This window comes from Ictalurus punctatus, chromosome 7 (genome assembly GCF_001660625.3).
Source record: "Ictalurus punctatus breed USDA103 chromosome 7, Coco_2.0, whole genome shotgun sequence".
NCBI classification, from domain to species: domain Eukaryota; kingdom Metazoa; phylum Chordata; class Actinopteri; order Siluriformes; family Ictaluridae; genus Ictalurus; species Ictalurus punctatus.
This window is the reverse complement of record NC_030422.2, coordinates 34269182-34341270: the sequence shown is the minus strand read 5'-3', so window position 1 is coordinate 34341270 and position 72089 is coordinate 34269182. Positions and strand designations below refer to the sequence as shown.

Sequence of the window (72089 nt, the reverse complement as noted above, 5' to 3'; positions counted from 1 at the left end):
TGATTAGGAACAGTTAAAATTTAGTTACTTCATTAATTCATTAAAAAATTGTAATTGTCAGCAAACAGCTGTGGTATACGAGGAATAAAATACTTCGGGCCATGCTGTTATAAGAAAATCATCAACTTCTGGGTGGTAAGAGTAACTCCGCTTCATGATGGCAATCTCATATACCCTGTATGACTCATGGGACATTGTAAGCATTATTCTTCCATTTAATATTTTGAAGATTTTTTTTATTATAACTATATAATAAATATATTAGTATAATTATATAATTATAATTCTAAACAAGTATATTAAAACTACCCTTTGGTTTGGTCACAGGTAACGAAGCAGTCAACTTTCAGTAAGAGCGCTTCAGGCTTCAGTATGTGACTTTGGTTCCATTTTCATAAATTTTCCCACAGACTGTCCCATCCGCACTGGGACAACCAGCTGATGTTATCTGTCCTTCACTGTTTACAGAAAAAAACTTAACCCTCCTGTAGTGCCCACTGTTAACTGTTAGCTAGTGTTGTGACACATTCCCCAGGTAATCTCTTCACTTTTTACAGCAACATTAATACTTAAAATCAATAATCCATTTCCTCCTCTTCTCATTGATGATAATGGAGCAACAAAAAGGCCTTCCCATACATCTGAATCCTCCTGAGGGGGAGGCATGGGTGTGTGTGTGTGTGTGTGTGTGTATGTGTGTGAGAGAGAGAGAGAGAGAGAGAGAGAGAGAGAGAGAGAGAGAGAGAGAGAGAGAGAGAATAATACGTAACAGAGGGACTGTCATTAACCACATTTTTGGTTCAGATTTACAAACATTTTATTTTACTTCAGCTGAAAATGAAGGAAGATTATCTCTTCAAGAGGAAATAAGACAAGCTGATCCACCCAGTAATTGAGAATAATCACTCGTGATGTTACACCCAGTGACTTTCACATTACCATATGTAGACACAATTTTTACAATTTGAAAATTAATTAATTTTCTCTCTGGAGAATAGCACACACAGAAACTCTAGCAATAAATTATCTAACAACTTCTCATGCCTTGAGCAAAACAGAAAGTCAAATTATCGTATAGATACATCTTACCCCTCTGGATTCTATTGATTTACCCAAACACAGCAGTTTTACCCCATCAGTCTAAATGATACTGCCATTTCCTAGCACTGGTACCTGTCAATATATATTATCTTATCAATCCAGACAGACTAGCCCCCTGACCCCTACTACCCCATCAAGCTATAACAGACTGTCCCTGACCCCTGCCACCCCATCAACCTTTCTTATCATAGCCCATTAAGCTACATCAGACGGCCCCTGACCACTCTTACCCTGTCAATCTTTACCAGACTGGCCCCTGACCCCTACCACCCCATCAACCTTTCTTACTATAGCCCATTAATCTATATCAGACTGCCCCTGACCCCTACTACCCCATCACGATATATCAGACTGGCCCCTGACCCCTACTACCCCATCAAGTTCTATCAGACTGACCCCTGACCCCTACTACCCCATCAAGCTATATCAGACTGCCCCCTGACCCCTACTACCCCATCAAGCTATATCAGACTGGCCATGACCCCTACTACCCCATCAAGCTATATCAGACTGCCCCCTAACCCCTACTACCCCATCAAGCTATATCAGACTGCCCCTGATCCCTACTACCCTATCAAGCTCTATCTGACTGGCCCCTGACCCCTACTACCCCATCAAGCTTTATCAGACTGGTCCCTGACCCCTACTACCCCATCAAGCTCTATCAGACTGGCCCCTGACCCCTACTACCCCATCAAGCTCTATCAGACTGGTCCCTGACCCCTACTACCCCATCAAGCTCTATCAGACTGGCCCCTGACCCCTACTACCCCATCAAGCTCTATCAGACTGCCCCTGACCCCTACTACCCCATCAGGCTATATCAGACTGGCCCCTGACACCTACTACCCCATCAAGCTCTATCAGACTGACCCCTGCTACCCCATCAATCTATATCAGACTGGCCCCTGACACCTACTACCCCATCAAGCTCTATCAGACTGCCCCTGACCCCTACTACCCCATCAAGCTATATCAGACTGCCCCTGACCCCTACCACCCCATCAAGTTATATCAGACTGCCCCTGACACCTATTACTCAATCAGCTATATTAGACAGTTCCTGACCCCTATTACCCCATCAATCAACAATATATGGCAATAAGTTATATGCCACAAGAGCATTAGTGAGGTCAGGCACTTATGTTGGGCGAGGAAGCCTTGGGTGCAGTTGGCATTTCACTTCATCCCTAAGGTGTTCAGTGGCGTTGAGATCAGGGTTTTGTGCAGGATAATCGAGTTCTTCCATTCCAACCTTAACACACCATGTCTTCATGGAGCTCTCTATATGCACAGGGGCATCATCATGATGGAACATATTTGGGATTCTTAGTTCCAGTGAAGGGAAATTGTAATTGTGTGCTTCAAACTTAGTTGCAGCAGATTGACTAAGACACACATATGGTTGTGATGGTCAGGTGTCCACATACTTTTTGGCCATATAGTAAGTATCAGACTGCCCCCTCTGACCTTTCTTTTATATCAGGTGATAGTCTGATATATATTAATGTGGTAAGAAGGACATGTTGATAGAGATTGAGGGGATAAGAAGAGTCAGAGGGGTCAGTCTGATATGGATTGATGGGGTACATCAATCCATATCAGACTGACCCCTCTGACGGTTCTTACCCTATCCATCTATATCAGACTGATCCCTCTGACTGTTCTTACCCTATCCATCTATATCAGACTGATCCCTCTGACCTTTCCTACCTTAGCCTATTAATCTATTTCAGACTGGCCCCCCTTGACACTTCTGACCCCATCAATCTATAACAGACTGACCCCTCTCACCTTTCTTACTCCATCAATCTATATCAGACTGACCCCTCTCACCTTTCTTACTCCATTAACCTATATCAGACTGACCCCTCTCACCTTTCTTACTCCATTAACCTATATCAGACTGACCCCTCTCACCTTTCTTACTCCATTAACCTATATCAGACTGACCCCTCTCACCTTTCTTACTCCATTAACCTATATCAGACTGACCCCTCTCACCTTTCTTACCTCATTAACCTATATCAGACTGACCCCTCTGACCTTTCTTACTTCATTAACCTATATCAGACTGACCCCTCTGACCTTTCTTACCTCATTAACCTATATCAGACTGACCCCTCTGACCTTTCTTACCTCATTAACCTATATCAGGCTGACCCCTCTGACCTTTCTTACTCAATTAACCTATATCAGACTGACCCCTCTGACCTTTTCTGCCCCATTAATCTATATCAGACTGACCTCTTTAACGTTTCTTACTCCATTAACCTATATCAGACTGATCCCTCTCACCTTTCTTAGTCCATTAACCTATATCAGACTCACCCCTGTCACTTTTCATACTCCATTAACCTATATCAGACTGATCCCTCTCACCTTTCTTTTAGATTTAGCACCTTTCTTTGCTAGGTGATAGTCTGATATAAATGAATGTGGTAAGAAGGACAGTTTGATAGAGATTGATGGGATAAGAAAAGTCTCAGTCTGATATGGAGTCTATATATGGGGTACATCAATCCATATCAGACTGAACTTTCTGACTGTTCTTACCGTATCCATCTATATCAGACTGATCCCGCTGACCTTTCCTACCTTAGCCTGTTAATCTATATCAGACTGCCCCACTGAGCACTCTGACCCCATCAATCTATATCAGACTGACACCTAACCCCTTTTACCCCATCAGTTTATATGAGACTGCCTCCTCTGACCATTCTTACCCCGTCAATCTATATCAGACTGACACCTAACCCCTTTTACTCCATCAGTTTATATGAGACTGCCCCCTCTGACCATTCTTACCCCGTCAATCTATATCAGACTGACCCCTAACTGCTTTTACCCCATCAACATGCATCAGAATGCCCCCTCTGACCACTTTTGATCTGTCAATCTATATTAGACTGACCCCTAACCTCTTTTACCCTGCTTTAACCTGTATTACCCTGTCAAATTTTTCAAGCTGTCCCTCCAAGCCATCTTAACCCATTGATGGCATTTGGTTGTATATAAGGTGGCATATAGAGTATAGAGTATAGAGATGGGTGGCAAATTAGAGGGGAAAAAACAACATAAAGTGTGTTAATAAGGTGCTGGGTCACCACTAGCTGCCAGAACAGCTTTAATACTCCTTGACATGGATTCTAGGCATCCGATGAACACTGTTCTTCCAAAAGATATTCCCAAAGTGGGTGGTGGAGAGCGCTGTCAAAGATGTCACTCCAAAATCTCCTGTAGGTGACCAGTTGTGTTGAGATGTCGTGAGTATGAAGGCTATGGCATATGATTTACATATATCATTTTCATCCTCATTCAGTGACTCCATGAGTGGAGTCAACCTGGAAGAGACCACACCCATCAGGTAGAAATGTTTCAACATAGGATAAAGGTGATCAGTTAGAAGAACTTTGCAGTGATGCATTAACCTAAGGGGATCAGTGAAGCCAAAACCATTCATATATAATATAAAAAAGGCTCTCTAATAAGGGATCTAAAATATAGGGCTTGAAGCTTGTTATGTCTTTTTGTCATAAGAAATATTGGGTCAGAAAGTTATGGCTCCACCACACACCCTTCTGTAAATATCACATTTAATATAAGACATATTGAGTGAGGGGAAAGCGTTTGATCATAACAAGGTTTCAGAAAATAAATATATCAATGGAAGTGGCCAAATCTTGAACTTAAAGCCAAACTGACATACCTTACTGGCAGTCTTAAGTGTTTTCTCCATGCGGAAAGCCAGTGTGTGTGTGTGTGTGTCTGTGTGTGTGTGTGTGTGTGTGTGTGTGTGTGTGTTTGTTGGGTTCAGCAGGCTGCATACTTCTTCTTTTTCCTGTATAAATTTCACATTTGCATGGAAAAAATCGGCATTGCGTGTTTGGATCCGGCCACTGAAAGGAAACCGTCCAGTAGCTGCTGTTCATGTAGATATACGCTGTACATTGGGCTCACCTCCAACACACACACACGCACACCACTTAAAAACAGACAGCGATTTTAAACAAATTAGAGCTGGCCCTCGGCTTTTTGGGTTTGCTAAGTGGCTGTTTTGATGTGCGTCTCCGCTTTCGTCCGTCTTGGGAAAGCCTCTGTTCAGAAACATGCAGCTGGAGAGTGATCTGCTGTTAAGGAAGCGGTACTGAAGTGTGTATAAACTGGGGTAGCATCTCGATTTCAATCAAATCGATCGTTTCCAGGCGGATGATTTGTCTTTCCCATGGTTTCAGAGCCATTCTCACTGTTGCTTTTTCCCTCCTTCTGTCTGAAAAGTCAGTGTGGATTTGCAAACGAGATTTTAACTAAATTAACCATCAGCTTGCGTACTACTACTACTACTACTACTATTACTACTACTACTACTACTACTACTACTACTATTACTGCTATTACTACTAATACTACTTCTATTACTACTACTGCTACTACTACTACTACTACTATTACTGCTATTACTACTACTATTACTACTACTACTACTACTACTACTGTTACTACTACTACCACTACTACTACTAATACTACTACTGCTATTACTACTACTACCACTACTACTACTGCTACTACTACTACTACTACTGCTGTTACTACTAATACTACTTCTATTACTACTACTACTACTACTGCTACTACTACTACTACTACCACTACTACTACTACTACTACTGTTACTACTACTACTACTACTGCTATTACTACTACTACTACTACTACTACTACTACTGCTACTACTACTACTACTAGAAGAAGAGCAAAAATGCACAGTGTTAGAGATTTAAAATTAAAATGATGTGTTCCGAAGCACCGCTTGGAACGCACATACTTACAAAATAAAAAACAGAGTTTAGCCCAGAGATCTCAAACTTTTTTGACTAGTGACTCCATTTTAAGTGCCAGAGATTCTCCAAATCATGGGTTTGTCTGGGTTTGTTCATCATGCTACAGCTTATCAGTATTAGGAGCTGTAGTTACAAATCGCATCTCGTCTCCGCTGTTACATCAACAAATGCACTAAACCTTGTGCCCTATAAAGAAATGCTAGCAAATTGTCAGGTTCATGTATTGTTGTATTGTTGTTGGTTCATGTATTGTTCCTCGGCTTTGTCAGGTTCATGTATTGCATTTCAAGTAATATTTTCCTGAACATAAAGCCCATTTTACAGTAAAAGTGTCACAGCTGGTGCACATCAGGGCATGGAGCACTCATTTATGTGCTTTCTTGCACTACTTTAGTAAATAATAACATGTAAATACAGTATCTGTAAATATTAACATGCATTATCACTGTATATGATTGCATGGTTCGTAGTATCTTGTGGGATTTTACTTCTACACTGTGACAGTTAGAACTGTCATTATGCGCTGCAGTAAAACTCTTTGTAACCACAATCAAAGCTATGCTTCTTTTTATTTTGTGTACAGGCCACTCTGATTAAGATGACAGCGTGTTGGACGCGGCACCGCTGTGGTCTGGTGTAAAAGCGTTTAAGAGGAACTTTAAACTAAATAATTTATACTTAATGTTTAATAACAATAATATTAATCTGACAGTCAATGACTGGGCATCTATCTGAGGAACACAGTGCTCAAGGCCAAGAGAATACACTATGGATGTGAATTTCTAGTACAGTTCAACATCCACACATTCACACACTCGTTCAAACCTATGGGCAATTTAGCACAGCCAATCAAAACTCTGGCATGTTTTGGGAGGCTGGATGAAACCAGCAAACCTGGAGGCAACCCTCATGGACATGGGAAGAACATGCACAGAAGCTCAGGATGGAACGCTACTCTCTGTGCCACTATGCTGGCCACTGAGAGTTTTAATTAGTATTATATATTCCATAAATTAATTTTATGTGCATAGCCCTACATTATAAATAACAGATATTTACAAATAAAAGCCTTTTGTGACCCCATCCATATCTCAGGTGACCCCGAGGTTGAGAACCTTTGGTCTAGTTATTGTCATGCAGGCTGTTGGGTTGGAAGAGGGATAGATTTGGGATGAGAGTTAGGAACAGGGACGAGGTGAGGATGCTTGTAGCTCCTTGTTGCTTTACATTAAAGTATACAGTATACATCATAACTTTTGGCATAAGAAAGGTAATTATTCATGAGCCATGATGTTGTTGCATTCAGGATCATTAGTTTAAAACTAGCATTGCATTTTTGACAAGATCTATTGCTGCACTCAAGTGCAGCCAGGAGGTCATCAATGCTCTGCTCTTGTGTGTGTTCACAACTTCAGGAGTCTAACTCTTGACCAAGTTCAACAGTTGTTACGCAATGTCATTTTCGCAATAGCCAAAGCAATTGTTTATTCACCTTTTATGACAAACGCATAAATACATCAATTAGAGGTGTCCCATATAAGAACATAATGCATAGCAATCAACAGCTAATCAGAATTTTTGTTGTTTATAATTTTATAATATTATATTGCAATATGATGTTTTTGCCATACCACTCACCCGTACTGTGATATCAACTGTGATCTCAGATTAGTGTATTGTGGAATGTATCATACTATTACTGGTGTAACACAGACCGGCTGTGGTGTCTACGATGCAGGGAGAGATACGGCTACGGGTCAGGGTGGAAAGAGAAACAGATGATGTGACACACACACACACACACACACACACACTCACTCACACACACTCACTCACACATAGGTCTGACTCATGGAGTGTGATCCTTGGAGAACCAGACAGATGAGATGTTCCCATGTCGTTTGTTTTATTGTCTTTGGCACGATGCACTCGCAGTAAGTATTTAGATGTGTGTGTTCAATTCAATTCAATTCAATTTGATTTGTATAGCAGTTTTTAAAACGGACATTGTCTCAAAGCAGCTTTACAGAAACATATAAACACAGGATGGAGATTTTAAGTGTGTGAATTTATCCCTATTGAGTGAGCTGATGGTGACGGTGGTGAGGAAAAACTCCCTGAGATGATATGAGGAAGAAACCTTGAGAGGAACCGGACTCAGAAGGGAACCCGTCCTCATCTGGGTGACACCAGATAGTGTGAAAGTAAAAGAACGTTCATTATGGTTTTACATGAAGTCTGTTTGTTGAATTCACTGAAATAGAAATACACTGGAATGGCCAATCATAGCGAAACTAGTGATAACGAGGCGAGATTGCGAGCCGACATCTTTCTCAGTGCTACATGGAGTCCATAGTTACTGGCAGCATAGCATCAGATCACATGTACCCAAGGAAAAAGCCCAAACTGAGCCAAGGGGCACAGTGTTTTGCCGTGAATTGCTATAATTATCGCAATCAACACGCCAAAGAACGCGGCATTACATTTCATACGTGAGTATTGTGTCATATTAGCTTGTAAATCCTGTCCAAAAGGCAAAACAGTACCACAGACACAGTGTATCTGTATGGACATCAAACATGTCACATTGACATAGGCAGTTTCTATGAGCTTCACTTTGTTTGGTTCAGTTTTTACTACAGTACACAAATCTATGATATTTTCAATGAAATTGGTTCTTAACTAAAGAAGTTTCCATATTTTCATTTTCCCAGACAAAGACAAGGAACCAAACAGATATGACCTGTGGGCAAGTACATGCGGGAGAAGCGACAGAAAAAGATCAAAATGGTCCTTACTGTGCAGTGGCCATTTTACCAGTGAGGCCTTTGACCATACAGGACAGACTGTCAGACTGAGAGAGGGTGCTGTTCCCACTGTTTTCAATATCCCTGCACACCTCCAGGTAAAATTTACTCTATGTACTTTCTGTTCAAAGTTTATATTAATAAAAAATTTTATAATGTATCCTCTGATTTCTGCAGACATATATGCGGCCCCGGACTACTGCAACATCCCAAGCTGCAGCGTTTCCCCTGCCTGATGTCTGTGATGCCACTGACACTGGCAATGATATGAATACTTCCAGCTTTGCTGAGGTAAGCTCTGATTGTAAATTAATGTATACATTTATAACTTGTATGATATGAAACTTTTATAAGTAGATATAGTGTAGTAATGTTATTCATAATATTGCAAAGTTAAGCTGTGTTCACACTAATCTTTTTTTTTTTTATCACAAATGTACATCAAATATTCATGATAGCCCATATAAAGTATACTTAAATGGACTTCTGTATTCGTACACAGACATGTGAATGTAGCTTTAACCTTTCTAGAAACTCAAGGATCATTCATACTGTCTAGAGGACCCACAAGATTCAGAAAAAAATGGAAAAGACCTCTGGCAGCGAATAGATCAGCTCCAAAAAGACCTGAAAAGCACAACAGCAAGGGAAAAATTAGCAAAGTCCTGCATCAGCAAAATTAAAGAGAGTAACCTGCTGACCGCTGAGCTGGAAGCAAAACTGGAAGCTTTTAAGGGTATGTCTTATTGTTATTTTAATGGCCATCTCTTCAATTTTATTAAAATGACATTTAATTTTAATTATTATAGGTGTTTTATGAACCTATTAAATTATGGAATGGTACACTATTCTGATAAGCTTGAGATTAAAATCCTAAGGCTATTGTAAACTGTCTGTGAAATTTGCCAAATTCCTTATGAAGAAAGAGAATATATTCTCTTTATTATATTTTCCACATTTTGTCATTATGGCATTTATGTTTAGAGCCAACTAATAATTTTCTATGAGTATGGTGACTGATGGCACGTGCGGCATTATTCCACTTGCATAGCCACTGTGCGCCCCCCTTCACGTTTTAAATAATTTAAAATTATGTAAATGATAACGTTAATGAATACAAAAGCCTATCTTCAGACGTATCTACTGTAATCTACCTCATCATACAATGATTTATCAGGAAAAAGGGTCTAGCGACGCCCCTGATTTGAACAATGAGGATGTAAGTGTGTGTGTGTGTGTGTGTGTGTGTGTGTGTGTGTGTGTGTGTGTGTGTGTGTGTGTGTTCTGGGAAGAAGGCACCTGTTCCCTCATACACACTTGTTTCCATCCCCTAATTACAGCAGAAATAGCAGGACTGAACTGAGAGTTATTGCCCAGCGATACACACACTTTCAGTGCTTAGTGGGTACAGTTCCCACCTGTCCTGGGTTTGATCCTGAGCTATCTGTGTGGAGTTTCACATGTTGTCCGTGTAGGTTTGATCTGGATTCCTTGTTTTTTGTTTTGTTTTGTTTTTCTTTTTTTAAAAGCATGTTTTACTTTAATAAATAAAACAGAGTGTGAATGTGTGTGAGCATGGTTCCCTGTGATGGACTGTTGTCCCATCGAGCGTGTATTCCTGCTTCATGCCCACTGGAGTGTTACCAAGATACAGTCCAGATCCATCTCAACTCTGACCAGGATACAACGCTCACTGTAGATGAATGAGATGCATGTCATACTTTGTATTTGTTTTCTATGATCTACTATTATTGAAATTATTCACCTAAGCACAATTTTAGTCTTAAGTAAATTATGCATGACCTGGCTTTCCTTTCGTGTGTATTCCTTCCTTGCACCCACTGTTGCAGGGTTACTGAAGATAAATTAATGAATAAATGAATGAAGTTCTCAGAGACTGAATAAGTAAAGTGAATTTGGCGATAAATAAGCTGCCAACTAGAGGACTTTTGCTTAACTTCTGGAAAAATGATGAGCAAAAAGCCAGTGGGCCAACAGCAGCCCCGAACCCTCATACTATTGGAGTTGTACATGACAAAGTATAATAAAACTGTTTAGGGAAAATGTATTAACACACAAATCAAATTTAAATATTGAATTAGCCACAACGTACAATTCTGCCTTCAAACTTTAGAAATCTTACAGCAACATCCTTGCTGTATTTTATATATATATATATATATATATATATATATATATATATATATATATATATATATATATATATATATATATATATATATTTAATTTAATTAAATACTTTCTCTTTAAACAAATAATGTCACATTCATAGAATTTCAAACATTTAAAGATAAATTTCACTACATTAAAAAAAAAAAACAAAACATTTTCCTCAAACACCTTTACATCATCCTTTATTTCAGGTCGTTTTCAAAAATGTAAAAAATAAACCGATTTTGACCTTTACTTCAACAAACAGCTCTTCAGATCTGTGAGTCGACTCCCAACTTTATCATCACAAAGGCAATACAAAAAGATTCGATTCAAAGATCCGATTCAGAGATCCATCTTGTTGAGTGAACCGAATCGTGATTTTTTTTTTTTAAACCTCCTAAAAACGGCAGAGATGATTGAGGTAAAAACTTTAAACCGGTTAATACCATTTTTTAATACTCCGTTAGCGTTTTCTGAAGTAAATGTACTGTTAGTTATTTATATTTGGTTTGATAAAAATATTATCTAGATTAAAAAATATATTACCTCAGCAGCCAAGCTAACTAGTTAACTTAGCAAAGGTATTTAGCAAAGGTGCTCGTGATGAGTTTCACATCATCATTATCAGTGCTGTCCTAAAGGTCAGAGAGTAAATTATTATTGTTTATTTCACTTATTTTGTTTCATGACTTAAAATTCTCTCAGGAAAAAAAAAATCCTGTCAGGTTAGCTAAAATGCTAGGGTTTTTTTTTTTTTTTTTTTTTTTTTTTTTTTTTTTTAAAGCTGTTTAGTGTCGTGTAACTGTTTTGTCATGCATGTAGACCTGGGGAGCGGGGGGACACTTTAGAGGTAACAGATGAAGTCAGGAAAAAAGGTACATGGTTGTGGCATGTGGCGCACAATGTTATCATTAAAGCACACGGTTTAAACGGTACGCTATCTCTTAATTATTCCACGTTACCAGAAATGGTAACGTGACATTTAGCGCGCTTTATACTGAAGGGTGTCATCATGGTTACGGCCGTCTCGCGCTGCATGACGTCACGTGTTCCAGGTCTGAATGAATGTAGATCCTGATACAGACCAGAAGAAGTAAATAAATAAATAAATAAATAAATAAATAAATAAAATAGTGTGGGTTTGTTTTCTTTTTGTTTTTATAATCATATTAAAACTGTGTTGTGTTTCTTTTTATTTTTTATTATATATGATAAATAGGTTTAATGTTACATTTGAGTGATTAGTGAACTGTTAGAGATTAGCTAATGGCTATGAATAAGACGAGGCATGACAGTGGCCTTCAGTAGTAGAGTGAGACAGGCTAGATGTCTGGGTCAGCATTACCACAGACAGCCAGAGAGAGAGAGAGACAGACAGCTCCAGCTGTAAATATCAGTTATATTAGCTGCTTTAATCTGTGTTTCTCAGCGCAGTGAACATTTAAGGAGGAATCAGTGACGGTTCGTCCTCCGGCTCACTTTCACTTATCTGTAATTAAAACTCCTGATATTTGGTTTTCTCTGATACAGGATTTCCCTCCGGTCCCCTATCTCACCACCGTGTGTGTGTGTGTGTGTGTGTGTGTGTGTGTGTGTGTGTGTGTGTGTGTGTTGATATTGGTCAGATTGGCAGCATCATAAGGGCCCCTTTGTCTCGTCGCTAAATTGAACGGTTGGCATCAGTGCTGTCGCTTCTGATTGCTCGCAGGTAAAAAACACACACACACACCTCTGGGAGCCGGGAGAAAACACACACCGCTGGGAGCCGGCGGAAAACACACACCGCTGGCGTTTGACCTTTCTCGGGACTCTTGTAGCAACACGGCTCGGCTTACAGCCCGTATCGACTTCCACTAAAGCTCCGGCGAAAGCTCAGTGCGGCCGAACTCGGTGCGTATTCCCATCTTTAACACTCGTTTATGTCTTCAACATTGTACACGGTGTAAGCGTGTGTCCATCTGACCAGCTGCCAATCAATTTCTTTGAGACTTTTAATGCCTTACCTGAGGCAATAATGATTGATTTTAATTTAATGCCCACTGTTGTGTACATGGAAACACACACACATTTCTGAAAAGCTAACCCCATCCAAATTGTACTAAAAATCCCACAGATACTCTGGTTATAATTGTGCTACCTTACCTCCCTGTGTGAAACTAACCTAAAACTAAAAATTCCTAAAATAACACCTGAACATGGATAAACATGGGTGAGGAAGGAAGACAAGCTGAAAAAACACAGTAGTTTGTGTTTAGATGAAAGCCTTTATTTGTCACATATACATTACAGCACAATGAAGTTCTTTTCCTCACATACCCCAGCTTGTTAGGAAGTTGGGTTCAGAGTGCAGGGTCAGCCATGATACAGCATCATGGAGCACAGAGAGTTAAGGGCCTTGCTCAAGCGCCAAGTGGCAGCACTTTGGCAGAGCTGGGGCTTGACCCCCGACCTTCTGATCAGTAACCCCGAGCCTTAACCGCTGAGCCTCCACTGCCCTGTTTATTTTAGAACAGAGAGCATTTGTAGGTGTTTCTGTGTGGACAGAACATTGCTAAGTAGGAACACAACAGCTGCAGTGACCAAACGCTACAGGAATCTTGATACTATTAGTGCTATTAGCGTTAGCAATCTCCGAGTGGCACACCCCGATGGTAACCAGCACGGGCGGGCCGAAGGTTTCCCTTAGCTCCAGTAGCAGATCTACGGCTCTGAGACTGGCACCATGATGTCAGTGCCAGTTATTCGCCTGTTTCATCTGATTAGCAGTAAATATCCAGGATTAGCCATGCTAAGCTGATTTGTGTACTTCACACCACTGTGCTAAAGCTGCGCTAATTCCTGCTGTGCCATTCAGCGCAGGCCTCACTTTCACTCAGGGGTTCAAATGTGTGATACCCAAAAAAATCCCCTCCTTACATCATCATCATCGTCATCTTCACCAATGCCAATACCCACCCTCAGTGCATAGGTTGTGTGGTTTGGGACACACCCACTGTGGACTGTTGATGGTGTTTATGTGGACTATATAGTGCATAGGGTGTGTGGTTTGGGGCACGCCCACTGTGGACTGTTGATGGTGTTTATGTGGACTATATAGTGAGTAGGGTGTGTGGTTTGGGACACACCCACTGTGGACTGTTGGTGTTTATGTGGACTATATAGTGCATAGGGTGTGTGGTTTGGGACACGCCCACTGTGGACTGTTGATGGTGTTTATGTGGACTATAGACTGCATAGGGTGTGTGGTTTGGGACACGCCCACTGTGGACTGATGATGGTAAGATGTCTTGGAATCTCAGTTCAGGTGAGGCTCACACAGTGTCACAGATACACACAAACGTGAATGTGTGTGTGGCTAATCCTTCAGCCAATCTCCAGTCTCAAACACACACACACACACACACAGGTAACACACTGACGAGCTGGTCACACCAGTATTATGTTTAATGTTTGGCCCATTAGTGTCTACAGTTTCAGAACTGAGGAGAGAGATGGAGAAAGAGTGCATTGATTCCCACAGGAGTTAGCACAGAGCACTATTAGCCACTTCTACAGGTCAGTGAGCCTCGGGCACGGAGCCTTATACACACACACACACACACACACACACACACACACTGATGCTTCTCTGTTTTTAGAGTGTCCGTCCTGTGTGTGTGTGTGTTTTATTATAATCTGTGAAGCAAGCACTGCATTTAGAACTCATTCGAACTGATTAAAAAAAGCTTCATAAATAGTTTTTGTGTGTAAATGAATGCCTGTGATTGGCTGGCTCAGATTAAAAGCACATATCAGTGGGCGGAGTTAAATCTGGACCTAAGACCAAATTGTTCCCTCAAGAATTACAAAAGTCTCATTCTCTGTCTCTCTCACTTTGTCATTGTTTCTCTTTTTTCTGCTTTCCTGTCCTTCCCAATCCCTTTCTTTCTTCTTATGATGTTTCCTTTTCTCCCCCCCCCCCTTTCGGTCATTCGCTTTCTCTTTCTTCCTGATATTTTCCTTTATTCCTTCTCTTACTTGATCTATTTCACATCTTTCAGTCTCTCTTTTTCTATAAATCTTTGTCTGTAATAAATTCCACTCCCATCTGATCTCAGCTCAGTGCAGAGTGAAACCAAGGCTTCATTCTGGGCTCATCATCTGTTCAAACCACGAGCAAACAGTGATATGGTGTGAAATATGTGAAGATTGTGTGACTCAAAGTGGAATTGGTCTTCTTTTGACACTGTGATATTTAATTTGCGGTAATCCATGACTCCATGGATTTTGTTATTGCGCTCAATGTCGCCAACCTGGTGACTTTGTCACTAAATTTGGCCCCATTGGTGACTTTATTTTATGGCCTAGCGACAGATCTAGTGACGTTTTCAGCAGACGTTATCGACTGTATTGCACTGGATATGGCTCTTCACCTCAGGACACAGCAGCTGTTTATTCACTCCACTCAGCAAATCACTGATCATCACTGTTCCCATAGACCAATCACTGATCACCACTGTTCCCATAGACCAATCATTGATCACCACTGTTCCCATAGACCAATCACTGATCATCACTGTTCCCATAGACCAATCACTGATCACCACTGTTCCCATAGTCCAGTCACTGATCACCACTGTTCCCATAGACCAGTCACTGATCACCATTGTTCCCATAGACCAGTCACTGATCACCACTGTTCCCATAGACCAGTCACTGATCACCACTGTTCCCATAAACCAATCACTGATCACCACTGTTCCCATAGACCAATCACTGATCACCATTGTTCCCATAGACAAATCACTGATCACCATTGTTCCCATAGACCAATCACTGGTCACCGTTATTCCCATAGACCAATCACTGATCACCACTGTTCCCATAGACCAGTCACTGATCACCACTGTTCCCATAGACCAATGACTGATCACCATTGTTCCCATAGACCAATCACTGATCACCATTGTCCCCCATGATCAATCGCTGATCACCACTGTTCCCATAGACCAATCACTGATCACCATTGTTCCCATAGACCAGTCACTGATCACCGTTGTTCCCAAAGACAAATCACTGATCACCGTTGTTCCCAAAGACAAATCACTGATCACCACTGTTCCCATAGACCAATCACTGATCACCACTGTTCCCATAGACCAGTCACTGATCACCGTTGTTCCCATAGACCAATCACTGATCACCACTGTTCCCAAAGACAAATCACTGATCACCGCTGTTCCCATAGACCAGTCACTGATCACCATTATTCCCATAGACCAATCACTGATCACCATTGTCCCCCATGATCAATCGCTGATCACCACTGTTCCCATGACAAATCACTGATCACCACTGTTCCTATAGACCAGCCATTACTAATCATTGTTCCCAAAGACCAGTCATTGATCACCATTGTCCCCCATGACCAATCACTGATTACCACTGTTCCCAACAACCAATGACTGATCACCATTGTTCCCAAAGACCAGTCACTGGTCACCAGTGTTCCCAAAGATCAATCACGAATCGCCACTGTTCTCTATGACCAATCACTGCGCACCAATCACTTATCACCATTGTTCACAACAAACAATCACTGATCACCCTTGTTTGTCGACCTGTTTGTTGATTTAGTAAATTTGTAAATAATTTGTTCGTTTGTGAGGGAAGTACGGCTGTTCTTTTATTCATGAAGACGCTAGCCATTCACGGTTGTCTGTTAGTTATTAACAAGAGTAGGAGTTAAAAAAAGATGTAGCTGTCATGTGAAAGGAAAGAAAGAAATATAGGGAACAATTGCCAGCTGTTCTCAAATAAAACTTTTCAACCAATCAAATTATATATCAGGATCTAACTGTTGTAGAATTTAATCATAATGATATAAACCCTAACACTTATTTCTCATTAATAGTCACTTATTTATGTGTAGAGCACCAATGTTACATGACAGTGATGCCATAATAAATCAGTTTCGCAGCCTGTGCAATAATGTCATGTGTATCTGCGTTTATCTGTGTGTGTGTGTGTGTGGCTCCAGCATGGTGTGGTATGAGTGGCGGTGCCGTGAATCCTGAGCTTTTAATCACACTCTCTAATCCAAGAAACAGCTGCAGCATGTGTAACGTCCTGATCCAGACAGACATACGCCACTCTCATCACTCACACATCCAAAACAGAAAAAAACCTAATAAAAATAGTTCAGCCTGAACTACAAATGCTTTTGGCCGATAAAACGTGGCAGCATGGACATGTGTGTACATGTCCACAGTGGACTGATGTGAAAAGCTCTTCTCATATTATTGTACACCACCTTCTGACTTTCACACTGATTGTTATTGTGAGTGTCACTTCCAACCGATGTGGCATCTAAATCATCTAAATCTGTTTGTTTGGTCGAGTGTGTGTGTTTGTGTGTGTGTGTGTGTGTGTGTGTGTGTGTGAGCGAGTCAGTTCTGGGTGGTCCATCTTCATTTTGTTCTTTATCTGTGCAGGCACAAACACCTTTCATATCCTGAGCTCTGGAGTATTTTATCCTCCCTGTTCCCCCATGAGCGAAGGATTAGAGATTTATGGACGAGGCTTGAGATTATGTGCACTGTATTTTACTCAGTAGTCCCGTTATTTATGTAAAAGACACAGCATAGCAGAAACGCACAGACCTGTGAACCTCCGTACATTTTGCGTAGGAGCTCTGCATTTTAACAGAAGCGTGCATTGCTACAAGTGATGACTCAAAAATATGCCAAAGGAGTCTTCTTTTTCCCTCCTCCCCAAATAAGCCAGTCGACAGGTCGAATCAGGAATGATTGACAATAGCATAGGCGTTTTAAACTCTCCGATATTAACTGACCCCCTGGAAGCCCAGCTCCCTTCTCCCCCATCTCACATTAGTAATGTTTTGGCTGGTGCTCTCGTCTCAATTTGATTTTCCTGCTCGGAAGATCCGCTGATGCGGCATCCTCGATTTCTGCCCTGGTTTTGACTTTATTAAAGTGAAATAAAATCTACGTGTGTGTGTTCCACTTAGCTAATAAATATGTAGACACCTGACCATCACACCCATATGTGCTTGTTCAACATCCCATTCCAAATGTATTCCCCCTTTGCTGATATAATAACCTCCACTCTTTGGGAAGGCTTTCCACTAGATGGTGGAGCATGGCGGTGGGGATTTGTCCATTCAGTCACCAGAGCATTAGTGAGGCGAGGCACTGATGTCAGGCAAGATTGTGTGATAACAGTTTGGGGAAGGCCTTCATATGCGTGTGATGGTCAGGTGTACATACTTTTGGCCATATAGTGTATATTTATCAGGGATACACAGAAAAGTTTCAAGCTATGCCTAAATGCCAATTCCCTTTTTTTTTTTTTTTTTTTTTTTTTTGCAGCTGGATTAAAGCAGCTTAAAACAAGATCTAAATAAACATAATTAAACTCTCCAGTAGTGTTTATGAAATGACAATAACATTACTTCCCATTGGCTGAGGGCAGATAAGCCACATCACGCCTTGGCTTGTTAACACTAGGGCAGTAGATGTGCATTGTAGCATAGGCTAGTACCTAAGCCTAAACAAAATCGGGTAGGAAAACTGAGCTATCTGCATGGACAGGAGCAGGAACCAGACAAGTGGTCAACAAACTTGAGGAACCATTGGGATCATAGGGGAAAATGATTCAGATGCCTTTGTGGCCAGAGCAGCTGAGATCGAGATGGCATCAGTAGCTGCAGCTGTTATTGTAGTTGGTTCGAGGCGGGACACTTTATTCAAGATGTTCTCCTTTATAGATTCTGCTTCATCTCTTGGTGGCCATGCTGTGCCAACTTCTTTCTCTGCCATGTCTGTAAGTTAAATAGTGCATATTTTATTTACTATAATATGGCATGACAGAAAACAAAGTCCTCAGAGCTTGGATTTGGGCTACTGGGACCATGGCCTGGGAGTGGCCAGGACAGTGAATTGAGGGTTTGGACTGGCCAGGATGATTGGCTGAGGGACTGGAGTGGTCAGGAACAAAGGTTCAGGGATTGGAGTGACTGGGGTGCTGTTTGATGGACTGAAATAGCGAGAACTCTAGATTGAGGAACTGGAGAGGCCAGTAACCCTGGTTAGAGAGAATTTGAGTTGAGGTACTGCAGAAACCAGGATAATGGGTTGTGGAATGTGGGCTGAGGTACTGCAGTGGCCGAGACCACAGGTTGAGGGATTGAAGTGGTTGGAAATGTGTGCTGAGGATCAGAGCGACTGTTGAGGCACTCAGGAAGTCACACAGGAAGGTTTTTATGTTATTCTTGAACCAAAATACCAGGAGAATCACCTCCTTTTTATAATTCTGTCCATCTCTAGCAGATGGACACTGTGTTCATGCCATATGTGTATGTTTAAATATTTACAGCTTCTCCTCTGAGACAGTGCTGCAACTGGGAAAAATTTATTTATGAAATAAAATGTTGCTAAGCCTGCACCTCTTAAATGCAAAACACACACAACGTGCCAAAAACTGGAGGCCTCTGATGTGGCCATTGCCTCTGTGGGACCGCCGATATTCAGCAGTAATGAAGAAACCACATGCTGTTTGTTATTTATAGAGTAATGTGTTTATTTATTATTATTATGTTCTTCCTGAAGGAAAATTTCGACCTGGGTTGGGGAATATCACCTATAAATAATTTTTGGAGTTTGTATATGATTTATAGAGTGACAAATACATTAACAGATAAATAAAAACACAAGATAGGACAGGCAGGGAGATGTACATGTAGTTTTTACGCATACTGTAAGTAGTCTATCCAGAAGTCTATTTTTATATGAATCTGGGACTGGATGAGTCTTATCCCAAATAACTTCTTTTATCAACATTTGACTCAAATCAAACAAAATGGATTTCATATCGAAAATGGATCGTTCCCCTTTTACCCTCATTCTCCGTGGTGTGTTTGTGTTGGTGCTGATTTTGTCATAGTTTACGCAGCACTTCCCTCCACCTGCCTTGCATGTTTTATTCCCTGTGTTTTGAACCCTCCTGAGCTCACTTGTTTTTCCAGGTTGTGAGGGACGAGTGGGAGCGAGCACAGGTACTTAACAGCAATTACAACCAGCTGTGGAGAAACAGCTCTCCGCTCGGTCTCATCACTCTTTCCAAATGAGTTTTTACCACCTGAAAGAGAACTGGGTGTGTAACCATGTGATGAATTCACAGTAGGATAATCACCCAACCCAGTAACGCAGGTTTCAGTCCATCCACCTATCCACCTATCCACCTATTTATCTGTCTATACAGAATATTGCTTCAAGTTGCCTTGTTGAGGAGGATCACTTATGAGCACAAATAAAATTTGGCAGTTTATTTCAACATAAAGGGACGCAGGAACAAGTTAAATAATACACTTCTGGTAGCTTTGCCGAAAGCACATCTGTCTTGCAAATTTGTAACTCTTGGAAGCATGAGTCAATTAAGAAGAAGGTGGAACTATGGTATCTTCAAATACTTCAGATTATTATTACCTGCCACACTGTACGAGGCCCCAAAGGGACATGAAAAAAGCTCTGAAACGTCCATTTTGATTTCAGGGCACTGTTTTTTGTGTTTGTGATTCACAATGTGTGTGTGTGTGTGTGTGTGTGTGTGTGTGTGTGTGTGTGTGTGTGTGTGTTAATGATCTGAGAGGACGAGACAGATGAGGACATAATCTGTAGGCGATGGCGGCAGTGGCGAAGTCTGGGAACGGGGGCCTCTAGAGGATCACTTGACGATGGTAGTGGCTCAGCGTGTGCCAGAATGAAAAGGAGACATCTCAGAGTTCAGGGGTACAGAGGACCGTATTCACATTGTCCGGACAGCACGACCACACCTGAACTAACATCTCACATTAAACACTTTACGTTTAAGCTGTTTAAAGTAGGACATTTAAACCTTAAATGCTACCACTTGTGTGTGTGTTTTATTAGTTGTGTATTAGTGCTGTGTTCAGCGTGTGGTGGTTTGGGTTTAACTCTGAGACAGATTATCTCACCTCCACAGGAAACATACTTTTATTTTATTAATACTGTTTTTTTTTTTTTTTTTAATCTTTCTGCAGCCGCTTCCTGTTCGCTAGCAGCTGTGAAAACGCTGCTGCGTTACACATTACACCACTCTGTACTCAATCGAGACAGGGTCACGGTGAAACGGGGGACCCTGTTGTTCAAATCTTACGCAATAACACTCAGGACACACAGAAAGATGTTAAGCAGAGTGTTGAAAAAGTGTAGCTAGAAGTGATTAGTGTCGGTGTGTATTTTTCTGGACTGAAAAAGAAAAAAAATGACGTTCCACGCCTTTCTCTTCTCTTGTGAGCAGCGTGGGCGTCACAAATCCTGAACCATAAAGTTTCTGGAAACCGGTGTTTTTTTTCCGAATCGATTTTTTCTTGAGTTTATTCACCACCCAGGAGTCAAGTTTCAGATGAATATCGTAATCTACTGGGCTCCAACTTTCCAAATTTCGATAGTCCACGTACTCTGTCTAGTACTCCATCTTTGTGTTCATTGTGTTTTGTACTTATTTCCATTATTACCATACTCAAGCGTTTCTTTCTGAACAGATAAGTGTTTTCATCCGTGCATTATTTGAATAAATTAATCAAAGTGTCGATCTACTGTTTAACAAGCTAGCTAAAAATGTGAAATAGTTAGCTCGACTGGTGCACTGATCAGCTCTTGTTTGCCAGTTAAAATCAAGAACACAGTATTGAAACTTTATGGAAGCAGTCCACCATGATTTGGGAGGATATAGTCGAGTTGTCCAGGATTATAAATTGATAGCCCTGAGTAGGGATGTCACAATACCAAAAATCTAGTAGTCGGTACCGATACCACCAAAAGTACACGATACTCCATACCAAAGTCGATACCATGGTGTGTCGTATAAAAATATGTAAAATTATTATTATTTTTTTTTACATAAAATAAACTCCTGGAGGACATCCCCCTCTGACTAATACTGGCAAAAAGAGAGAGTGAGAGAGAGAAAGAGAGAGAGAGAGACCGAGAGAGAGAGGGATATTTTAGTTATCAAACACTGTCTGACAATGACTAATAAAACAGTGCTAAGTGCTAACAAGTGCTACACACACACACACACCTTATACTCTGACTCTAAGCATTAGTTTAAATTCACTGATATGGTGTCGGGACAGAAAGATTCATTAAAAGCATGAACATGTGAATAATTATTAGTGACATGAGGCTACATTTATCTGACGGGACACGGGCTGAATGGAGATGCATGGTGGCCCATTCGGAGGTAGTTTATAACACTGCAATGCGTTAGTGTCGTTAACAAATAACTGTCTATCACTAATATTACATGGAGCATAACGTTAGCTGGTTTCACGCCACAATGCAGCTGTCTCCAACAAACATAATATAGGACCGTCTTTCAGGTGCTTCGCCAAATTCCAGGTGTTTCCTCGCTTTGTCTGAAATGAACGATACCTTTCCTCTCAACGAGCTTTCCTCTCTTTGCCTCTCAACGAGTCAGGACAGAGCTAAACTTGTCGTCATTTCTGTAGTTTTTCCCGTGTGCTTGTAGGCGTTCTTCTTCTTCTTCTTCTTCTACTTCTTCACCACTTGTGGACCGACTAAAACGCTTACGCGTATTTGCCGCCCCCTTCAGTTCCGGAAGAACTGCAACCTCTGTACTGTCATTACCAACAGTACGAATGTTACTGCAGAAAAAGTACCATCACGTTTTAAGAATGTTGGTACCGACTTGGTACCGAAGTATCGGTTCTTGTGACATCCCTAGTCCTGAGTGTCAGTTTGTCCAGCCCTGTACACCGTTCTTCTGGCTGTATGCCAGTTGTATCACGTGGGAGAATTGAAGAAGACAGGAAACTCCAGTATTCCAGCTCGAAGGATTTCATGCATTCCATTTACAAGGTAAAAATGTCAGTTATAGTGTTATAAGTTTTATAAGTTATAAGTTATAAGTAACATTAGCTAGCATTAGTGTAGCTGTGTTCACTGTTAACTTTCGTATCTGTGTACCTAATGTTTAACAGCAACGAGGCCACGAGGAAACCTTCAGAGGAGATTTCCCAATCAGCAGATGAAAGTTATGGTTATTCCCATATGACACAAATTCAGCATTAACCCACAGTGGGAAAAGATAGCAAAAAGCATGCTGGGAAGATTTTGGCCATGATGATAAAGTATCAACACTGGACCAAGCAGAACTTTTGTTTCCAATGTAAGTAACATGTAAGTAACACGAGATTTATTTATTATTATTATTATTATTATTATTATTTTCAAGTTACCTCTTACAGCTATTATTATTATTATTATTATTATTATTATTACTTTTTCTAATCATTAGCTATGCTAGGTGGACCTTTTATATTTTATATTTCATATTTGAGTGTAATAATTGTGAAATGTGACCAGTCTGTTCCATACACATCTGTCAGAGGGCCTGAACCTCCATCTCTGAGTGTGTACAGGGATTTGCCGTCATGTTTTGGCAAAATTACACGACCTCTGCGTCAACACACACATACACACAGACACACATTCTTGGACTACTGCATCAGCCTAATAATGAAAATAATAATAACGTCCAATAACAGGAAGGTTATTATATTTTAAAGCTAGTTTTTCCTCCATTTCAGCCCTGTGAACCGTGCGCTCTGTTCACTCCTCAGCACTGTGCTGTCCAACTGTCCCAAAATGTAATCGTCTCTTTACATCGTGTATTACCGATAATGCTCTGGGAGAAGCGAGTGGGTTTGTTAAAGCACCATTCAGATGAGTGCATAAAGAAATAAAGTGTAAAGTAAAAGCTATGTTATCTAGAACATTGATCCACAGGTCAGATGTGTTTAGTGTCAGTGTGTCGTTATTTACTTTATATGCTAGCTGCTAAATTGCACAATTTATAGTGTTTTTTGTATCTTTATACGCCACCCCGATCCACACCTGCTTTGGTATTTGGGACGTAGCCTAAACGCTAATCTGAGGATCATCAGTGTTAATTCTGGAGTAAAATTTCCGCCTTTCTTTTATATTTAGAATGTCTGCTCGGATGTAACACGTCTCTGGCCTAACACAGCTGTTTCCTAATCTTAACCAACCTGTAATGCAAAACAGGAAGAAAGAAATGACAGAAAACACTTCCTTTTTCTCTTTTCTTCCATTTTGGATTGTATTTTGCTTTATAGTTGCGTGAGATTTTGAGGAAAGAAACATGAGCATTAGGCTTGATGCGATAGTCGGTGTTCCCGGTGTTACCGGTGTTGGGGCCACACATCGATTACATCACTTGCCCACTGCGGCACCGCCCCCACCGGTGTTTTGCCTTTTTATAGTAATAAGAATCATTTAGTTCAGTTAGAGAACGGCCGCTACAATTGAAAACAACGCATCTGCTCATTTCAGCCTGACCCGAAGGAGTCAGAATCACAGCACAGATCAGGAGGAGTCAGACTTCATTTAGCACGAGTGAGAGTGAGGTGAGCTGACTGACAAGACAATGGTGGAAGATTTGATTTCAAAAGTTCTATGATTAATTTAAGCGAGTTTGTCACTGTACTGTTTTGTAGTTGTTGTGTTTTTCATTAAGAATAATAATGAACCCACCATTCAAGCCATTGCGCCCCCCATACTGCCGCTAATTACTGGTATTACCGGTGTTGTCGATTAACCAGTGGGAAAATTTCCTCACTGTCACATCCCTAATGAGCATGCAGGGAATGACAAACCCTTCTGATGCCACTGTGAAATACCATCGCATAATTCTTGCAGGTTAACCAAGGTGGTGGTGGATCTGAAGCCTCTCTCAGGAACACTGGGTGTAAGGTAGGAATACAGACCGGATGGGATTGCAGGCCAATGCAGGGCATGACACACGCATATTCATACACTAATTCACACCTAGCAGCAATTTATCTTAGCCAGTCCTCCTACCTGAATGTTTTTGGGAGGTTGTACCACTGTGCCACCCACCTGTGTATATAGATGACCTAATATGGGTATCCAGTCTCACTTCTCAGTCACATCTCCTAATCAAGTCCATGTGATCAAGAATCTCATCTCTGATTCTGTCCCAAATCCAATGAAGATCCCAGATCTGTCCCAGATCCTCATCCAGTTCTTGTGTTTGTCTCTATTTTTGCTACAGATCCTGTCTCTGAACTTGTCTCTGGTCTCAGTCCTGTGTCTATTCCACTTTCAGTCCCAGTCCTCGCTCTGTCTAATGTAGTCTAATGCTGGTGTTTGTCCCCAACCCTGGTCCAATTTCTTCTCCACCCCTGGTCTATTCTTTTATTTGTCCTCAACCCTGGACCAATTTCTGTTCCTGCTCTGGTCTACTCTCTTTTTGTCCTCAATCCTAGTCCAATTTCTGTCTCCACCTCTGGTATATTCTGTTTTTGTCCTCAATCTTGATCCAATTTCTGTCTCCACCCCTGGTTTATTCTGTTTTTGTCCCCAATCCTGCTCCCAGTTGCAACAAAGCCCTTAAGTTAAGAAAAGTTATAAGGTAAAGGATACCCTTCGTGAAACAAGGGTCCACTTAAGGAACCTCAAGCCTGTCATTAAGTATTTCCCCTTAATTGTTTAAGTGTTCCCTTAAGTTCCATTATGCTTCGCTACAAAGTCCTTATTGACCATTTCACCCTAAAAAAAAATTAAGGCACCAAAACAGGTCCCTTTGAGATTATGGACACTTGGAGACTGTGTTAAGATACGCAGTTATTGAGAGAATATCGGTTTGATCATTAGTCAAGTCTTTGCCTCACCACTATACTAGAGCCTGACACTAAGCACCAAACTTGGCAGACCAATGCACTCCTAAGAGTGCATCAAGTTGCAATTGCTTTGAGGATATTTGCTTGTGGTATTTTCAGTCTGTCATTGGCGATGTCTTAAAATACACAAATCCAATGTCTGCAGAGCCGTCCATCGAGTGACCTCAGCCCTGTGTCGCCGACTTGACAAATATGTGAAATTGTCTTCCACAGACAAGGAGAATGTGAACTTACAACTATGTTTTCATATTTTATCATCACTTCTTCTTCTCAAATTATTTTCTGACTGACTGATTGGTTATAATGGCTTTGGAGGGTGATTAAGATGATTGTTGCAACCCTCTTAATGAAATGCCTTGCCTCAGGGATTTTTTTTCCCTCAGGGATACCTTTAAGTCCGTCCGTTTAAGGGTTTTCATGCAATGTTGTTCTTTCCCCCCTCAGAATCTAAAACTTTTCATCATACAAAGATTCATGAACAAACTCAACCGAACGCTGGTCTAATCTCAGTCGCTGTCCTTTTTAAAAGCTCAGTTCTCAGTCCTAATCTTTCTCGGTCCCTGATCCAATCTTTCAGTCTATCCATAAACTTGGTCCAATCTCCATTTCTAATGTTTGGTAGTGAATATTAATATACTACTAGTATACATGGGCAGTGGTGGCTTAGTGGTTAAGGCTCTGGGTTACTGATCGGAAGGTTGGGGGTTCAAGCACTGCCAAGCTGCCACTGTTGGGCTCTTGAGCAAGGCCCTTAACCCTCTCTGCTCAAGGGCTACCGTATCATGGCTGACCCTGTGCTCTGACCCCAGCTTCCAGACAGGCTCGGGTATGCGAAGGAAACCAATTTTATTGTGCTGTACTGTATATGTGAAAAATAAAGACTCATTAGTTGTTGCTATGGCAACTGTAAAACAAAGAGGGAAATGATGTATTATCTGACCTTGTGGGTTTTATCATTTTTTTTGTTAGGCAGAGATTTTTAATCCTGCATCGGTTTGTTGGTTAAAAAAATGCTTTAGGCGGAATAAAGGCCACAACACCAGGGAACATTCTTTAAAAATCCATTTAATATTTTCAGATTTTCTTGCCTTTGTTATACAAAGATGTTAAATAACTTAAATACATTCTTACCAGTCACGCATGATCAGTTTATACCTACAGGCTATACACATGAGGTAGAGGGAAATCATCTGAGCATCCCATAATAAGACACGACAGAGTGGATAGTGAAACACACCACTGCCCCAGAGAGAAAATGTACTGGGAAAACAAAGCTGTGGCATTGCACTAGTCACTGAACACAAACCGAAAGAACAGCACAGCGACCGGACCCCCTTGAGCTAGGGGACATATCTAGGGTACTACCTAAATCTAACAAGTGCACTAACAAGTGCCGTTCTCATCCCATCAGTTATTAACCACTGTTTCTACTTAATCAGGCATGTTCTGCTAATATCAGTCTAATTACACATGCTCTCATTGGCTGAGAGACAGACACTTTAGCAATGCTAGCAGCCAAAGAGAACGACAGACTATAATTCTTGTTAACTGATGGAATAAAAACACTTATTTGTAGTGGACTAGGATGGTTTAAAACCTACAATTAATCTTTAAGATTAATGCTACTAATCTAAACCTGCTACCTGGTAGAAATGCACGATAAATAAAATTAATAAATTGTATTTGTTATGAATTCTGTCCTATATCAATATGTCCCTATAGCGATGATACACACCTAAGGGATCCAATCGCTGTTCACAGCACAGTTATCATCGTTTTAATGGCATTATGCTGATTTATCTAACAGTTACGTTGAATTTAAACACACACTGCTTCCCCAAAAATAATAATAATAATGAAAATAAACCCACCAAAACCACCCATAATAGGTACAAAAGACGCGATACAAAATTTCATCTGTACAAAATGTACACATGCTCATAAAACATTTCAAAAATAATTTATAATTCGTCTTTAAATTTTCCCTACAAAATAGTTTCTTTACACTTAAAAAAATTGAACGATATAAAACACGCTACAAGTTAGCATCACGCTAATCACGTGTTTTGTTGCTGAGAAAACGAAAGCGGCTGCTGCTTTATCCTGGACGGAAAGTGCCTAGCAGCTGTGCTAATTAACAACATTAGTAATTTTTTTCAATGTTTGTGAATGTGTGTGCGCGCAGGAGGCCGAGGACCTTTAGCAAACGCTAGCGTGTGTTTTGTGCCGCTGTGGTTTTGAGGAATGCACACTAACGTCCCCCACTTTGTCATTATGGTTTGCATGTAGCGTGCGAGGTTGGCTTTAATTAGCATGCGTCCTCCTCACAAAACTGTCTGGAATTCAGCTCAAAAATGATGTGACACACACACACACACACACACACACACACACACACACACACAAAAAGTCAAAACACGTCTAATGTTGTTTTTTTTTTTCCCCTCAGAATCTAAAACTTTTCATTATACAAAGATTCATGAACAAACTCAAAGCTATCATGGCTATGTTAGCGCTTTTACTTATTAGCCATCTTCAAGTTTGCTTATGAATCTCAAACAAATAAACAGACGCTAAGCTAATGCAACTATGCTAACATGAACTAGCATATCATATCATATAGCAAGAGAGCAAAAGAAAAAAGGATAGGGAGAAATAAAGTGTACGAATGGTAAGTCATCCTAGCAAAGCTACATTATCTTTTTGGCTAAGAAATATATGTGTGGCTAACGCACATTAGCCACACTAGCATAGCCACGTTATTAGCGATTTCTCTCGATCGAATGTCCGTTTCGCAGGGGAATCTCCACGCATGTGCCTCACCCTCGGCTTTACACCACAGGAACATAACCGTAAACTATTTACAACTTTATTTATCCAGATATACGTTCATAAATACACATCCTTAAATACCGGGAAAGCTTCAGTGCGCTAACTGTGCTGTTTCGCTAATTGGGGTCTCATTCAGTAGTTTAATCATACTGAGACATAAAATAAAAAATAATTTAAAAAATATTTTATATATATATATATATATATATATATATATATATATATATATATATATATATATATATATATGTGTGTGTGTGTGTGTGTGTGTGTGTGTGTATATATATGTATATGTATATGTGAGCGCACTTTGTTTGTCGTAGGCAGTTTTATATAAAGCATTTATATTTACACTGTATGTAATTCTGACTTGTCAAAATGTCAGTGTGCTGCCACTGCATTAGTGGGGTGTGTGTGGACCTGTGGTTTAGATCTTAGTCGGGTTAGCTACCTCTATAATAAAGCTAAATGAAGATTTTCTTTTAGAATAATTGTATTCTTTCAGTAGGACATTTTGTTAAAAGATAGATTTTTGCACGCTACCAATAAAGATTTCGTCCCAAACGCTAGTGTTCTTGCTAACAAGGTTTCGTCCCAAATGCTATAGTCCTTGCTAGAATATCACAAATTCTGGAACACTCAAAAGTCATTAAATTCACATTCAGGTGAGGAATATATTCAAATATGTCATGGTTATGGCATATCATCTTTTTTTATTATAACAAGTCTGAGGGAAATGAGGGTCCAGACAGTCTTTCTACAGCTACTTGCTAGCTAGCTAAATCATCCTCAGTCATTAGCTAGCTCTTGTTCATTGTTATTGTCGTTACATTTGAATATAAATGAAATATACACCCATGGTTATTTAGTGCACGCTAGCGTTTGGAACGTAGCCTTGATGTCGGTGGAAGTGCAGTCTATTCAGGCTCTCATGAAAACCGTCGGATTGCTTCCAGAGCAACAAGTCTGCAGTGAATTCGTTACGATGGATCATGTGAATAGTGGTTTTACAGAAGATTCCCTGAATAGTTATTACCAAGTAAAAAATCTTTTAACGGACATGGACAAAAAGAATTTGATCATTTGTCCGCTGATGCTGTTTCATGTTTCTGCTTTGATTCTAAAGGGCCTTGTCAAAGGAAATGGAAGTGAACAAGAGCACACTGTGTGCTTAGTGGTTATTATTATTTTTTCTTTACATATTTATGATAAGTGGTGTGAATATATATCTCTATATGTATATATGAAATAGATATAATACAATTTAACCTATGTACACGGTGCATATACACACTGTAGTGTGGGTGAAGAAGGTATGTGCTTCTCGAACAAATTTCACACCCCTGTCATTATTTTTTTCTTATTTTATAATGCTAGCATGCAAGTGCACACACACGCAGACAGACAGACAGACAGAAACACACACACACACACACACACACACACACACACACGGTCTCATGAAGTATGAGATTGTGGACCATCTTTTCTCTCCTGGTTAATTTTCTGAAGGTTTCCGAAGCATCAAAGCGAAAAGTCCCTGCAAATTATTTTCTCCAAAAATGTTTTTAAAAAATCCCTCCATTCGAGACAGAAGAGAGAAATGAATGCTCTTTTTTGTTTGGTCCCAAAGTGTATGACCGTCCGTCACTTTTCCAGTCAGGCTCAGAAACCCTCGTTGTCCATGTGGTATTGTTTTTTTTTTTAACCCTTGCACGTATACACTTCCTCTTTTTGCGTGCACTGCTTGCACTCGACGTAGCAGCACCAGCGCACCTGGCATTGGCACGGCCGGGTCAACACGCGGCTCTGTGTGTTATGGCCACGCCCACAGCAGATGGCGTCGCAGTTCTTGTCCTTGTGGCACTTCCGTGCTGACGTCCCTGCCGAGTACATGCTGGCCTGGCAGAAGTTGGGCGAGTCCTCGATGTGCAGCAGGTCAGAGGTGCGTGAGAAAGGCTCGGCTCTGGCGCGAGGTGGCGTGTGGGGCAGCTCGCCCTCACCTTTCGCCTGGTTGGTGGCGCTGGCCACCTTGAGTGCGGTCTCGTAGCGCTGCTTCAGCACCATGCCGATTTTGTGAAATGGCGCCAGCTGACGCCAACACGTCTGCACCGTGCAGGAGCCTGACACGCCGTGGCACTTACAGGTCGTATCCACGCCAGCCTTAATGACCTGTGCAGGAAAAGAGGAAAATATTTTAAAATCAGAATAGTTTATTGTTAACCTACATTCACACCAGCAAGCAACAGTTCATAACCGCACATTTTCTAAGAACATGACTGACACGGAGCCACGACTTAGGTTAGGTTTGATGCAGTAAAGCAATGCAAATGCAAATGATTGGCACAACTTTACTTCCTACCTACAATTAGTTCCCAAAGAAACCTAAAACCGTGGTTACATCTTAGCCTGTCATATACATCCTCTCATTAAATGTGTACAGGGACATTATGAAGAAAAAATACTTTGCTAATCTCCAAAGTAATGAGATATTAAGACCCCGAGGACATAGCTGTAAATAAAATTGCCCAATTTTTGCACCGATTAGTGCATTATTTAATTTGTGCATTATTTAGCACTAATTAGCTTTAGAAGATAAACTGGAGTGTAGATATAGTAGCACAAAAAATAATCCCTGACACAGAGAACATATTCTTTTAGGCTGTGATGGGAAAAAAAAAAAAACAGGACTTTTGGTGTTAAAACGGGTCAAAATTAGAAACTATATATAAAACGAACGAGCTAGCTTTAAGTCTTTGATGATCTTTTGTGAGCACTCGTCTCATTTAATGATAACAATGACGATATAAAGCTAAGCATTGAAGCTGGAGCACAGAGAACATCACTGCATTCTTATTTAATAACACCAATTACTGCATTCTTCTGAGTTGCTTCAGTAGAATGTGTACATGTAGCTCAGAGTTTTACAGGAATGTTGTTTAATTCAAGCCCTTAGCAAATGCGAGGCCTTGGCCTGTTTATACATACATATATACCTGAATATTGTGTTATTGTTGTGTGCATGGAGGTTCTGAACACACTGGGACCTCATGCAGAGCTCATGGGGAAAATGTTTGAATACGTCTGAATTAGATGATTGACGTACAGGTTTGCTTTAACCCTTCAAGCCTTAGGTTAAAACTTTACCAATACTTATATTCAGGGGTGGCAGCACCGCTTGGAGCTGTTAATGATGCACACACCTTTTAATGAACGTCAGAGTAGTTTGTTTCAACTCCACACACTTCGTTTTGCATTCTGTTCTCAGGCAGCTAATAACACCAAGAATTAATTCATAGAGTCACGTTCCGCAGTAGGCTGTGTGTCGCTGTAGTAACTGTTTCCTTAATCATTCCTCCAGCAAGCCTTATTTACTTTATTTGAATAATGTCATTTGAGGAATGTTCCTGTAATCGATACAGAATATGTGCATATGTCATTTCAGATATTGAAATATTAGAGATACTGATGCAACACACGATTATTAAGTGTCCGTGAAGTGCGGTTAACCCTTTATTGCTCATAGGAGATCCATTTTAGGAGAAATGTCCCGCCCCCCAGCTGAACTGGAAGCTTTGATTGGTTTCTTTCTTTCAGACCTGTCTATTTTTGCCTGAAGTGACCCTGTTTATATTTTACTCTCTTTATATTTCCTTTTTATTTTCATTGAATATTTCCGTCTTCAGTGTTTTAAGCCAGCCTGGCCAGTAGGTCACGATAACATTTCAGTGCATTGGCCATGTCTAAAAGAATTCAAAGTAATAGATAGGACAGCACAATGCAGTGACAATAAGCAGTAAATTGAGATAAATGATTAAAGTTCGAGTAGCATTAAAATGTCACATGCGTGTTAGCTAGCTAGCCGGAGTGCAGTGTGTGTTCTGATTTCCCACAGCAAGAATGTGCGCTCAGGTCTGGGGGAAACGGGGCGACGGAAACCACAAGGTGTGTTTCAACATTTTCGTGAGAACATGAACTTTTAAGACAAACACTGGGGAGAAGGTGCTTCTTCTGTGTGTATGTGTGTGTGTGTGTGTGTGAGGTGGATTTGGAAAAGCTGCACATGCAGCACAATGGAAAGCGAAATGTGAACCGTCAGCGTGAAGACTCGAGGGGAAAGCGAGGCCAGCACATTCCACGCTTCTCGCTCCATATGGGATCTGACCCCAAACATGGCGGGAAAAAAGAAAAACAGAGCAGCGCTGTAAATCTTTTATCTCTGAGATGGATGGACGGATGGAGGAGGAACGGTGGAGAAACGAGTGTGGGGCGAGCTCCCTCAGCCAGACGGTGGTAATTTATGGTCATACTTAAACAAAAATGGCAACAATATGAGCAAGTCTACACACACTCACACACACACACAGTGCCAGGTCTGAAGTTTGTTTTGGCTACACATCACGCACTCGCTCTTTGTTACACACCGGTGGTCCATTACGCACTTTAATAAATTGGCAAATTAAACACTCGATTAAATTAATTTGAAGCTTGGTCGTGTTCAATCCACTGACGGAATTTAACATGCTGATTGTTGACCTTGTGCAGCAGCTAACACCGAACACAGAGACACTGTTATTGGAACACAGCCCAAGCGATACGACCTCAAATTAAAGCTTGTGTAATCATTTTAAACGTCATTAACCAGAGGAAAAACCTCCTGGTAGATTTATTTCAGTGCTTATCATATTCTCATTCGTATGTCGTCATGTTAATGTTCTTATTATTTTCCTTTTTAAATTTTCTTGTGCTTTTATGTTAGATTGTATTACATTTGACAACAAAATCACTATTACTTCACTATCTCCAGTCTGCATTTTCAGATTTTTTCAGGTTTAAAGGTGTTTGTGTTTAAAGGCAGTGGTGTAGATGATTTTGAAGAAACACATCTAGGATTCTTCCAGCAAGATCTGGCAACCTTGTAGGTATGAACTATACACACTGTGATTTTAATCATTTAATCAACCACTTAATCTGCTGCGTAACCGTAACCCTAACCGGACTCTGAATACCAGAAACTTTTCCAGCGTAAATTCTGTATACATAACTATCTAGTGCCTAGACATTTGTCATATGGAGAGTGAAAAGTCGGGAGTTTTCTTTTAAAGTTCGTCTACCTGTTGTGCAAGGTGACTGCGATTCCTCGTGTCATTCAGCCACCTAAACAGAACATTTTTCACCGCAACAGCTGCCCATTTTACAACTCAAAATCTCCAACGTCAACATTACGAGCCTACGTTTCAGCTGTGGTATAGCAGCATTCTTTCTAAGTGCGTCAGAGATCATCTGAGCGCTCATGCTTTCAACATAGACGTGATCACGTATTGACTGGTAAATGTGGCAGTCGAGAGGCAGGGCTGAATTTCATAGATAAAGTGTGATGAAGTCCACACCCACCTTCATGCCAACATGGCTGTTGTGCATGTCGACGCGGGCGCGCAGGTCCTTGTTGGACCTCTTGCCCAGGAAGTCCTTGACAAACTTGTTGCTGTATTTGAGGTTGTCCCCGCAGCCCCCCCACTGCCAGGCTTTTCGGTTCTCCAGATCAGGAGCCTCGTCACAGGTGCAGCGTTCCATCCGTCCCGCACTGCACGCTTTAGCCATAGCATGGGTCAAACCTGCTGAGGAGATCGCGTAGAGGAACGCCGTCTCTTTAAAACCTGCATGCAAACACACACACACACACACACACACCTGCCGTGTTTGTATTGGGATTGTTTATATTGATCAGCACTAAAATCAGGAAATAGACTAGAATTTTAAAAAAATGATCAAGATTAGATTAAGAATGAAATTCTGAGTTTTTTACTTTTCATGCACATGCTGGTGGACGTTATGGACATTTTCACTTTACTTAACGTTTTTCTACATTACCCACAATGACTACCTGCTGATAGTGGTGCAATGGGATTTTATTTTGATTTTCAGACAATCAGAACATGTTGTACAGCTCTCAGCCAATCACAAACCAGCATGAATGGACACACCTCTTTTTAAGATGTTTGCTCGGTAGCGCCCCTCTAAGGTGCAGTTCCACCTCTCGAAGCGGAACTGGTACTGACACTCGAGTGCACTGAGGCTGATGGCCTCCATGAGCGTCTCGGCCACGCCCGGGTCTCGTCTGCACATCCTCCGCTGCTTCTTCTCCAGTTTGAGGCGGTCGCAGAGTTTGAAGTGCGCCCTCGCTGGTCCGTCCTCGGGCTGGAAGCTCAGAGGTAGGATGGACAGGGGCTCATTCCCCGTCAGCCTGAAAACAAAAAAAAAATAAAGTTATTCTGTTCCTGCAAAGCATTTAAATCATCCATCAGGTGTGGCTCTGTCTCTAAACCACGTTACAAGACGTACAGTGCGTTATGGTTAATCTGTAATTGTGGCATGGTTTAGACAATAAGCTATGTCATCCAGACAGGAACACATGTACACTTTTTATTGCGTGTATTTATCATTTGTAATTATCGTCTGTCCTGCTCTCAGCCAATCAGAGCACTGCGATAGAGTGTGAGAAGTGTAATTGTTACATTAGCGCACACACAGCACGATGGTGTGTTAATCCGAATAGCCGCGAGCACGCCCTGTTCAAACATGTTGTAGGAATCCATGTGTGTGAGAAAACACCAAGCATTAATACACCGCTTTGCACTTATTCACCTGCAGGAATGTAGCTTGTATAATTTACACACACACTCGAGAACCACTCAAGACACCCAAACACACAGAAATAGAAATAGTTTTAACCATTCCTGTGACATGTTAGCAGTTATGTGATGCTCTGATGTCACTGGGGGATGTTGTTATTGTTAGCGCAGTTATAATGGAGTTTAACAAAAGAAAAAAATTCTCATATCTCAAACCGTATACTTTACATTCACACTGGTCAAGTGACAAGTCACACATGCCACTTGTAGTTTGTCCCTCGTGGGCAAGCGAGCTAACTGTGCTAGCTACGTGAACTTACCAGAAGCTCCAACGATCTCTGCTACGTCCTTTTTTTTTTATTATTATCTCATTCTCACTTTAATACCTGGACACTTTGTTTCACTCAGCACATGACACTGTACGCGTCTACCTTACTTATAGTCAGTCACTGAAAAGTCAGACCACAAGCGCCACATCTCGAACGATCATGTCTCGCTTTATCACGTTCTATTGTGTCAAAAAGTTTAAACATGTGCCTTGCAAAAGCTACACCGGAGGCTGTACGCTTCTATTAATTGTGAGCAGAATTGCAAAACTAAAGAAGAACATGACTTCACGTCTTCATGTCTTGACTGAATTTGGGGTAAAGGGGACACTGTGGACGTCCTGTGTACAGAAACACGGTCCTCATTCAAATGCAGTCCCTTCTGGTTTTCCCCTTGGAAACAGGGGAGGACAATTCTGGCACGACGAGACACACACACACACACACACACACACACAGAGCGGGCGATGCCCTAACACCTCTCGGTGTCAGTTTATTTTAGAGTGAGCGTCAATAAAACCCTGACCGGCATTCTGAGGTTTTCCAGACCAGTCTGACTTCAACAACACGCCTCTCGCTCATTATGTGTAATTCTGGGTCAATTTTACACGTCCAACATGCAGCTGTGTGGATAAACCAGTTTATGGGAATCTCTCTCTCTCTCTCTCTCTCTCTCTCTCTCTCTCTCTCTCTCTCTCTCTCTCACACACACACACACAAACAGGGTTTTGCACAGCCTAGTGTGTCCTCTTAAATCTGACACTCTGGTCTGTGAGTATAGAAGCAACACTGGAAGTGCTGTTTTTATCTGTTAAAAAATCTTTTAACATGATATTAGATAATTTTTCACAAATATCAGTCCTGATATTGTTCTGTGTTCTGATTGGTGAGAGCTGTAGGAAGCATAAAACAGTCAATATCAGTCTTTAAGAGAACATGTTTCGTGTTTCTCTGTTCATCCTCTCCTCATATTCACTCTGTACAATCATGTAGATCCCTGTTCACTTCATGGCAGTTTACAATGTTTACACTACACTGCCACTTTAATCCCACTCAAGTCTTATATCTACAGTGTTTACACCCCACTGCACTACCACATCACACTCTTACACTGTATGCTGTTTTCCCTCTGAGATGAATGAAATTAACTATCTATCTGTCTGTCTATCTAAACCAAATATGTCTTAATTTGAGGTGTATCCTATTTTAATTGTCCCTGTTTATAGGTCCTTAGTTTTCATTTCTTTAGTCATTTTAGTTTTCATTGTGTTCCCTAAACAGCTGAAGACCCTGAACACTAACCCTTAACTTGCCCCCCAAAGACAACCCCCACCCCCGCCACACACACACACACACACACAAATGTTTTTTTTTTTAAATACACCTTACACCTCTACTCTGCGCACCTTGCTTCTCTAGAACTCAAAAATCTTGTATGGTATACGTAGGTCTTGTATTGTTCTCCGCTTGATATATCACTTTGCTTGTATAACCCTAACCCTAAGTCGATTTGGATGAAAGCGTCTGCTAAATGTAAATTCCAGGGCCCTGGTTTACAGGTCTTTAGTTTCCTTGTTCCCTTCTTTTACTAATTTTTCGCCTCACGGTTTTCTTTAGTTTCCTTCTTCCCTAATTTCCAGGTCCCCACGTTCCTTATTGCTCAGTTTAGAGAGTATCTAATGTCTAGTTTTCTTCTTGTCCACTTTGGAGTGTCAGTCATTTCCTTTTTCACTAGTTTTCTTTTCCCCTAGTTTCATACTTCCTTCTTTCTAGTGTCCTTAGTTTACAGGTCCCTAGTTTTCCTTCCTGTCCAAGTTGGAGTTTCCCTAGGTTGTGGTGTTTCTGGTCACTACTCCTACATTAATCCTCCTATCTCAATTTTCATACTTGTAATATCAGGACTGGACAAATGATAAATTTATTTAGTGAGCCCATGGGTCAAGTAAAAGCTTCAGTGTGCTGCTCAGCCATGAGTTTTGTCCCATGTGTTTGATTTGGTTAAAATCAGGTAGCTAAAGTAATATATGATGAACTAGTTAGCCAGTTAAGCGCATTATTGCAGACGGAGAGAAATGAATGAGTTTATGAATTGCAGTGGAGAGTCTGACTTTGTAACCGTACTACTTATCCTCCCCGATAAAGTTTCTAGTGTAGCACATTGTGTTTGTGACCTCGACTAAAAGTCAACAAGTCGTCGGCGAAAGTTTCAGCTATGAGCTATGTTCTCCCTTCACTTCATGTGTAAATAATATTACATCTATTTTGGCTAGCATCTTGATTTTTCTCAATAGTGTAAACCACAAGGTGGCCATGAAATCTGCTTCAGGCTACTGAACTATCCACTGCTTAATACCGACATGGTCTGATGATTGCAATTTTGTAATGATGTTCCACATGATGTCTTGCTAATGTAGTGCAAAAGGTGGATTTTGCAAATTCAGAGTTCCTGGTGGTGATTTTTCATTCTTATGGCATGTTTTATGAAGGTGCGAGACTACATTTAGAGGACATAGTAGATGTGTCCTTCCTGACCTTCAGCGGCCCACACGCTCCGAGCGTCCGTCACGGTCCAAGCTGTAAATGAGGCCCACAGGACTTTTTGCACGTGTCTAAGCTTGAGGAAATTATACATTCTTTAAAAAAAAAAAAAAAAGGTGTTTGCTTTCCTCCTGCGCCTTGACAACGGGGACGAATTTCGAAGTGGAAACCAGGCAAGTCACAACTTGGGGGTTTGGGGGACGCAAGGTTACAGGTATTTATTTTTTAAAGGAATTTACACGAGACGCACTCTGTAATGGGATGACAAATATGATGAACACATTTAAGTTCATATTGTTATTCCAATCCTGAGTCCGTAGTGGTCAGTCCATGATGGTGCTGACACAGTAGATGGAACCACATAGAAATTTCAGAATGGTGACGAGACAAAATTCACTGTACTAAAATGAAATATATATAATACACACACACACACACACGTCAACAAGTCAAGCATTTGGTTTTTTTACTGCATGTCGCAATCAGCTGTGTGTTTAATCCTGGACAACGAGTAATGTGTATCTTGTTCATGCTGCGATGTGCTCACACCCCGAAGCGAGAACTCGAGAACAAAAAGAGGATCGACGCGTCTTTCTTCTTCTCGCTCTTTCTACATGACGTCCATCATATATCTGCTGCACAAAAGCGGTGGTAGAACCAGAGCCATTTCAAATGCAGAGATGCGCTAATCCCTACGCCCTCCGGCTAAACGCTCCCTCCCACTCCCGCAGCTTTACCTTTTTACCCACAATGCCACAGGGGCGGGAATGCACAGGCGAGTACTACAGAGCATTCACAGTGACGAGTGAAAGTGTGTTTGTTCGTTGAGTTCATTTTACGCTTTAGTCGACTCAGGATATCAGTTTATATAAGAGTGAGGAAGGATACGACAGTGTAACAACTGGTATTCCACTTTCAAGAGCTGAAGATTCCATTCATTTGCAATGGACATCAAGTTTATAGGTGCTACACCAATTCATCTTCCATAAAGTAGCCTTCACTTGAGCTGTCAGTGTATTGTAGCTACTTATAAAGCTTCAGATAAGAGATTAAGCAGTCATGTTTTGTTGTTTGAACCACTTTTGCACCACAGATTCTGAGGCCTGCATTATCAATGATTTCTAACAAACTCCATTTCTGAAAATATAACTAAATCTGTGAATTTGTGAGTCTGATCTAAAGAAGTTACTGCAGATGGATGGATGAATGCAGTAAATAAGTTTCATCCCGATTCACTCTGAACAGAAGAGACGTCTAGACGGCTTGACATCTTCAAACATTATGCATTTTTGACATTTTGGAAATTCATTCATCAGAGTAGAAGTGGTAAATGAAAAAATAAACCCTAAACCCTTCCCTTTCCAACCTCTCTATTTATCTCTGTAGTCAGTCTAGAGCTACAGCTCTGTTCAATCCGCTGAAATACTTTTCTGGATTGCATCCAGACCGCAGTCCACCAGGTTCTACTGGAACAGCTACTAAGATGGTGAAAGTGATTCAACCAAACGAAAGTGTTTAAATCAGTACAGAAGCACAGACTTAGCTAACCATCACGGACGGGTTCTAAAAATGAGCTTCTCTCAAACGGGTCGTGTGGAAAATATCACGCTGAGTTGACGATGAATAACCGAGTACATCAACACTGTCACGAATGATGTTCATACGCCAAATCTCCTGCACAACACACACACACACACACACACACACACACACACACACACACTGCATTCAGGCCTTCCTGTCACCACGGATGTGTTAAGTATAGACAGTGACTGAGCTCTGAAAATCTCAGCCTGATGTCATTACACACAGATCACACACAGCATGAACACACACACCGACACCGACACACACTTTCCCGAGTCCTGATTGGTCAGCGCTACATGCTGCTACAAGGTGAGCTTTTCTGGCCATGTCGCTAGGCTGCTCACTTTCCCACAATCCCTTGCGCATGTATTTGTGACTCCCCATAAATGTGGAAATGAATAGGAGTGATATTATCTGAGCCATGTTCCTTTAATCCTGCGCTAATGTTTTAGACGTTGCAACAGCAACACACTGAGCGCGATAGGAAAATAAATCAGTGAAGGTTTACGTTATCTATACTTATCTGTAATCTTTCGTCATCACGGCTGTTTGCTCGGCTTGGCGCTTTTTAATAACGCCTGGAGAGAAACGTGTCTTTACAGCATGTAGACAGACACAAAAAACACACTTCCCCTGCACTCTTTCCCTAACAGTAATGATACTAACACACTTACTAACAACACTACTAAAAATAACAATACTAATAACGTTAACAATTCAATAAGACAATAAGTCAATAATTCAGTTCAGTCCCTCCAGGAGTTCCCACATGTTTGGGCTGAGACACGTCATGTGATGTCATCACAACGCGTATTCAGCCAAAGCACCCTAAGATTCACGTGTGTCGAACGTGAGTACAGCTAAAAGATCTCATTTACCAACAAACATCACTGCGAACGACCGCGCAAAACTATTTTGTGCGATTGCGATTTCGCCAATTCAAGTAGATTTCTGCAAAAAAGCACAAAAAAACTCTGCAAAATTCATTACAATTCAAATTTCTTTTAAAGAGCCACAGCAAAATCAAGCATTTTTGCCTGCAATAATGTTATACACACAAAAAAAAACAAAAAACTGTGAAATCTTGTACGGTCTGATTAACATAATTAACGTTACTGACACTAAGATTCTTACTACCAATAATAACACTAAAACTCCAACATTAGCAATACTAAAACTAAAGTACTAACACTTGACAACACTAACACTACCAGCACTAACACAAGCATTACCAACAATACTAACCCTAAAGTACTGACACTAACAAGACTAATAGATGAATAAATACTAATAAAATTCCAATAAAGTATACTCCAGTGTACTCGAGCAGTAAAGCACGATTTTAAACAATACTAAAATGAACAGTACTATCGATACTAACAATAACAATTCTAACACTCAGTACTAGCATTACCTAAAAAAATTCTAAAACTAACATTGCAGACGGTAAAATACTAACTAACAACAGAGTGTTGAGAACACTACAACAGTAACAACCTTCTTAATAAAAGAGGTAATTAAGTCATCTCAGGTTCCGTCTGGTTGTTGCTGGTTTATTTGTACAGCTTTGGTGGTGGTTCATTATTGCTAACGACTTCTGAATTGGTGTGTGAGAATCATTATGGAGCGCTAATGAGGATTGAGGTCACGAATATGAAGCCACACACACACACACACACACACACACACACACACACACACACACTGTATGAAAAGCTACATTAACCACAGCTAATCCCTGAGAATCTGCTACTGTGTGGAGACAAAGATGTCTGAAAAGTACACACACACACATACACACACACACACACACACACACACACACACACGGATGGGTAGCAGTCTGCAGTAAATGACAGCCAAGAGAATGACAGTGAGCTTCACCTCAGTTAGAAATGAGACAGCCAACAATAACATACACACACTCATCACATACGGTTCCCTCCACTAATATTGGCACCCTTAGTAAATATGAGCAAAGAAGGCTGTGAAAAACTGTCTTTATTGTTTAACCTTTTAATCTTTTGTTTAAAAGATTTAAAAGATTTGTTTATACTCTACAATTGCAAACACAACACAGGTTTATCAAAAAATATATCTTTGTTAATTATAGGTGTGCAACAATTATTGTCACCCCTATGAATTCATATGAGAAAAATATATTTGAAGTATATTCCCACTGATATTTTAAATTGTTTAGTACACCTGGGTGACTAGGAACAGGAAATTGTTCAACCATGACTTATAAATATGAGATAACACATAAGCCAAATTCCCTTAGTCATTCATAACAATGGGTAAGAACAAGGAATGTAGCTGTGATGTGCGGCAAAAGGTTGTTGAGCTTCACACAATGGGAAGTGTCTACAAGGAAATAACACAAGCATTGAAAATGTCCATTTCCACCATCAGGGCAATAATTAAGAAGTTCCAGTCCACTGGAAATGTTATGAATCGACCTGGAATTGGACGTGTGTCTATATCGTCTCAACGCACTGTGAAGAGGACGGTTCGAGTGGATAAAACATCTCCAAGGATCACAGCTGGAGAACTGCAGAAGTTAGTCGTGTCTTGGGGTCAGAAAGTCTCCAAAACTACAATCTGAAGTCACCGACACCACCACAAGCTGTTTGGAAGGGTTTCAGGAAAAAAGCCTCTACTCTCATCCAAAAACAAACTCGAGCGTCTTCAGTGTGCAGACACTACTGGAACTTCAAATGGGATCGGGTTCTATGGTCAGATGAAACCAGAATAGAGCTTTTTGGTAATAAACACAGAGGTGGTTTTGGAGCACACAGAGAGGTAGCCGTATGGAAAAGTACCTCATGTCCACGGTTAAATATGGATTAGGATCTTTAATGTTTTGGGCTGTTTTTCTGACAGAGGACCTGGACATTTTGTTAGGATACATGGCATCATGGACTCCATCAAATATCAACAGATATGAAATGAAAACCTGACTGCCTCTGCCAGAAAGCTTCAAATGGGCCATGGTTGGATCTTCCAGCAGGACAATGATCCAAATCATACATCAACATCAACACAAACATGGTTTACTGACCACAAAATCAAGGTCCTGCCCTGACCATCCCAGTCCCCTGACCTGAACCCCATAGAAAACCTGTGGGGTGAACTGAAGAGGAGAGTCCACCAGCGTGGACCTTGAAATGTGAAGGATCTGGAGAGATTCTGTATGGAGGAACGGTCTCAAATCCCTCGCCATGTATTCTCCAACCTCATCAGGTATTATAGGAGAAGACTCAGAGCTGTTATCTTGACAACGGGAACTAGCACAAAGTATTGACTAAAAGGGTGCCAATAATTGTTGCACACCTATATTTAACAAATATGTATTTTTTTTTGGATAAACCTGTGTTGTGTTTGCAATTGCTTGATATCCATGAGAGCAGAATATTTTTGTGAATTTTAAACAATAAAGACCATTTTTCACAGCCTTCTTTGCTCTTATTTACTGAGGATGCCAATATTTGTGGAGGGCACTGTATACATCACTACACTCTAACACACTAATATACTCTACTACACTAACATTACTAAACTTTAACACAACCTCATAAACACTACTATATTCTACTGCACTATATTACACTCTAATAAACACTACTATAGTGTACACACCAGAGATGGAGACTCGAGTCTGCGACTTGGACTCGAGTCACACTTCAGTCGCAAAAAAAAAAAAAGACTTGCGACTTGACTTGGACTCGTGAACAACTGACTCGAGACTTGACTTGGACTCGTGATCAACTGACTCGAGACTTGACTTGGACTTGTGAACAACTGACTCGAGTCTTGACTTGGACTCGTGAACAACTGACTCGAGTCTTGACTTGGACTTGAAGACAGAGACTGGCGAAAAGTCATTTTGGTCTGGCGTTCCCAATTACGTTCTCTTTTTACTTCCCCATATGACATCATCAAACACCACATTTTTCTATTTGTTCCTCATTCATTCACTCCCTGTCAGTATGTGCTGCAGCAGGAAATATCACAACAGTTCATCTCTACACACACCGAGCCAGCGTTATTATATACCCGCGTGACGCGTCTGAAGCCGTGTGTTCGTCACCCGTTGGAAAAGTGCCGTTATTTAAATGAACAACAAACAATAACAATAAATCCGAGTCTAACCTCGTGATAACCTTCATGTCATTTAATTTGAAAAGCGATCAGTTAATCCAGAGGGAAGCGGCGGTGGTACACAGCTCTCAGGGACTCGCTCGCTGTCCATTTTCAAGAAGTACAAATGTCTCCATGTCCTTTTCATGTTTCTTTTCCCCCCAAGAATTAGCAGCCACATGCATAAATATCCGAGTTAAATTGCATCTATACACGGGGTTTTATTACCGCTGGCGCTCACTGATTACCCATCAGAACTACAGCAAACTACGGCAACTCAAATAGCTCTAAATACACAGCAGGTTTTGTTCTCATGGTGACAGAGTCTGTGTTCTGAACGGTATAAATCCCCCTCCGAAGGGCTCGCTGAAGGGAGAGTAATCTACTGAATTTCCAACAGAAATGATTTAAAAATTTGATCAAACATAATAGTTTGAAGTGAATAGTCTTTAGACTGGTACACACTCCGATAAACACTAATACAGTATAGAAAACACTAATCAGCCAATCACAGAATTAATCATCTGACCTCATCACAAACTTTCACCTAAACTTAGTCAGTTTAGCAGCAAACTAGGTGACTGATTTTCATAAGACAATAACACAGTTAACCTACTAGCTTACTAGTGAACATGACTAGCTAGATATTTATCTAACTGGAGACATAACGTTAATGCACTGCTGCGTTTTTGCAGATGGTGAGTCGAGCTAAACTGTGTAACTGCATGAAGTATTTTATGCTAATCACTACGTCACGATGAAGACGTGAATAAAAGCAGTGTGATGATATTTATAAGATCAATTTTATATCATCATTATTACCCCTAAATTCCATTAGCTAGTTCATTAGCTTGATAACTAGTGAATCTGGTTGTGTTTGTTTATCAGGACGTCGGCGGGAAACATCACAATAACGTTTACTTGCTAGAGAATTAGCATGCTAGTCGGTTAGCGAGCTGATATGACTCGGTGCAAAGTGTGTATGCTGCAATAACACACTGTGTTTTGAAATGTCCTCAACCCCCTCGCAGGGTTAACCTGGGCTAAATTAATACCCCCCACCCCACCCCCAACACATGCCAGTCATTCCCTCCAGCTGCTGACCCCAAAACACTCCTTGTATGCACACACACACACACACACACACACACACACACACACACACACACACACAGCTGTCTGAGTCGAACCCAAAACAAAGGCAGATGTGGGGGAAAGTGTGAGTTGAACAACGGCAACAGGCTTCAAATTCCCCCCTGAAACACTCCTGGTCCATGTGACCCTCTCTGATAATGCTAACTGAGACGTTTAGCTAATTAGCTGTTAGCATGTGAGATAATTGCTCTCAGTGTAAATACACATTTGTTTACATTCAGTCACTCTCCAAACTTACTGAGAGGTTTCCCAGACTGTGTGTGTGTGTGTGTGTGTGTGTGTGTGTGTGTGTGAAGGAAGGAAAAGTCTGTTCAGTGTCAGTGTACACACAACACACACACATCCCTCCATCATTACTGCCATTATGTCTCACTCTCTCTTCCATCTCTCTCTCGCTGTCTGTTGCCCTCTTTCTGTCACTGTCCCTCGATCGCTCACAGTTTCTTCTCGATGTCAGTGACATCATGGCCGGTGATGTCATGGATGATGATGTCACTGATCTATAACGGCGCCATAGGCAGGGACAAGGGACAGAGAAATAGTGAAAGACATTTTTGCATGTGCATATCATATCCGTGTGTGTGTGTGTGTGTGTGTGTGTGTGTGTCTAATCGCCTAAGGAACAAAGAGGTGTTGAACTGTCCCACAGTTTGCAGAGGAAAGGTCGCTAGCAGAAACAGGAAGTGGCTCATTAGTGACCTCTTCTATGACCTTTGATCTGCGTTCATGACATCATTCAGAACAGAGATATAGAGAGATGGGTGTGACTAAGTCAAGTCTCTACTGAATACAGCAACACACACACACACACACACACACACACACCAGCAAGTCTGACACCAGTTAAACTGTGTTAGTGTGTGTTACACACTTACACACACTTAATCAAAAGAACTTTGTCTTGCTGAGACAGAAGTGTTTTTGAGGGGGTTGTTATTCAATCTGTCTTTCTCTGTCTCTCTCCATCTGTCTCTCCATCTGTCTCTCTCTCCATCTGTCTCTCCATCTGTCTCTCTCTCCATCTGTCTCTCCATCTGTCTCTCTCTGTCTCCCCCGTCTCTCTCTCCATCTGTCTCTCTGTCTCTCCATCTGTCTCTCTCTGTCTCTCTCTGCCTCTTCATCTGTCTCTCTCCTTGTCTTTCTCTCCATTTGTCTCTCTCTGTCTCTCTCTCCATCTGTCTCTCTCTGTTTCTCTCTCTCTCCATCTGTCTCTCTGTCTCTCTCTCCATCTGTCTCTCTCTGTTTCTCTCTCTCTCCATCTGTCTCTATGTCTGTCTCTCTTCATCTGTGTATGTCCCTCTCTCTCCATCCGTCTCTCTTCCTGTCTTTCTCTCCATCTGTGTCTGTCTCTCACTCTCCATCTCTCTCTCCATTTGTCTCTCTCTCAATGTCTTTCTCTCCTTCTGTCTCTCACTCTCCATCTGTCTCTCTCCATTTGTCTCTCTCTCAATGTCTTTCTCTCCTTCTGTCTTTCTCCCCATCTGTCTCTCTCTCTCTCCATCTGTGTCTGTCTCTGTCTCCATTTGTCTGTCTCTCCCTGTCTCTCTCTCCTTGTCTCTCTGTCTTCGGTTTCAGTTTTTCATGTGGTTTCTATTTTTCTCTCTCTGTCTCTCAATTCAATTTCAATTCAAAGTACTTTATTGACATGATTGTTTGCGTACAATATTGCCAAAACATCCATATAGATAAGAAATGAGAATTTTAATAATAATAAAATGATAATAGGAATAATTACAAAAATAATGTCTCTCTGTCTCTGAGTGTCATGACATTATAACTATATTGTCGGAACACGTCAGTGTTCTCTACTGAACAATGTTCCTGAAATAATTACGAATATGATGTGTAGTATGTTGGGGTGACAGGGGGTGGCAGGGGGTGGCAGGACGTGGCAGCCGCACCTCCCCCCATCATGGCACTGGTACAATATGCCATAAACTTTATTCTATCTAACACAACTAGCTCACCAGTCAGAAGGAATCAAGAAGGCTTTACTGGTCTTAGCTTCCCCCGTGTGTGTGTGTGTGTGTGTGTGTGTGGTGTTCCCACTGTCCTTGGGTTACAGAGCGGGTGGTGCTGAGTGAAGGACGGCTGTGTCATGCTTGCTGCGCCCCCCAGTGGTAGACAGAAATCTGAACCTGAGCGTCAGTCTATAAAAACTAAACACAGCAGGAGAGGTCAGTGTGTGAGGAAGTGGGTGAGGCGTGAATATGAGTGTGTGCTTGTGTATTATACAAATCGCACAGCTGTAAAGTGACCCCACTTCCACAAATACACACACACACTTATTTAAATAACACCACACAAGTTTGTCACATAGCTAGCTTAGCTAGCTACTTATTTAGCTAAGTTGTTAGGTTGTAAATTAAGGGCCGTATTCAGATTCGGCGACTTGAGTCTAAAAGTTCAGTCAGTATTTAGGTGAGGAAAGTTCCTGGTATTCAGAACCAGGTTACGCAGCTGCTTAAATGGACTTTCTGAGCTCCATTAATACGCTTTCAATTCTCTGTTTTGATTTGAAGAATTAATAAAATAAAGTCAGTGTTTGTGTTAATTCGATGCGTTCTCCTGTGTGAAAGATAAGCTGACCACACACTCATCGGCTATGCTCATACAGAGACTTTAACTTCTTCATATTATCCATGAAAAATTCACTCCTTCAGATAGCAGATGTCTGTGATTAAGATACATCTCCTCCGATCTCCGGGAGAAAATAAAAACATTTTCATTGATTTTAAATGTTTTACATTTCCAAACATTTTCAGGTGTGAATGTGAGTGCCTTTAAATTCCAGGTCCTTCTGACATCCACAGTGAAATAAATCCAACCAGTACTTTCTCTTTCTCTCTCTCTCTCTCTTTTCCTCAGGAATGTTTCAGTAATGACATCGCTGTTTCCCACCCAGCTGGTGTGTGTGTGTGTGTGTGTGTGTGTGTGTGTGTGTGTGTGTGTGTGTGGTTCACCTGCCACAGAGGGGGCCAAAGGGGGGGAAAAACCCCCAGAGTACTCGCATTCCTGCGGTACGGAGGACAATTTGAGCGACGGATTGACTTGGCCGGGAGAAGGTGTTTACGTTTCTCTCACGCGCCGGGACGCAGAGTCGGGGTTTGGAACAAGGCCTCGTCCCAAATCAACCCGTAAAACCCTAGACTTCCTGCTAGTGCGCACTCGACACTCTGCGCGGTGTGTAATTAGGATTTTTGGGCGTGCAGCTGTGACTCACTTTGTGTCACTTTGCCAAGTGCACTTCATGTCGCGCCTCCGTTGCCGGACCGAGACACTCGAGATAACATTCATCTGAGAACCGCTCAATCACACTTGAAACAAGAAAACTCCCTGCGCACTTAAAAAGAAACCTCCCTATTGTTTTGGTTTTTTTTTTTTTTGCACCCTGCTTGATCAAAAAACGACAAATAGCAAATCAGTGCTCATTAGGGAAGATAAGGCCAAGGGTGCGATGCGAACTGCTCACTTTCTCTCGCCTAATGCGTTTCCTATAGTTTGTTTTTGTGACCTGATAACGAGGAAATGCACTTCATCAAGACGTAGTGCCGAAAGTAGAGAGCTTCAAGTGCTCTTGAACAATAGACGTCCGCCCTCGCATGCTCACACAGCAATATGAAAAATCATAAACAGGCTGCCCTAATCATTTCCAGCCATTCAGATATGAGTAAGAGAGACAAACGATCCTAATTTGTCGTTACTCAGACTCTAAAAAAGCGTCCGCTTCCTTCTGAAAGGGACTTATCGAGAAAGGATTCCGTCTCAAATCAAATATCCTTCCCTTCTTCCATGTGCTTATGCAGCTGTTACATTTCTTATTGTGTGACACTTTTTTAAGAAATTAAGAAATTAATTAACAAACAACCTCCAAGAGTTGTTCCTTGGAAAGAGTCATTCCGAAAGAACAGTTCGCTCACACCGACTCACTCTGTGCTAAACGAATCTCTTGATTATTAGTTTCGGAGCAGCGACGCAAATAAATCAAGTTAAAATGTTGTGTTTTATTAAATTACCTACTAAAGAACTTGATTTAAATGTTCCTGAGTAGCATTTGAACTGGCTAGTAAACTGGTCACAATGATTCATAACTCAAATCGCTCAAGATTCATTTACGTTGAGTCTATTCGTTACTTTTTATTTACGGTTTTATAAAACAGTATCAACTTTATACCAGCTGTGCTAAATGAAGCACCCGAACGTCTGCTAGTAACAAGAACCAGCTGTTTTACAACAAACCATAGAATCCCTCACATGGATTCACCTGATTCATTTTAAAAAAAGAGTCGTTCAGAAAGAATGGTTCACACACATTGGGTCTCTGCGATGAACAAATCTCTTGTTTAAGCTATGACTTGCGTAAAAGAATCACATTAAAACATTTTCGATATCATTACAGTTCACAAGGATGGACTTGTCAAAGAGTCATAATAAACATCATGACAGTTTGTTCCACTAATAAACTGCCATCTACTTAGAAAGAGTCGTTTGAAGACAAAATGATTCTTTTCTATTCGTTACTTTTTATTTACATCGCTGTTTTTATTTTAAAGTGTATTTCATCAACCTTATAAGCTTAATAGAATCGTCTCGCTTTAACGAACAGCTGCGAATAACGAGAACCAGCTTTCGTTTGTTTGTTTTTTTGTTTTTACAGCAAACTGGAGAATCTGTCAGACCGTGATTCACTCACATTGAGTCCGGAGTTGTGACCCAAACAAATTAAAGCTCAAAGTGAGTCGTAATGAACATCATTACATTCAACAGGTGAACTGACCGCATTTGAGTCACAGCTCAAATTCATCGAGAGTCATTTCAAAGTGATTCATTTCTCTTTGTTTCTATGTGTTCAAGTGTCACAACTTTAAAATCCAGTGTGTACTCAGTCTCACTGTGCTAAACGAAGCATTTCTTTAACAAGAACCAGCTGTTTTTGCAACAAACCCTGGGAATCGTTCAAATCGATTCACTTGATTCGCTTTAAAACAGAACGACTCGTTTGTCTTTTCTTTTCTTTTCCGTGTGTGGTTTGGACGTGCTGAGGGTGAATACGGTTGAAACAGGCCCTCGGGGAAGCTTTCATTGGAGATAAAAATCCCCCCCCCCCCCCCCCCCCCCCTCCATCAGCTCACACGTGACACAATATTTGGAGATCTCTTACGCGCCTTTTGTTACGGCTGTCACTCGTTAGCAAAGACAACAAAAAAACGCCTTTGAAGGAAAATCCTCTGGCTACTGGAGATGAAGATAACACCCATCTGAGTGTTGTGCACTCCGTAACCGCGCACACTTCCACCTGTCTCTGAGACTGGACATGAAGAAATCATTTATATAAAACGTTTATTTTATTAGCACACACACACACACACACACACACTCAGACGCCGAGGTTTGTGTTTAGTGTTTTCTCAGCCGATCGCTCGCAGCCAGGGTTTGGTCCCGAACATGTTGGAACAAGTGCACAAGGGGTGTTTAGGGTGATCAATGAGATGCTTCTTTAAACAAGCTCAGATCCTATTATGCTCTGAAAGATCGGATTCGTGCACACACACACACACACACACACACACACACACGCACGCTTATAATAGGGCTAGGAAAATTAATACCTAGGCGTTCCCACTGTGCTGCGTCTCTAATCACACACCACATGGTTTTAAGTGAGATATGAGACGGGGGACAGCAAGTCCTCGGAGTGTTTTGTACTTCACAACAAGTGTGTGTAGAGTAACACACTCACATCAGCTGCTAACGCTAACCGTTCAACACACACACCATCACCCTGCTGTGAGACTTCCATCATAAACGAAGAGTTGACATTAAATAACGTTTAGAAAGAAGACAAAAATATGAAGATGAGAGACAACTGCGAGATGGAGAGAATACAGACGACGATGGGGTAAGTGAGATACCTACACAGAAGGAATGAGAGAGTGATGAAGAGAGGAAGAGTGAAAGAATGAGAGAGTAGGACAGTGAGAGAGAAATAATGGAGAAAATGACAGAGATGGAGAGAATAAGAGAGAGAGAGAGCGCATGGAGGGAAGACGTGGAAGAGTGACAGTGACAGAGAGAAATGAGAGGGATCAAATGAGAAATAATGTGAAAGATTTTTTAAAGAAAGGATAGAGAGGGAAAGAGTAGAAAAAGGATATATAGAGGGTGAGAGAGAGAGAATGAGAAGTGAACGAGAAGAAGAGTAACGTCTGCGCAAAATAAAGAGAAAATAGAGGGGGAAATGGTTAGAAAGGGATTAAAGAGAGAGGGAAAGAGAGTATGGAGGGAACAAGTGTGAGACGGTGAAGGAGGGAGACGGTAGAAAGGAATGAAGAGAGCAATGATGTGAGGATAAAAATAGAGAGAGAAAGTGGGTGAACATGAGACGGATAGATAGAAAGGTGGGAGAGAGAGAATGAGAAGGACGAGGACGGCGTGCATGAGAGAGATCAAGAATAGAGATTGGGGTGAAAATGAGTGACAGACGGAGAGAGAAGGAAAGAGAGAGCAGACAAAGTGAGTGAGATAGACTGGGAGGGAGCGAAAGCGTGGAGAAAAGTGTGAGAGAGACGGAGTGAAGGAGGGAGAGCGAGATATAGAGAAAAAATAAGGGAGAGAGAAATAACGAGATTTTTTAAAGAATAGGAGGATAAGACATGATGGAAGAAAGCAAACAGAGTAAAAGAATGAAGAGAGGGAACGAGTGCATGAGAGAGATAGAGATCAAAAAGAGGATGAAAAGAGGGAGAGAGTAGATGGAAAAGAGTGCATTGTAATTAACACCAACTGTGTTTAAAGACTGCACTTAAATGTGCTGTTAAATGGTCAAGCAAGCATCACTGAAGTCTCTCTCTCCCTCTCTCTCTCTCTCCCTCCCTCTCTCTCTCTCTCTCTCTCCCTCCCTCTCTCTCTCTCTCTCTCTCTCTCTCTCTCTCTCTCAGTTTAGATGTAAACTTTATGGTGCTTTTGTGAAACCTGGCTCTGAAATCTTATGAACTCTTATAAACTGTTATCAACTCACTAACACCATGAAATTCCTCATCCAGCTCCAACACATCAAGACTGTCAACCTGCTGTGCACACACTCAACCCAGCTCTCTCACACACACACTCAACCCAGCTCACACACACACACACACACACACACACACACACACTCAACCCAGCTCTCTCACACACACACTCAACCCAGCTCACACACACACACACACACACACACACACACACACACACTCAACCCAGCTCTCTCACACACACACTCAACCCAGCTCTCTCACACACACACTCAACCCAGCTCTCACACACACACACACACACACACACACACACTCAACCCAGCTCTCTCACACACACACTCAACCCAGCTCTCTCACACACACACTCAACCCAGCTCTTTCACACACACACACACACACACACTCAACCCAGCTCTCTCACACACACACACTCAACCCAGCTCTCTCGTACACACACACACTCAACCCAGCTCTCACACACACACACACACACACACACACACACACTCAACCCAGCTCTCTCGTACACACACACTCAACCCAGCTCACAAACACACAAACTGCATATAATAGTAGTAATAATAATAATAATAATAATAATAATAATAATAAGTAGAATATCACAGCTCATGTCAACTTCCACAGGACACTTCACCCAGACAGTCACTAAAATTCCACCAGAGAACCCACACAGCTGCAACACACACACACACACACACACACACACACACCGGTCCGTACCCGAAGTAGGCGTGGGACGGGGGCGGGAGGCTGCACAGCGCCGCTATGAGAGTGAGAGTGCTCCATGCCCGCACGGCGACTCGTCCATCCGGCATTTTGCAGCGTCTCTGCAGCAGACCATTGCGCTCCGTCTGAGCTCCTGCTCCTGCTGCTGCTCAAATCACACACACACACCGACACAGCTGGGATTTATACTGCCTGGGGCGGGGCTGAAAGCAGAGCTGGTGGGACAGCTCCTCCCACAACTTAGAGAGAGAGAGAGAGAGAGAGAGAGAGAGAGAGAGAAGAAGAAAAAGAGAGAGGTCTCCAGTCCAACTCACATTCACATTTCTGAGTTTCCCCATCCTACCACCACAGAGCTGTGGAATCGTGGATTGTGATTGGTCAGGTGTTGATTAGTTTTCTATAGCAGCAGCTCTGACAGTAGTGCAGCTGCACATCACAGGTTTATTTATAATTAATGCGCTCATTCTGATACGTTATTGTTTGTCTAGTAACAGCTCATTCACAGGGACCTGTACAGCGAACTCTAAATATAAAGGGAGTAAAAACGTGTGTAATCGTTGATATGGTGAAGTTTTTCTATAAGGAGACGTTTATTTAACATTTTTGGAAGGAGTCTCCGGTGTCAGTGCTTTGAACCAGTCAGAGGTAAAGCTGTAACTTTACATTCAGAGGAGTTTACGCTTTGCAGTTTCTCGGTAACACGACAAGCTGTGTGGGTTTTTTGTTTTTGTTTGTTTTTTATTTAGTTTTTTTTGCTTATTAATTTCAACAGGGAGAAAAAAACAAGACTGGAGAGGGAACGACTGTTTATAGCTGCTTTAACGTAAGTGACAACAGGAATGAACTTGTTTCACCAACATTAAATGTAACTATAAACGGATAAAACTTATGACATATCTTTCTCTAATAAATAAACATAAATGAATAAATAGTTGGAACATTGCTGTGGAATAAGAGGAATAAAACATTCAGGGACGTGCTGTTATAGGAAAGTAAGTCATGGTTACTTACTGCTGCTTTAATGTGAAGATAGTGATGACAGCCATTCAGAGTGCACTTCAAATTCTTTTTTGTTTGATGGAAATGGTGTGTCCTGTGTTTCACTCTTCCTCCCCTTGCTGTTGTTCACATCAAGTTAAACTTGACGTGTTGTTTTTGCATCACCCGGCCCATCCCACTTTGCATCGCCAACTCTCCAAACTCTCCCTCAGTCAGTAAATTCTTTCGGTAGTGACTGTTTAAAAGATATTTTTCAGCAGTTCATCTTGGAACGACCCTGTTAGGAAAAAAGGAGGGAAACAATGATATGAAATGGTGGCTAAGTGGATAAAGTCGAGGAGCTGGACCCTTGACCAACACACTTAACCCTGCTCCAGAGACGGAACAGCGAAGATCCAGTCAATCCCCTCCGTATAGCAGTTCCGACCAATCACACTGTCACTTGAATGGCAACAGTCCACCATTTTATATTTCCATTGGAGAGTATGCTGTGAACGTTTTTTCTGCCCCTTCTCACTGGAGCTTTTTTCTTTCTTTCTTTCTTTCTTTCTTTCTTTCTTTCTTTCTTTCTTTCTTTTGTACGTTTAATGTTTGTTTTGTGTGTGTGTTTTGTTTTATAGCTTTAATCTTTAACTTTCTGTTTGCATTATTTGGTGCCATTGTTCTGAGTGGACTCGGGGTTGCTCGGTCCTCTGTGCCATGATGTGTCCACAGATCCATGATGCGCCATTCAGAGCAGCGCTTGGTGGCACTTTAGCCATGTGAACTCTGAGGGTCATTCCAGTGTCAGCCATCAGTGCGACTGTAATCATCTAATCCTATTGTTTTGCCATTTGCTTGTTTGATCACTATTTTTATTTTTAATTTTATTTTCCAAACAAATTGCCAAGAACTAACCTGTCTTTGAGAAAGCTGCTTTACAAGGATGGACATGGTAGAGAGTGGCCAATACTTTGTGCAGGACAACAGTCAGTAATTGTACACATAGAAAGTATACAATGTAGGTGGACCTCAAAGAATTCTCAGCAGTGTTTGGAATTATTTAACTAGATTTGCAAATATCACGGGACGAATGAAAAAATAAATTCAGCAAATACAATCAATAAAGAAAACCACAGTTTTAGACAGTTTTAGCCGTACAACAGTAACATGGTACATCATGTACAATTAGATACATCTAGATACATCACCTCCCCTTTCTTTCCATGGTAGGCAACATTTTTGGGCAGAGAATCAGTCAGCCTTGTTCAGAAGGCAATGTAAGGACAGCTGTCTAAAACAAAAGTAAATGGATAGTGGTAGAGGTTGTAGATTGCAAGGACACAGCCTTTAGAACATCACTGATTTACCCACTGTACACACTTACACCATTGTAAATGCCCTGTTCCAGAGTTATGAGCACAAGTGTTTCCTGTCTCTCTTCTTGCATGGTTCACTCCTGATCTGTTTCTCTGATAACTCACTAATCATTAAATCCTGTTTGAGACGGAGCCAGATGCACTTGAGTCATGCATCAATGTTCATGGAAACGTCTGATTGCACTTATAACCTGCTTCAGGTGTTCAGCTTATTCATGTCTCTAATACAGAGAGAGACGGAGAGACAGAATAAGACAAGCCCACTGAGGAGAGAAACAGTGGAACCACACAGGACCAAACATTCTACCTTCCCAGAACTTCTTGCCAGAGGGAGGCAGCTTGAGAGCCAGCAGAAAAATGGTGTCCAGGGAGCTTGTTTTAATGTCAGAGTTAACATGTAGATAGGAGCTCACACCAGGAAACATTCACCATCCCGAAGAAAAGGAACAACAAAGTTCAGCCTCAGCTTTAACGATGGACTATCACTTAAGGTCAGATGAAGTGATGGTGATTAGCATTAGAAGATAAAGTGTAAATATAGTGTATAGAGCAGCTCTCTGAAGATACTTCAGTCTACTCTGGCCTAGCTAATCTGCAGAGACACAACATGACTCAAGCCACCCTGAAGGCCTTATACCCAGAAAACCTACAATGTCTTGTGAGACAACTGGCTCAAATGATTCCTCAGATCAATCAAGTGGTGTGTGTGGTCTAACGTTTCTTCAGTTCCCCACTCACAACTCATTCCTACCTACAATTACAAACACCTGTCAAAATACATATCCCTGAAAATATATCATTAATTAATGCATCAACCTGCAGGTAGGTCTAGTTAAAGCTAGCTATCTAGGAAGCTACCTATGCTACACAGTTCACTGGCTACTTTTAGCTTGCAATTAATGTCACAACCATTTTTTTTTTTTAACTTATAAGCCTTGATAAAGTGATGCCATGGTTTGCTTACCCAAACAGAGATGTCATAAGCTTTTTTATGTTTAAGTGCCATAGCACTTTGCCAACCCATCCAGTGATGCAGGACCGGTGGGTTTCTGTACTGTTCAAAGCCCAGACTCTCACTAGTGTACAGAGATGGACTGTGGATTAAATATATGTGTGCCATCTTCAGATCTGTATAGATGTCTCCTGGGACTTCTCCTCAAAACCAATGATCAATGTTTGGGGGTTTTTCTGTGTATTCCTTCTTGGATGTTTTTGAATTCTCTGCCTCTGTTTTCTTCTCATTGGTCACAAATTATGGTCATAAATATGGCAGTTACAATAGAAAAGTTACATGACTGAAAGTAGGATAAATCCAAGATTCATCAATGAATTATACTAATTTCCTCTTCAAAATCATCAACTTGTGTCCCCTACCTACACATTTCCTCAAATAGATAGACCAGATGCAATTAAACCATCAAACATCATTTACAAATAATCAACTTAGCATGTATGTACCTAAATCTTTTAAACTAGTAGTTATCAAACCCCAATTTAAAAAGCCCACCTTGACCCCATCAGCTGCCCAACTATAGGGCAATATTAGACAGCGTTAGTTAAAGTAGTAAATGACCTTCTACTGACCTCTGATCAGGGTTGTGTCTTGTTGCTTGTGTTACTTGACCTTAGTGCAGTTTTTTTACACCACAGATCATAATATTCTGATAGATAGACTACAGTATATGGTTGGAATTAACTGGTATGGTGTTCCTTAAGGCTCTGGTCAATCATTCGTAAACATGGAATTCGTTTCCACTGTTATGCTGATGACACACAGCTGTATGTTTCAGCGAAAACAGATGACAGCAGCTTAGTAAAGTTGAGGATTGTGTAAAGGACATTAGACACTATGTTTTAATTATGTACTAACTCTGGATAGACTTTTTTCATCCTGTGCAGCAGTAAAAGACCTTGGAGTGATTATAGACTCCAGTCTATCATTTGATGCTCATGTAGATAATATTACTAGGATAGCCTTCTTTCGTCTCAGAAATATTTCTAAGATAAGAAATATATTGTCACTCCATGATGCAGAAATACTAGTTCATGCATTCGTCACCTCTAGACTAGATTACTGTAATGTCTTACTGTCTGGATGTTCCAGTAGTAGCATAAACAAACTCCAGTTAGTCCAGAATGCAGCTGCTAGAGTCCTAACTAGAACCAGAAGATACGCCCACATCACCCTAATCTTATCAACACTGCACTGGCTCCCAGAAAATCTCGCATTGATTATAAAATACTATTATTAACTTATAAATTACTAAACGGTCTCGCGCCACAGTACCTGAGAGAGCTTTTCGTCTTTTATGATTAGCCACGCCTACTTTGATCAAAAGGTGCAGGCTATTTGTTGGTACCTCGAATAGTTAAGATCATTTTAACACAGTACTCTCTGACTTTATATGAGGACGGGCTCCCTTTTAAGTCTGGTTCCCCTCAAGGTTTCTTCCTCATATCGTCTCAGGGAGTTTCTCCATGCCATTGTTACTTCTGTCTTGCTCATTAGGGATAAATGTAAGTCCATATTTCTATAAAGCTGCTTTGTGACAATGTCCATTGTTAAAATTGCTCTATATAAATAAAATTTCATTGAAATCGAAGAGGCAGAAAGCAAATGTGTCTACTCAAAATTGCCAAAAACCATCTTTACAGTACGTACACAGGTAGGCAACTGTAAAACAGTATAATCCATCATTAGAAATCGGGAAAACATGCAAGTGTCAAACCGGGATGAATGGAACTCGGAAACATGGCTCAAACATGCACAGCAACACTGGACAGACTTCCCCATGAATCTTAGACACAACAAAGTGTAAATAAGCAAAATAATCAAGAACTAATCCAGAACAGCTGGACACAATCAGACAACAAGTAAATGATAGAACAGGGGAAAGAGGCTTGAATGAGTAAGTGATGGTGTTCCATGTATTCCAACCTCACACCTAGTGTTCCTGAGATAGACTCCAGTATCAACTCCACCCTGACCAGGATAGAGAGGTTAGTGAAGCTGAATGAATGAATAAATTAAATAAATAATCACTATTACATTAATTAGAAGCTATTAGAGAGGTATGTTTGTCCTGGATGGCAGAGAGAGTCTGACAATGAGAGCTAGCATGTTCCAGCTTATAAACAATTAAAATGTTATATAATTTCTGACATTAATAACAACAACAATGAATCACGGTTTTGTTTTGTTTCTTGCAGTGCTAGTTGGACTGGTGCCAAGAGTCAAAACTGCAGAAATTCTGGCACGATTTTCAGTAAAACTTTAGGCGAAGCTCTAGGCATTGAGGCGGCATGTGTGTTCATAACACATGGACATATTTCTCTCATTATTCATGTTCACTTAAGTTAAACATTGTCCAGCAAATCCTATGACCTTTCTGAAAGTGCCTTTCCTTTCCTTTTTCCTTCTGGGTGTTGTTGTTGTTGTTGTTTTATGATTCAAAGAAAGGTCCTGGCATATGTTCAGTAGAGCAGCTACAGTGGCTGTGATATTATTTTTAATCGGGGGTTTTTTTTTTTCTCCAGGTAATATTTTTGCAGGATGTAGATGAAACGTTTTAATCAGTAAACAAAATAAATGATTGAGCCTCATAAATCTGGGGCAGAAGTTTGCTTTGGCAAGAGCACAGGAAGGAAAGACTATCCACTGGTTTTATGAATCTTGTCTGATGTAAGGACACACATGAGTACAGTTTTAGGGCATACGCTATATTCTCCACCCATTTATACAAGGCTAAATAACACACGCATACGAAATGACCACCCGGTATCTCCCATGTGATTTGTTTCAGATAGATAGATAGATATGATTTGTTTAATGCAAAATTGCTGCTGTGCTCCTTAAATACATGAAATCAGGAACTTTGGCATTGGATCTATACCTCGTAGATGTTGGTGTGAGTGGGAAGTATAGACTGATGGGAAGTTTTTGCACTGGCGCCTTCAGTGAAGTGAAATGGCTGGTTAATTATGTGAATGTGTCCTGCCTTGTTTAATTATATATGTGAATGTTTACTCAAGACATCATGGTGGAAACAGGATCTGCATGCACTTTGAGCTAAAATATCCAGTTGATCAATGAGACACAACACTACCAGGGAAGAAGTACAAATGGAGTTAAAGGAAGAATTTACAAATGAGGTGTAAATACCTCAGGAGCAATAAAACATACTTGATAGTTGTGATCAAAGCAAGTGAATCATTCATGTGTGGAAAAAACACATATCTGTTTTGGAATTAGTTGTGTTTAGCCCTCTCTCTGTCATGTCATGCATAAATCAGGATTTCAAAATCCTGAGGCAGTGAGTATTGCAGGGTCTCAGAGTATAACCATTAACCATGTTTTCATTTAAATGACTAGTTGCACTAGTTGTTTGTTATACAGGCTTCTGATGCTTGGCTTCAGCTCCACTATGCCACATATGCATAATAACACTCCTAGCTATGACCCTGTAAGTCGTGCAATGCTTACACATGTTCACTTATCGTTTTGTTGGACAATCTCATATGAATTTGGTCTGACTGCTGTTTCAGCTGGGAAAGCAGAAAATCGTTGGGTTTATCCTTCCTGCCAGTCATGTTGTAAACACACCCCCATGGATCTTTTACTCCACCCCCGTTATTTACTGCTCAGAAACACATACATGGGGAAATGCAGCTATTAAAACTAAAGGTCTTTGCTAAAAATGTGCAAAGGTGCTTAAAGGAAATCCAACAAGTAAAACTGGGAACTGCTTTTTTTCAAGATGGAGGAGTTTGCTGACTGCAAAGACAATGAAGATGGACAAGTTTTTTTTGTTGTTGTCCATTTTACAGCACCCCCTGGAGCAGAGAGGGTTAAGGGCCTTGCTCAAAAGCCCAACAGTGGCAGCTTAGCAGTGCTGGGGCTTGACCCCCGACCTTCCGATCAGTAACCCAGAGCCTTAACCGCCAAGCCACCACTGCCCCTGTTGGTATTGTTATTATTTCTAATGTAATTTTGTTCATTTTGTTAATGTGGATAAACTCACTCAGCCACTGGAGATTCTAGGAGGGGGGTTTGGCATATATGTTGACATGGATAGGATCCAGGGTTAAAAAAAAAAATCAGTTTCTGTTGTTCACATTTGTTGTTCAAACATCAATCACCTCACATTCATACACTTCTTATAAATCAATAAAATTGTCGTCCCTTTCATCACAGGGATCACGGAGATTGATGAACTGATGATGAAGCTGCCGCTTCTATCTGCTGCCAGGTTTCTGTTTACAGATAGTCAGGTTCTGCTGGATCATGGAATTATCAAGGGATGAAAAGTGAGCGGTGCATGAAATTGGCTTTGACACATCACTGTCTGCTTAAAAAATTCATCTTAGCAGCACTGCTGCTAGCGCAGGTAGGTAATGTACCTTATAGATCCAGGGCTCTATATGGTATTGGTGGGGTCTTAACAGCTTAAATACACCGATCATTTCATCTCATGACAGTGGTACCTGTCAGGGGTGGGATATATTTATTAGGCAGCAAGTGAACAGACAGTTCTCGAAGTTGATGTGGAAGCAGGAAAAATGGGCACGTGGCTCTGAGTGTCTTTGACAAAAGCCAAACCATGATAGCTAGAAGACCGGGTAAGAACATCTCCAAAGCTGTAGGTCTTATGGTGTGTTCCTGGTATGCAGTGGTTAGTATCTACCAAAAGTGGTCCAAGGAAGGACAACCGGTGAACCAGCAACAGGGTCATGGGCGCCAAAGGCCCATTGGTGCGCTTGGGGTGCGAAGGCTAGCCCGCCTGGTCCAGTCCCACAGAAGATCTACTGTAGCACAACTGTTGCTGCGTATGGAGCTGAGTAGTTACAGAGCGGTCAGAGTGTCCATGCTGACCCCCTGTACACCACCGAAATCTCCTTCAATGGGCACGTGAACATCAGAACTGGACCATGGAGCAATGGAAAAAGGTGGCTTGGTCTGATGAATCATGTTTTATTTTACATCATGTGGAGGCCGGGTGTGTGTGTGTGTGTGTCGCTTACCTGGGGAAGAGATGGCACCAGGATGCATTATGGGAAGAAGGTGAGCTGGTGGAGGCAGTGTGATGCTCTGGGAAATGTTCTGCTGGGAAACCTCGGGTCCTGGTGTTCATGTGGATGTTACTTTGTGGTATCTGGCACCAAGACGTTAGCAGCAGATCCTTTAAGTCCTATAAGATGTGAGGTCGGGCCTCTATGGATCGGACTTGTTTGTCCAGAACGTCCCACAGACGCTGGATCAGATTGAGATCTGGGGAATTTGGAGGCAGAGTCAACACCTTGAACACTTTGTCATGTTCCTCAAACCGTTCCTGAAGAGTTTTTGCAGTGTGTCAGGGAGCATTTTCCTGCTGAAAGAAGCTGCTGCCATTAGGGAACATGGTTACCACTGCATTTAAACACAAACACTTACCTTTAAACCTGAAAACAGTCAGGGATCAAAAACATAGGACTGTATGAATGAGAAGATGATGATTGAAATAAATCTAATAGGAATCTAGTATATCAGCAATTATTGAATGAATAGTGCTAGTTGTAATTATTAATTGGTTTAATTTACCAAAATGGCTTCAACACTCATTATTCAGTAGTGCATAGAATAGCACTTGATCCAGCACACTCAGATATTTTATATTTTATTTTATTATTATGTGCTCTGATAGTTAATCATGCACAACATCTTAATGAAGCAACAAGGTACTAAATCGAGGATAAGAAATAATAACGTGTTTGAGGGATGTAGGTGATTTAATCATGTTTTTAGTTTGTATACAGTGACTCAAATTGGCACAGGTTCCAGGAAACACAGATTAAGGCGGAATAGCTACTGCTGAGAAGATCTTGGCATCGAATGGAAGTGTTGTTTTGTTTATGATCATGTTCACTAAATTAGCGTCCAATTTCTCAGAACAGTTACACAACTCCTTCAAACCGGATGGATCAGAAAGATAATTATTTCTAACGGAGTCTCAGTGCTAGCCCTGAGCTGTTTCACCAGCCTCGCTAAGCTTCTAGGATTTCGAATCAGCTCAGCCAGTGCACCTGTAGGTGGAACGCTGTGTTTGTCATCATTTTCAGGGATGATGTTTTCATGATGTAGACACTACAGGGCCCACGTGTGGATACGGGCTGTCGCAGATGAAAAATGGAGCGGGATGAGGGCAGGATTTGTGCCATGGGGGTTTATTAGCATTGCGTTAGCCAGCACTTGGCAGCTAATGCGTAACGTCAACAAGCCCTGAGCTCTGACAGACACCTGAATCCTGCACGAATATTTCCCTCGTTTTTTTTTTTTACTTGTAAAAACATTTTCACTCAGGCTAGCATCACCAAAACCTGTGCAGTATTAATGCTAGCACTAATCTAATGCTAATCATAAATATTTATTTTCTAATCACAACAAGAAGTTTATAAACATTTATCACCTAAAAGAAATGTTACTCATTTATACTTTCACTGAGGTTAGCTTTTTATGCTAGATCCTAGTTTCTAAATATAATTGAATCCAAATCACTGAGCTTTAACTCCTACTCTCGGTGGAATTCCAACTTTATAAAACTGCTGAAAAACTTTACCCATTTCATTTTATATTCAGGCTAAATGTTGTGAAATTTACATTCAGCAGCTAAAACTGAAGCATTCATCAACCTTATCCAAAAAAAGAACAATTTCCACTTTTTAAAACACTAATCTAATGCTAATCGTCAGTGCTACCTTTCTGGTTTTTCCCTTTTCAAACAAAACTTTAGAAACAATTAAAATCAAAAGTCAAATGTTACTCGTTTATACTGAGGATAGCTTCAATTTAAGGTTACGCTAGTTCCTAATTTCTAATTTATTCTCATAAATGAGTTGTTAATCCCAGTCACTTCTGAGCCTTTACACCTACCCTACTTTAGAAAAGTACAACTTCTGATATTTTTGTATCCGTTTCATTGTGTATTCAGGCTAAATGTTTCAAAGTTTGCATTCAGCAGCTGACACTAGTGTAAACGAGCTCTGAGATGTCATACAAGTGTCTCTGCGAATCCAAAAAACAATATTTTACTCATTTACAAATTTTAAAAAACATTTTCACTCTGCATATCTTTACTAAAACCTGTGTATTATTCATGTTAACCCTGAACTAGAGCTAATTCTGAATGCTAAACTTTTCTGTCAGCTATTTCCTGAGCGTGACCCCCAGAGTAATCTTTCGAAATCTGCCCGAAATCTAAAAGCTAACCTAGTCATTACACCAAAGCTCAGCTAACTGTAGCTCTCTGAAAGCTAATGCTCAGTTTATTCCTGACCTTAATCTCCATGAGCAGCACAGATTTTTACAACTGTTTTATCCATTTTAATTCCAATCTTGTGACATTAGCATGATCCTCAAGCTGACCTTCCGCCAAAAACCCTTATGTTCCCATTAAGAGACTCAAAAAGCCCAGGCGAAAGCCCAGGTTTCACTTCCTGTATAAAATGATCTTCCTTCTCACTTATACTGTGAGTGGAATAATCAGAGCAGATTAGCAAGCAGTGCTATACTGTTCACAATGGCAGTGAGGCACGTCTGAACCTTGAGGTCAGAGTGTGTTTGATTATGGAACAAGCTAGAATGAGGTTTAGGCTGTTCAACAAGTGTGTGTGTGTGTGTGTGTGTGTGTGTGTGTGTGTGTGTGTGTGTGTGTGTGTGTGTGTGTGCGTGTGCATATGTGTGTGTGTAGAAGGGTTTGTATTTGTGAAGTATGAAGTGGGAGGTTAGCTCATAAAGCTAAGTTTATTTGTTGAAAATATTGACTTATTTAGTAACATTGAGCATTTATGTCAAATAATAAACCCTTTTAGCAGCTGGTATGCATGGCTAGATAATGCTAGTTCAGTTGGCTAGATACCTTCCAGTACAACATACTCGTTTTTTTTTGTTTGTTTGTTTTTTAAGAACAGAAACTGTGTAATGAGAGGAGGCAGAAAGCACAGGGAGACTCCAACAATTGTAAGTAGAGTCCTCATAATTAGAGTCACACAAGGGGATTCCATAATCATGGTTGAAGCACAGAAAAGTGTCAAATAAAGAAATTAATACCACACTCCAAGCTTGGAACTTAATGATACAGAAATTCAGAGTAACAGGTAACAGATTAATGACAGACAAATAAGTGGAAACACTAGCACATGGCACTTGGTGCCACAGGAACTGTGCCATAAAGGGGGAATCTATGAGAGAAACAAAACTACAAAAGAATCTAAGAAATGCTAGTTAGGTATGTAACTGAAGTTCTGTGAATGCAGGTTAACTGGAAACATCTGGATACAGTCTTGTATGAATACACACACATGTGAAGACCTTCAACAAAGTCATGTAGTAACCAAATGACAGAGTATTTTCAATGAATACCACCACAGTCATCTTTTCCTGAAAGCTTCTCACCTGGGCAGCAATAGTTCCAAATGACACAGAACTCAGATATCAGGGGCTTCACGGAATCACGGTTTTATCTCACCACTCCAAGAATCACCTGGATGATGTATGTCACCAATGTCAAAGTGGAACAGGAATCGCCTTAGGACTGACTGGAAAGGTGATCAGAGATGACCACCACACTCACATCACTGGAGGGTGTGATGCTAATCTTGTAGAACCTGGAGAACATGCTTTGTGATACTGGAGAACATGCATGGTGAGGTACTTAGACCTGAAGGACTCCCTTGTCTTTCTTTTATGGCAGAACAGTTGGTCTGAGGATCAGATGTATGCCGTTTGATCTAAACAGTACCATAGAGAGCATGCAAGGAATGCCCTGGAGGTTTGCCTTCATGGAATGCATAAAGGTCTGTTGATTGATTTGGGTGATTTGGTGATATGACCTTGTAAAGGCATCCCAGAACCTCAAGGGTACCCCAGAATCATCTGGCCATCATTGCACACAAAGAGAGCTTTTCTTCAGAGTTGAGCTAATTCCCTCTCTCTTTTTGTTAAAGTGACTGGTAGTCAAAGGCTTTGTTCAGAGACACCTATTTCAGCTTGGCATGTTGCATGGGCTTGTAAAGAGAGACCTTAGGGGACTCCAAAACATGGGGGAAAATCTCACATAAATATCTAGCAGTCCCTGGAGGGAATTTAGTATTTTGGGAATCAAGCAATGCATGGAATAAAAATCAGGATAAGTAGCACAGCACTTTTGGATCAGCTTCCACCTAAAAGCATGCAAGATCAGTGTACTAGAGGATCTTGCATTCAAATGTGTTTCCTGCAATGCTCAGAGTTCTGAGATTGGGGGTCATTCTAAGCAGTCAAAGAAGCACAGGTGACCTGCTTGAGGGCAAATCTCTCCATCCATCTTACTGTCATTGTGTTGACTTGGAACTGGAGGTCCACCTGCACCTCCCCATACCTTTCCCAGATCTGGGCTAGCACTTACTAGTTGCCCTTAGTAAGGTTTACTGTGGATGGGTCCACCTGAACAGAGTTTGTGCAAGGTGGAAAGACTGGTTGAACCTTGTGCCACCATGATGGTTGATGTGGCTGACAGTCATGATGTCTTAATGAACCAGAATGCAGCAATTTCTAAGAACCAGTAACCTAAAGTCAGATGAACTCCCCTCAATTCCAGCTGATGGATGTGTTCTGATCCTAAACCATGCCCCTGTGGTACCACACTGCTCCCCTGCCTGCAAGGTAGGTGTCTGTGGTGAATCACAGGTTTATATTAATGCGCTCATTCAAATATATTATCGTTTCTATAGTAACAGCTAATTCATAGGGACTTGTACAGTGGACGCACCACATAAATTAATTATGAAATGTGTGTAATGTGTATAATCGTCGATACAGTCATGTTTTCTGTAAGGAGAATTGTGTTTATGTAACGTGTATGGAAGGAGTCTCCAGTGTCAGAGCTTTTTAACAGTCAGAGTTGAAGTTTTCTGACATTTTCAGGACAGAGGAGTTTACACTTCTAACACGACAAGCTGGAGAGAGAGAGAAAAAAAGAGAGGCTGGTGCGACCGGGGAACTTCTGTTTATAGCTGCTTTAACGTAAATGAGAACAGGAACTAATTTGTTTTGCCGACATTAAATGTAATTATAATTTAATAAAAAATATGTCTTGTCATTATTTAATAAATTAAAATAGTAATTGTTGCCAATTTGCTGTGGTATTATCACAAATCCCCAGAGAGCACGGTCCTTTTAGCCAAAATCTTATTGTGACTTTTGTTTACTTTTACTTCCTTGCTCTGTCTCCACCCGGTTCCTCTCTAGTTCCCTAATTACTTTGTCTATTAACACCCTCTTGTTTCTGAGTCTCTTTGCAACGTTCTGTTTTGCGTCAACGTGAGTCTCCTTTTCTTATTTCTCATCTCCCTAGCTTTTATCTGACTTTTACCTGTTGCCTGTTTCTCCAGTTTCTGATCATGGGTGATCATTATGTGTCAAAGTTCTCATCAGTTCTCATCAGTTCTCATGTCAGCTCAGTGTGTGATGTGTATAATGATGAAACCTCCAGGGAGAAACTCCACGTTAAACACACTCACACTCACACACACACACACACACACACACACACACACACACACACACACACACACACACACGGCATCTGAAAAATTCCTTTTAAGCCTCATTTGACAGATTTGATGCAGGACACACACACACACGCGCACACACACACACACACACACACACACACACACACACACGCACACACTTGGAATGCTGTCAGTGCAGCGTGGGAAATCCTCTCATGAAATACTTGAAGAAGAGCTAAGTCGTAAGGAAAGTCTGTTAGACACCTGTTAGGGATTATGCTACAGTAGTATGCTAATACGTTTACTGCTACACATTTATTAAATGTACAATTAAATTTTTTAACCCAATAAAGGTTATGAAACAGGAACGCAGTAAATTACTCAATGAAAAATGTATTAATCAATAATGTATAAAAGATCTGAAAGAAGCTAAGCCAAAAATGCTAATCATGAATGAAAGTCGATATTGTCACACTACGCTTCCCATCAGCCACTGCACCTTGTCATGTGTCTCAATTCACCTGTTTCACATTTAGCTCATTAGCACTGGTGTGTGTGTGTGTGTGTGTGTGTATGTGTGTGTATGTGTGTGTATGTGTGTGTATGTGTGTGTGTGTGTGTGTGTGTGTGTGTGTGTGTGTGTGTGTGTATAGCCATATTCAACACTGCACGGTTTTCTTGCGTTGTGTGTTCTGTCCCCACATATCACGTTACGCTTGGTCTTGTTGTCATGTAAGTCTTGTGTGGAGTTTTGTTTGATACTTTATTAAATGTTTCACTGAGATTCTGCATTTGAATTCGCCTCTAATTCTGAATTGCGTATCATGGCGTATAGCGAGAAGTAGCCTTTCAGCCAGCCAGAAACCATCTCCCACCCTCCTGCCCCACTAAGGACATTGATCTGCCTCCCTCCCCTACTGTGGTTGTCATTCAGCCTGCTGAGTCAACGGAGAACGTCGTTCAGCCTGGCTACTTGACTGAAGACACCGCTCATCATCCTTGTTCAGCTGAAGATACCACTCATCATCCTTGTTCAGCTGAAGATACCACTCAGAATCCTTGTTCAGCTGAAGATACCACTCATCATCCTTGTTCAGCTGAAGATACCACTCAGAATCCTTGTTCAGCTGAAGATACCACTCAGAATCCTTGTTCAGCTGAAGATACCACTCAGAATCCTTGTTCAGCTGAGGATGTTGCTCCACCTCCTGGGGCGGCCAAGAGCTCTGCTTTGCTTCCCTGCTCCGCCTTGGATGTCACTACGCCAGGTTCCTCCTCGGACATCGCTCCGCCTTCCTGCTCGGTTAAGGACGTCTCTCTCCCTCCTTGCTCCGCTGAAGACGTCACTCCTTTTCTTTGCTTCGTACCGTATGCCGCTCCCCCTTCATCGCTAAACAGAGAGCATCGCTAAACATTAGGATTTAAAAGACAACGGTCATAAAAGGATTATTAACAGTTATAATTGATGATTAATGGATTATTATTGTTTATACTATGGTCTGTCTGAATACTTGATTCTGATTGGCTGGATGGTGTACGTTAAAAGCGTGTATACCACAGACGGAGCCGGTCAGTTTAAAATCACCGTTCTAAATGAATGCACTGCCTATGAACAACTATAACCATAGTAACATACAGTTAAACTCACCGTTTCATTAGAGTACTCTCTCTCTCTCTCTCTCTCTCTCTCTCTCTCGCCCACATTTGCTCGCTCACTCCTGATTTAGAGCGGGCGAAATTCTAGATCTCACCTGTAACTAATGATAATTAACCACTATTTTTATCCTTTCAGTCAAATTCTGTGCCACAAACATCAATGACAAATATTAAGTTGTCAGTGCTGGCACGTCACCATGATATACGCGGGATAATCCACAGCTAGGTGTTACATCATTTTAATTCCGCGGTTCTTTGCCTCCGCGTTGTGCGTTAAAATCATGTGAGCCATGGATTTTCGCTTACATATAACTGTGATACGTTTAAAACAGTCCTTCTCTACAGCATCATCACTCGTGAATTAACCAGAGGCCTACCCCAGATTCTGAATGAAGTGAGTAGCAGATTGTACTGAGATTACTAAATTAAATATAATGTATCGAGTCGTATCGTATCGCCTGTATCACATGGATATCATCAGATATCAGATATCACTGCCTTGTGAACTGAAATGGGACGTGTATGCTGTGTAAACGTCTGCAGTTCTCTGTTCTGTGTGATGCGCGCTCTTCTAACTCACAACCACGTTCGGGACGCAAGCAAAAGTCTGTCCGATAAATACACCGAGATTCTGTTTACACACTCACACTAACCTGACCTGTGTGTGTGCATGTATGTGTGAGGCCTCTTTTTTCCTGCATAACCTTTTGCTCTAAATTCTTTGTGAGGACAAAGAGTCTGCCGAAAGCGCCTTCGGGGAACGACACGTTTCCACACGCCGATGCGAATTAGTGCAAGAATTTCACATGGTTTAAGTGTGTGTGTGTATGTGTGTGTGTGTGTGTGTGTGTGTGTGTGTGTGTGTGTGTGTGTGTGTGTGTATGTGTATATATATATATATATATATATATATATATATATATATATATATATATATATATATATATATATATATATATATATATATATATATATATAAATCACGTACTGGATATATGCACATCCAGTAATTAAAGAAACAATGAGGGACTTTCATTTTTTTCATTTTTATCAAAATGTAAGCTTCTAATAAATCCACAAAATTGACTAAATCCAAAACTGTATTAAACAAATAAAAAATAAACCCAAACAAATAAGATAACAATTATCAATATATAAACAGCATACATTTTGATTAATAAAAAAAACAATATGGTGTTTATCTGAGAGAATGATGTCCTGATAGAGAAGTAATCACGATGACACTTGATGATGAGTTCTGATCAGAGAGAGTGTGTGTTATTCTCACTGTGCCCCCTACCTAGGCAGCCTTCTACCCTCTGGAGCGCTGATATTCGGATGTGTCCGCAGTACCAGGCTATGTGGTATAAGCGTACTTCAGCGTCCCTGTCTGATGTCGAGTATGATTCAGCAACAGACAGAACATGTGTGTGTGTGTGTGTGTGTGTGTGTGTGTGTGTGTGTAACTTCAGGTCTCGTTATGTTTTACACTTCACAGCTCAACCTCAGCACTGTTGATGTCGCCAACATCAACACTTGTGCACTTTTTAAAACAGACGACCACCGTCTACGCGTTTATATTAACTGCTGACAGAGTCTGAGTTTTTAGCTTTACGGCGCTAGTAAGGAATGCGGCTGATAATGTGGGATGTGAATATCACTAGCATTTGATCCCAGATCTGCTATCAGAAAATTCCTGAAAAGGGTGCCAATATTTTTCACCGATGACTTTCCTGTTTGAAACAGTGTGCATTCCAGTGAGGTTGTTACAATAGGATGCAGGTTGTCATGGCGATTGTGTCATTATCTAGGTTGGCATTACATAATGATAATGAGTCTTTATTGGTCACGTCTACATTACAGCACAGTGAAATTCTTTTTCTCTGCATACCTCAGCATGTCAGGAAACTGGGGTCAGAGTGCAGGGTCAGACAGCACCCCCTGGAGCATAGAGAGTTAAGGGCCTTGTTCAAGGGCCCAACAGTAGGGGTTTGAACCCCCGACCTTCTGATCAGTTACCCAGAGCCTTAACCGCCAAGCCACCACTGCCCAGCATCATAGCATAGTATGTATTTATTCAGCAGGTGGCCATTTTGGATTAGCCACTGCTGCGGATTATTATGGCAGGGAGCAGATGTTATGGCAGTTATTATGGGATGGCACGTTACCGTGATTACCATGGCGTCTCTGTGTTCATTATGGAACCGTAGAGATGGTAATTATTGTGCTATGGTGCCTTGTTATTATTCCGGAACAGCATTGTGTAATTATGATGGGGAACAGTCATTATAATGATTATTATGGGATAGAGAGGAACATGTGTTATTGAATATTATGGGGTGGCACGGAATCGTGTTGTTTATCAGTGAATGCTGTTGTTATTTTGGGACACAATGATACGTTGTGGAGATTATTTCTGAATGGGACGTTGTCTCAGCAATCACTCTGTGATGTCCTGGCTTTGTGGTGGTTATTCTGGGATGGCACGTTGTCACGTTGATCACTCTGAGATGGCCTGGCTTCATTGTGGCTATTATGGGATGTGGGTTTTCGCCGATAGGGATAGCAGGTTGTCATGGTGATTGTTATGGAATTGCATAAATTGTTATGTAATTGTGGAATCAGGCGGTTATCATTATGGTTACTATATGGTGGTGTGTTGTCAGGGTAATTGGATGGCACTGTGTTAATGGTTATTTTTTTGGGATGTCAGAACTCTGTGCTGATTATTATGGGATGGCATATTGTTGTAGCGATTGTTATAGGATTGCATGAATTATTGTTTTGATGTTTATTATGGGGTGGCACCATCTTCCTATTTATTTTTCTTGGCTATCAGAGCTCTTGATGATCATTATTATGGGATGGAGCTGTGTGAGTGTAAACTGTTGAGCAGGTGTGTGTATATTTTGTACACGTGTTTATTTAAAAAAATTTCTATTTTTACCTTAACACATCATTCTCATTGTCGCTGTTGTATTATGGGCTGTTAATTTGATGGTTAATAAATTCAGAAACAGAGTAGAATCAAGTATATTTACTGTAGCATATTGTATTAGTGCAACGAATTTTGGTTTACAACTCCCATTAGCATAAAAAAGATACTAAAATACGCAAACTAACAATAAACATACAGGTGTATGTATAAATAAGTAAATAAGTATAGGTTTGAAGAGACAGTGGAGCAGATGTTCTTTAAATAATGGAACTTATCTGATTTTATTGAACTTAATGTGTGTAAGTGAGATGCTGGTTTGAACAAGGCCAGATTGACTAACTTCTGGAAGCTGTGAAAGTGCTGAGAGATGCGAGGAGGAAGTGAAGCGATGTCCGGTTCCCAGTGTCTCACTCGGAAAGAGTGTGTGTGTGTGTGTGTGTGTGTGTGTGTGTGTGTGTGTGTGTGTGTGTGTGTGTGTGTGTGTGTGTGTGTGTGTGTGTGTGTGTGTGTGTGTGTGTGTGTGTGTGTCCTAACGCGGTGTGTCTACACCCACACACTTATCTCAACCTCCCAAACGTTCATGCTCTCTGGAAATCCTGCACAAGGAAACCATGTCAGAATGCAGAACAGCTTAAATATTGTAAATGCAAATTGACAAAAATTGTTTCAGATATTTGTTCTTTCGTCAGTGTGGAAACATTTACGTGTGTATGTAAATTTAAAAATAAATAAAAATCACGATTATTTTGTAGATCCCATCCGTTAAATTTCAGGAACACAAGATGTATAGAGCAAAGGTTCTGAACCTTTTAGCAGCCAGGGACCCCTTTAACTGGAAAATGAATTCCTGTTCTGAACATAATCCCACTGTTAAAGTATTAAGTTCATTATTTAACCCTTGTTTGGTTTTCGCATTTTTGTTACTTACCCAGTGTTCATGGGTCT

General features: G+C 41.0%; 1 protein-coding gene across 1 annotated transcript; it reads right to left on the bottom strand.

The window, feature by feature from the left end:
• Window positions 1-26746: 26746 nt before the first annotated feature.
• On the bottom strand, window positions 26747-53055 carry wnt9a (wingless-type MMTV integration site family, member 9A). Its single transcript, XM_017471658.3, has 4 exons — window positions 52662-53055; window positions 34514-34773; window positions 33924-34186; window positions 26747-30701 (listed from the first exon to the last, which is right to left on the bottom strand). Exons 1-4 carry the CDS (start codon window positions 52754-52756, stop codon window positions 30234-30236), a joined length of 1086 nt encoding a protein of 361 aa, XP_017327147.1. The 5' UTR covers window positions 52757-53055; the 3' UTR covers window positions 26747-30233.
• Window positions 53056-72089: the final 19034 nt, after the last annotated feature.

Bases quoted from the DNA above. Each gene is read 5' to 3' on its own strand.
- wnt9a (XM_017471658.3), bottom strand. From the start codon at position 52,756: ATGCCGGATGGACGAGTCGCCGTGCGGGCATGGAGCACTCTCACTCTC. The intron at 34,187-34,513 runs GTGTGTCCATTC...GTTTGCATGCAG, and splicing joins AGCAAACATCTTAAAAAGAG to GTTTTAAAGAGACGGCGTTC. The intron at 30,702-33,923 runs GTGGGTGTGGAC...TTTCCTGCACAG, and splicing joins ACAGCCATGTTGGCATGAAG to GTCATTAAGGCTGGCGTGGA.